Here is a 72,089-nt window from a genome sequence, read left to right as displayed (position 1 = left end):
TTTTTACTATGCGCACCCATCCAGAGTGACGGGAGGAGCACATTCCAGAAAACGTGCTCAGCTCGTCGAGAAAATGCGTTTTAAGCAATAAAATTAAAAATGCGCCCAAAACCTAAACCAAACGTTGCAGATGGTCATTTCTTCATGCGCAGTGGTCAACGCGGCACTCTCTAGCTGCCAAGAGCACTTTTTACTATGCGCACCCAACCAGAGTGACGGGAGGAGCACATTTCAGAAAACGTGCTCAGCTCGTCGAGAAAATGCGAATTAAGCAATAAAATTAAAAATGCACCTAAAACCCAAACCAAACGTTGCAGGTGGTTATTTCTTCATGCGCAGTGGTCAACGCGGCACTCTCTAGCTGCCAAGAGCACTTTTTACTATGCGCACCCAACCAGAGTGACGGGAGGAGCACATTTCAGAAAACGTGCTCAGCTCGTCGAGAAAATGCGATTTAAGCAACAAAATTAAAAATGCACCTAAAACCTAAACCAAACGTTGCAGGTGGTTATTTCTTCATGTGCAGTGGTCAACGCGGCACTCTCTAGCTGCCAAGAGCACTTTTTACTATGCGCACCCAACCAGAGTGACGGGAGGAGCACATTTCAGAAAACGTGCTCAGCTCGTCGAGAAAATGCGATTTAAGCAATAAAATCAAAAATGCACCCAAAACCTAAACCAAACGTTGCAGATGGTCATTTCTTCATGTGCAGTGGTCAACGCGGCACTCTCTAGCTGCCAAGAGCACTTTTTACTATGCACACCCAACCAGAGTGACGGGAGGAGCGCATTTTAGAAAACGTGCTCAGCTCGACGAGAAAATACGATTTAAGCAATAAAATTAAAAATGCACCCAAAACCTAAACCAAACGTTGCAGGTGGTTATTTCTTCATGCGCAGTGGTCAACGCGGCACTCTCTAGCTGCCAAGAGCACTTTTTACTATGCGCACCCAACCAGAGTGACGGGAGGAGCACATTTCAGAAAACGTGCTCAGCTCGTCGAGAAAATGCGATTTAAGCAATAAAATTAAAAATGCACCCAAAACCTAAACATAACATTGCAGATGGTCATTTCTTCATGTGCAGTGGTGAACGCGGCACTCTCTAGCTGCCAAGAGCACTTTTTACTATGCGCACCCAACCAGAGTGACAGGAGGAGCACATTTCAGAAAACGTGCTCAGCTCGTCGAGAAAATGCGATTTAAGCAATAAAATTAAAAATGCACCTAAAACCTAAACCAAACGCTGCAGATGGTCATTTCTTCATGCGCAGTGGTCAACGCGGCACTCTCTAGCTGCCAAGAGCACTTTTTACTATACACACCCAACCAGAGTGACGGGAGGAGCACATTCCAGAAAACGTGCTCAGCTCGTCGGGAAAATGCGATTTAAGCAATAAAATTAAAAATGCACCCAAAACCTAAACCAAACGTTGCAGATGGTCATTTCTTCATGTGCAGTGGTCAACGCGGCACTCTCTAGCTGCCAAGAGCACTTTTTACTATGCACACCCAACCAGAGTGACGGGAGGAGCGCATTTCAGAAAACGTGCTCAGCTCGTCGAGAAAATGCGATTTAAGCAATAAAATTAAAAATGCACCCAAAACCTAAACCAAACGTTGCAGGTGGTTATTTCTTCATGCGCAGTGGTCAACGCGGCACTCTCTAGCTGCCAAGAGCACTTTTTACTATGCGCACCCAACCAGAGTGACGGGAGGAGCACATTTCAGAAAACGTGCTCAGCTCGTCGAGAAAATGCGATTTAAGCAATAAAATTAAAAATGCACCCAAAACCTAAACATAACATTGCAGATGGTCATTTCTTCATGTGCAGTGGTGAACGTGGCACTCTCTAGCTGCCAAGAGCACTTTTTACTATGCGCACCCAACCAGAGTGACAGGAGGAGCACATTTCAGAAAACGTGCTCAGCTCGTTGAGAAAATGCGATTTAAGCAATAAAATTAAAAATGCACCCAAAACCTAAACCAAACGTTGCAGGTGGTTATTTCTTCATGCGCAGTGGTCAACGCGGCACTCTCTAGCTGCCAAGAGCACTTTTTACGATGCACACCCAACCAGAGTGAAGGGAGGAGCGCATTTTAGAAAACGTGCTCAGCTCGACAAGAAAATACGATTTAAGCAATAAAATAAAAAATGCACCCAAAACCTAAACCAAACGTTGCAGGTGGTTATTTCTTCATGCGCAGTGGTCAACGCGGCACTCTCTAGCTGCCAAGAGCACTTTTTACTATGCGCACCCAACCAGAGTGACGGGAGGAGCACATTTCAGAAAACGTGCTCAGCTCGTCGAGAAAATGCGATTTAAGCAATACAATTAAAAATGCACCCAAAACCTAAACCGATCGTTGCAGGTGGTTATTTCTTCATGCGCAGTGGTCAACGCGGCACTCTCTAGCTGCCAAGAGAACTTTTTACTATGCGCACCCAACCAGAGTGACGGGAGGAGCACATTTCAGAAAACGTGCTCAGCTCGTCCAGAAAATGCGATTTAAGCAATAAAATTAAAAATGCACCCAAAACCTAAACCAAACGTTGCAGATGGTCATTTCTTCATGCGCAGTGGTCAACGCAGCACTCTCTAGCTGCCAAGAGCACTTTTTACTATGCACACCCAACCAGAGTGACGGGAGGAGCACATTTCAGAAAACGTGCTCAGCTCGTCGAGATAATGCGATTTAAGCAATAAAATTAAAAATGCACCTAAAAACCTAAACCAAACGTTGCAGGTGGTTATTTCTTCATGCGCATTGGTCAACGCGGCACTCTCTAGCTGCCAAGAGCACTTTTTACTATGTGCACCCAACCAGAGTGACGGGAGGAGCACATTTCAGAAAACGTGCTCAGCTCGTCGAGAAAATGCGATTTAAGCAATAAAATTAAAAATGCACCCAAAACATTAAACCAAACGTTGCAGGTGGTTATTTCTTCATGCGCAGTGGTCAACGCGGCACTCTCTAGCTGCCAAGAGCATTTTTTACTATGCGCACCCAACCAGAGTGACGGGAGGAGCACATTTCAGAAAACGTGCTCAGCTCGTCGAGAAAATGCGATTTAAGCAATAAAATTAAAAATGCACCTAAAACCTAAACCAAACGTTGCAGGTGGTTATTTCTTCATGCGCAGTGGTCAACGCGGCACTCTCTAGCTGCCAAGAGTACTTTTTACTATGCGCATCCAACCAGAGTGACGGGAGGAGCACATTTCAGAAAACGTGCTCAGCTCGTCGAGAAAATGCGATTTAAGCAATAAAATTAAAAATGTACCTAAAACCTAAACCAAACGTTGCAGGTGGTTATTTCTTCGTGCGCAGCAGTCAACGCGGCACTCTCTAGCTGCCAAGAGCACTTTTTACTATGCGCACCCAACCAGAGTGGCGGGAGGAGCACATTTCAGAAAACGTGCTCAGCTCGTCGAGTAAATGCAATTTAAGCAATAAAATTAAAAATGCACCCAAAACCTAAACCAAACGTTGCAGGTGGTTATTTCTTCATGCGCAGTGGTCAACGCGGCACTCTCTAGCTGCCAAGAGCAGTTTTTACTATGCGCACCCAACCAGAGTGACGGGAGGAGCACATTTCAGAAAACGTGCTCAGCTCGTCCAGAAAATGCGATTTAAGCAATAAAATTAAAAATGCACCTAAAACCTACACCAAACGTTGCAGATGGTCAATTCTTCATGCGCAGTGGTCAACGCGGCACTCTCTAGCTGCCAAGAGCACTTTTTACAATGCGCACCCAACCAGAGTGACGGGAGGAGCACATTTCAGAAAACGTGCTCAGCTCGTCCAGACAATGCGATTTAAGCAATAAATTTAAAAATGCACCCAAAACCTAAACCAAACGTTGCAGGTGGTTATTTCTTCATGCGCAGTGGTCAACGCGGCACTCTCTAGCTGCCAAGAGCACTTTTTACTATGCGCACCCAACCAGAGTGACGGGAGGAGCGCATTTCAGAAAACGTGCTCAGCTCGACGAGAAAATGCGATTTAAGCAATACAATTAAAAATGCACCCAAAACCTAAACCAAACGTTGCAGGTGGTTATTTCTTCATGCGCAGTGGTCAACGCGGCACTCTCTAGCTGCCAAGAGCACTTTTTACTATGCGCACCCAACCAGAGTGACGGGAGGGCACATTTCAGAAAACGTGCTCAGCTCGTCGAGAAAATGCGATTTAAGCAATAAAATTAAAAATGCACCTAAAAACCTAAACCAAACGTTGCAGGTGGTTATTTCTTCATGCGCATTGGTCAACGCGGCACTCTCTAGCTGCCAAGAGCACTTTTTACTATGTGCACCCAACCAGAGTGACGTGAGGAGCACATTTCAGAAAACGTGCTCAACTCGTCGAGAAAATGCGATTTAAGCAATAAAATTAAAAATACACCGAAAACCGAAACCAAACGTTGCAGATGGTCATTTCTTCATGCGCAGTGGTCAACGCGGCACTCTCTAGCTGCCAAGAGCACTTTTTACTATGCACAATCAACCAGAGTGACGGGAGGAGCGCATTTTAGAAAACGTGCTCAGCTCGACGAGAAAATGCGATTTAAGCAATAAAATTAAAAATGCACCCAAAACCTAAACCAAACGTTGCAGGTGGTTATTTCTTCATGCGCAGTGGTCAACGCGGCACTCTCTAGCTGCCAAGAGCACTTTTTACTATGCGCACCCAACCAGAGTGACGGGAGGAGCAGATTTCAGAAAACGTGCTCAGCTTGTCGAGAAAATGCGATTTAAGCAATAAAATTTAAAATGCACCTAAAACCTAAACCAAACGTTGCAGGTTGTTGTTTCTTCATGCGCAGTGGTCAACGCGGCACTCTCTAGCTGCCAAGAGCACTTTTTACTATGAGCACCCAACCAGAGTGACGGGAGGAGCACATTTCAGAAAACGTGCTCAGCTCGTCGAGAAAATGCGATTTAAGCAATACAATTAAAATTGCATCTAAAACCTAAACCAAACGTTGCAGGTAGTTATTTCTTCATGCGCAGTGGTCAACGCGGCATTCTCTAGCTGCCAAGAGCACTTTTTACTATGCGCACCCAACCAGAGTGACGGGAGGAGCACATTCCAGAAAACGTGCTCAGCTCGTCGAGAAAATGCGATTTAAGCAATAAAATTAAAAATGCACCCAAAACCTAAACCAAACGTTGCAGATGGTTATTTCTTCATGCGCAGTGGTCAACAAGGCACTCTCTAGCTGCCAAGAGCACTTTTTACTATGCGCACCCAACCAGAGTGACGGGAGGAGCACATTTCAGAAAATGTGCTCAGCTCGTCGAGAAAATGCCATTTAAGCCGTACAATTAAAAATGCACCTAAAACCTAAACCAAACGTTGCAGGTGGTTATTTCTTCATGCGCAGTGGTCAACGTGGCACTCTCTAGCTGCCAAGAGCACTTTTTACTATGCGCACCCAACCAGAGTGACGGGAGGAGCACATTTCAGAAAACGTGCTCAGCTCGTCGAGAAAATGCGATTTAAGCAATAAAATTAAAAATGCACCTAAAACCTAAACCAAACGTTGCAGGTGGTTATTTCTTCATGCGCAGTGTTCAACGCGGCACTCTGTAGCTGCCAAGAGCACTTTTTACTATGCGCACCCACCCAGAGTGACGGGAGGAGCACATTTCAGAAAACGTGCTCACCTCGTCGAGAAAATGCGATTTAAGCAATAAAATTAAAAATGCACCTAAAACCTAAACCAAACGTTGCAGGTGGTTATTTCTTCATGCGCAGTGGTCAACGCGGCACTCTCTAGCTGCCAAGAGCACTTTTTACTATGCGCACCCAACCAGAGTGACGGGAGGAGCACATTTCAGAAAACGTGCTCAGCTCGTCGAGAAAATGCGATTTAAGCAATAAAATAAAAAATGCACCTAAAACCTAAACCAAACGTTGCAGGTGGTTATTTCTTCATGCGCAGTGGTCAACGCGGCACTCTCTAGCTGCCAAGAGCACTTTTTACTATGCGCACCCAACCAGAGTGACGGGAGGAGCACATTTCAGAAAACGTGCTCAGCTCGTCGAGAAAATGCGATTTAAGCAATAAAATTAAAAATGCACCCAAAACCTAAACCAAACGTTGCAGATGGTCATTTCTTCATGCGCAGTGGTCAACGCGGCACTCTCTAGCTGCCAAGAGCACTTTTTACTATGCACACCCAACCAGAGTGACGGGAGGAGCACATTTCAGAAAACGTGCTCAGCTCGTCGCGAAAATGCAATTTAAGCAATAAAATTAAAAATGCAATTAAAACCTAAACCAAACGTTGCAGGTGGTTATTTCTTCGTGCGCAGCAGTCAACGTGGCACTCTCTAGCTGCCAAGAGCACTTTTTACTATGCGCACCCAACCAGAGTGACGGGAGGAGCACATTTCAGAAAACGTGCTCAGCTCGTCGAGTAAATGTGATTTAAGCAATAAAATTAAAAATGCACCCAAAACCTAAACCAAACGTTGCAGGTGGTTATTTCTTCATGCGCAGTGGTCAACGCGGCACTCTCTAGCTGCCAAGAGCACTTTTTACTATGTGCACCCAACCAGAGTGACGGGAGGAGCACATTTCAGAAAACGTGCTCAGCTCGTCCAGAAAATGCGATTTAAGCAATAAAATTAAAAATGCACCTAAAACCTAAACCAAACGTTGCAGATGGTCATTTCTTCATGCGCAGCGGTCAACGCGGCACTCTCTAGCTGCCAAGAGCACTTTTTACTATGCACACCCAACCAGAGTGACGGGAGGAGCACATTTCAGAAAACGTGCTCAGCTCGTCGAGAAAATGCGATTTAAGCAATAAAATTAAAAATGCACCTAAAACCTAAACCAAACGTTGCAGGTGGTTATTTCTTCATGCGCAGTGGTCAACGCGGCACTCTCTAGCTGCCAAAAGCACTTTTTACTATGCGCACCAAACCAGAGTGACGGGAGGAGCACATTTCAGAAAACGTGCTCAGCTCGTCGAGAAAATGCGATTTAAGCAATAAAATTAAAACTGCACCCAAAACCTAAACCAAACGTTGCAGATGGTCATTTCTTCATGCGCATTGGTCAACGCGGCATTCTCTAGCTGCCAAGAGCACTTTTTACTATGCGCACCCAACCAGAGTGACGGGAGGACCACATTTCAGAAAACGTGCTCAGCTCGTCGAGAAAATGCGATTTAAGCAATAAAATTAAAAATGCACCCAAAACCTAAACCAAACGTTGCAGGTGGTTATTTCTTCATGCGCAGCAGTCAACGCGGCACTCTCTAGCTGCCAAGAGCACTTTTTACTATGCGCACCCAACCAGAGTGACGGGAGGAGCACATTTCAGAAAACGTGCTCAGCTCGTCGAGAAAATGCGATTCAAGCAATAAAATTTGAAATGCACCTAAAACCTAAACCAAACGTTGCAGGTGGTTATTTCTTCATGCGCATTGGTCAACGCGGCAATCTCTAGCTGCCAAGAGCACTTTTTCCTTTGCGCACCCAACCAGAGTGACGGGAGGAGCACATTTCAGAAAACGTGCTCAGCTCGTCGAGAAAATGCGATTTAAGCAATAAAATTAAAAATGCACCCAAAACCTAAACCAAACGTTGCAGGTGGTTATTTCTTCATGCGCATTGGTCAACGCGGCACTCTCTAGCTGCCAAGAGCACTTTTTACTTTGCGCACCCAACCAGAGTGACGGGAGGAGCACATTTCAGAAAACGTGCTCAGCTCGTCGAGAAAATGCGATTTAAGCAATAAAATTAAAAATGCACCCAAAACCTAAACCAAACGTTGCAGGTGGTTATTTCTTCATGCGCAGTGGTCAACGCGGAACTCTCTAGCTGCCAAGAGCACTTTTTACTATGCGCACCCAACCAGAGTGACGGGAGGAGGACATTTCAGAAAACGTGCTCAGCTCGTCCAGAAAAGGCTATTTAAGCAATAAAATAAAAAATGCACATAAAACCTAAACCAAACGTTGCAGATGGTCATTTCTTCATGCGCAGTGGTCAATGCGGCACTCTCTAGCTGCCAAGAGCACTTTTTACTATGCGCACCAAACCAGAGTGACGGGAGGACCACATTTCAGAAAACGTGCTCAGCTCGTCGAGAAAATACGATTTAAGCAATAAAATTAAAACTGCACCCAAAACCTAAACCAAACGTTGCAGATGGACATTTCTTCATGCGCAGTGGTCAACGCGGCACTCTCTAGCTGCCAAGAGCACTTTTTACTATGCACACCCAACCAGAGTGACGGGAGGAGCACATTTCAGAAAACGTGCTCAGCTCGTCGAGAAAATGCGATTTAAGCAATAAAATTAAAAATGCACCCAAAACCTAAACCAAACGTTGCAGGTGTTTATTTCTTCATGCGCAGCAGTCAACGCGGCACTCTCTAGCTGCCAAGAGCACTTTTTACTATGCGCACCCAACCAGAGTTACGGGAGGAGCACATTTCAGAAAACGTGCTCAGCTCGTCGAGAAAATGCGATTTAAGCAATAAAATTAAAAATGCACCCAAAACCTAAACCAAACGTTGCAGATGGTCATTTCTTCATGCGCAGTGGTCAACGCGGCACTCTCTAGCTGCCAAGAGCACTTTTTACTATGCGCACCCAACCAGAGTGACGGGAGGACCACGTTTCAGAAAACGTGCTCAGCTCGTCGAGAAAATGCGATTTAAGCAATAAAATTAAAAATGCACCCAAAACCTAAACCAAACGTTGCAGGTGGTTATTTCTTCATGCGCATTGGTCAACGCGGCACTCTCTAGCTGCCAAGAGCACTTTTTACTTTGCGCACCCAACCAGAGTGACGGGAGGAGCACATTTCAGAAAACGTGCTCAGCTCGTCGAGAAAATGCGATTTAAGCAATAAAATTAAAAATGCACCTAAAACCTAAACCAAACGTTGCAGGTGGTTATTTCTTCATGCGCAGTGGTCAACGCGGCACTCTCTAGCTGCCAAAAGCACTTTTTACTATGCGCACCAAACCAGAGTGACGGGAGGAGCACATTTCAGAAAACGTGCTCAGCTCGTCGAGAAAATGCGATTTAAGCAATAAAATTAAAACTGCACCCAAAACCTAAACCAAACGTTGCAGATGGTCATTTCTTCATGCGCAGTGGTCAACGCGGCACTCTCTAGCTGCCAAGAGCACTTTTTACTATGCGCACCCAACCAGAGTGACGGGAGGACCACATTTCAGAAAACGTGCTCAGCTCGTCGAGAAAATGCGATTTAAGCAATAAAATTAAAAATGCACCCAAAACCTAAACCAAACGTTGCAGGTGGTTATTTCTTCATGCGCAGCAGTCAACGCGGCACTCTCTAGCTGCCAAGAGCACTTTTTACTATGCGCACCCAACCAGAGTGACTGGAGGAGCACATTTCAGAAAACGTGCTCAGCTCGTCGAGAAAATGCGATTTAAGCAATAAAATTAAAAATGCACCTAAAACCTAAACCAAACGTTGCAGGTGGTTATTTCTTCATGCGCACCAGTCAACGCGGCACTCTCTAGCTGCCAAGAGCACTTTTTACTATGCGCACCCAACCAGAGTGACGGGAGGAGCACATTTCAGAAAACGTGCTCAGCTCGTCGAGAAAATGCGATTTAAGCAATAAAATTAAAAATGCACCTAAAACCCAAACCAAACGTTGCAGGTGGTTATTTCTTCATGCGCAGTGGTCAACGCGGCACTCTCTAGCTGCCAAGAGCACTTTTTACTATGCGCACCCAACCAGAGTGACGGGAGGAGCACATTTCAGAAAATGTGCTCAGCTCGTCGAGAAAATGCCATTTAAGCCGTACAATTAAAAATGCACCTAAAACCTAAACCAAACGTTGCAGGTGGTTGTTTCTTCATGCGCAGTGGTCAACGTGGCACTCTCTAGCTGCCAAGAGCACTTTTTACTATGCGCACCCAACCAGAGTGACGGGAGGAGCACATTTCAGAAAACGTGCTCAGCTCGTCGAGAAAATGCGATTCAAGCAATAAAATTTAAAATGCACCTAAAACCTAAACCAAACGTTGCAGGTGGTTATTTCTTCATGCGCATTGGTCAACGCGGCACTCTCTAGCTGCCAAGAGCACTTTTTCCTTTGCGCACCCAACCAGAGTGACGGGAGGAGCACATTTCAGAAAACGTGCTCAGCTCGTCGAGAAAATGCGATTTAAGCAATAAAATTAAAAATGCACCCAAAACCTAAACCAAACGTTGCAGGTGGTTATTTCTTCATGCGCATTGGTCAACGCGGCACTCTCTAGCTGCCAAGAGCACTTTTTACTTTGCGCACCCAACCAGAGTGACGGGAGGAGCACATTTCAGAAAACGTGCTCAGCTCGTCGAGAAAATGCGATTTAAGCAATAAAATTAAAAATGCACCCAAAACCTAAACCAAACGTTGCAGGTGGTTATTTCTTCATGCGCAGTGGTCAACGCGGAACTCTCTAGCTGCCAAGAGCACTTTTTACTATGCGCACCCAACCAGAGTGACGGGAGGAGGACATTTCAGAAAACGTGCTCAGCTCGTCCAGAAAAGGCTATTTAAGCAATAAAATAAAAAATGCACATAAAACCTAAACCAAACGTTGCAGATGGTCATTTCTTCATGCGCAGTGGTCAACGCGGCACTCTCTAGCTGCCAAGAGCACTTTTTACTATGCGCACCCAACCAGAGTGACGGGAGGACCACATTTCAGAAAACGTGCTCAGCTCGTCGAGAAAATGCGATTTAAGCAATAAAATTAAAAATGCACCCAAAACCTAAACCAAACGTTGCAGGTGGTTATTTCTTCATGCGCAGCAGTCAACGCGGCACTCTCTAGCTGCCAAGAAAACTTTTTACTATGCGCACCCAACCAGAGTGACGGGAGGAGCACATTTTAGAAAACGTGCTCAGCTCGTCGAGAAAATGCGATTTAAGCAATGAAATTAAAAATGCACCCAAAACCTAAACCAAACGTTGCAGGTGGTTATTTCTTCATGCGCAGTGGTCAACGCGGCACTCTCTAGCTGCCAAGAGCACTTTTTACTATGCGCACCCAACCAGAGTGACAGGAGGAGCACTTTTCAGAAAACGTGCTCAGCTCGTCGAGAAAATGCGAATTAAGCAATAAAATTACAAATGCACCCAAAACCTAAACCAAACGTTGCAGATGGTCATTTCTTCATGCGCAGTGGTCAACGCGGCACTCTCTAGCTGCCAAGAGCACTTTTTACTATGCGCACCCAACCAGAGTGACGGGAGGAGCACATTTCAGAAAACGTGCTCAGTTCGTCGAGAAAATGCGATTTAAGCAATACAATTAAAAATGCACCTAAAACCCAAACCAAACGTTGCAGGTGGTTATTTCTTCATGCGCAGTGGTCAACGCGGCACTCTCTAGCTGCCAAGAGCACTTTTTACTATGCGCACCCAACCAGAGTGACGGGAGGAGCACATTTCAGAAAATGTGCTCAGCTCGTCGAGAAAATGCCATTTAAGCCGTACAATTAAAAATGCACCTAAAACCTAAACCAAACGTTGCAGGTGGTTGTTTCTTCATGCGCAGTGGTCAACGTGGCACTCTCTAGCTCCCAAGAGCACTTTTTACTATGCGCACCCAACCAGAGTGACGGGAGGACCACATTTCAGAAAACGTGCTCAGCTCGTCGAGAAAATGCGATTTAAGCAATAAAATTAAAAATGCACCCAAGACCTAAACCAAACGTTGCAGGTGGTTATTTCTTCATGCGCAGCAGTCAACGCGGCACTCTCTAGCTGCCAAGAGCACTTTTTACTATGCGCACCCAACCAGAGTGACGGGAGGAGCACATTTCAGAAAACGTGCTCAGCTCGTCGAGAAAATGCGATTTAAGCAATGAAATTAAAAATGCACCCAAAACCTAAACCAAACGTTGCAGGTGGTTATTTCTTCATGCGCAGTGGTCAACGCGGCACTCTCTAGCTGCCAAGAGCACTTTTTACTATGCGCACCCAACCAGAGTGACGGGAGGAGCACTTTTCAGAAAACGTGCTCAGCTCGTCGAGAAAATGCGAATTAAGCAATAAAATTAAAAATGCACCCAAAACCTAAACCAAACGTTGCAGATGGTCATTTCTTCATGCGCAGTGGTCAACGCGGCACTCTCTAGCTGCCAAGAGCACTTTTTACTATGCGCACCCAACCAGAGTGACGGGAGGAGCACATTTCAGAAAACGTGCTCAGCTCGTCGAGAAAATGCGATTTAAGCAATAAAATTAAAAATGCACCTAAAACCCAAACCAAACGTTGCAGGTGGTTATTTCTTCATGCGCAGTGGTCAACGCGGCACTCTCTAGCTGCCAAGAGCACTTTTTACTATGCGCACCCAACCAGAGTGACGGGAGGAGCACATTTCAGAAAATGTGCTCAGCTCGTCGAGAAAATGCCATTTAAGCCGTACAATTAAAAATGCACCTAAAACCTAAACCAAACGTTGCAGGTGGTTGTTTCTTCATGCGCAGTGGTCAACGTGGCACTCTCTAGCTGCCAAGAGCACTTTTTACTATGCGCACCCAACCAGAGTGACGGGAGGAGCACATTTCAGAAAACGTGCTCAGCTCGTCGAGAAAATGCGATTTAAGCAATAAAATTAAAAATGCACCCAAAACCTAAACCAAACGTTGCAGATGGTCATTTCTTCATGTGCAGTGGTCAACGCGGCACTCTCTAGCTGCCAAGAGCACTTTTTACTATGCGCACCCAACCAGAGTGACGGGAGGAGCACATTTCAGAAAACGTGCTCAGCTCGTTGAGAAAATGCGATTTAAGCAATAAAATTAAAAATGCACCCTAAACCTAAACCAAACGTTGCAGGTGGTTATTTCTTCATATGCAGCAGTCAACGCGGCACTCTCTAGCTGCCAAGAGCACTTTTTACTTTGCGAACCCAACCAGAGTGACGGGAGGAGCACATTTCAGAAAACGTGCTCAGCTCGTCGAGAAAATGCGATTTAAGCAATAAAATTAAAAATGCACCTAAAAACCTAAACCAAACGTTGCAGGTGGTTATTTCTTCATGCGCATTGGTCAACGCGGCACTCTCTAGCTGCCAAGAGCACTTTTTACTATGTGCACCCAACCAGAGTGACGTGAGGAGCACATTTCAGAAAACGTGCTCAACTCGTCGAGAAAATGCGATTTAAGCAATAAAATTAAAAATGCACCCAAAACCGAAACCAAACGTTGCAGATGGTCATTTCTTCATGCGCAGTGGTCAACGCGGCACTCTCTAGCTGCCAAGAGCACTTTTTACTATGCACACCCGACCAGAGTGACGGGAGGAGCGCATTTCAGAAAACGTGCTCAGCTCGACGAGACAATGCGATTTAAGCAATAAAATTAAAAATGCACCCAAACCCTAAACCAAACGTTGCAGGTGGTTATTTCTTCATGCGCAGTGGTCAACGCGGCACTCTCTAGCTGCCAAGAGCACTTTTTACTATGCGCACCCAACCAGAGTGACGGGAGGAGCACATTTCAGAAAACGTGCTCAGCTCGTCCAGAAAATGCGATTTAAGCAATAAAATTAAAAATGCACCTAAAACCTAAACCAAACGTTGCAGATGGTCATTTCTTCATGCGCAGTGGTCAACGCGGCACTCTCTAGCTGCCAAGAGCACTTTTTACTATGCACACCCAACCAGAGTGACGGGAGGAGCGCATTTCAGAAAACGTGCTCAGCTCGACGAGAAAATGCGATTTAAGCAATAAAATTAAAAATGCACCTAAAACCTAAACCAAACGCTGCAGATGGTCATTTCTTCATGCGCAGTGGTCAACGCGGCACTCTCTAGCTGCCAAGAGCACTTTTTACTATGCGCACCCAACCAGAGTGACGGGAGGAGCACTTTTCAGAAAACGTGCTCAGCTCGTCGAGAAAATGCGAATTAAGCAATAAAATTAAAAATGCACCCAAAACCTAAACCAAACGTTGCAGATGGTCATTTCTTCATGCGCAGTGGTCAACGCGGCACTCTCTAGCTGCCAAGAGCACTTTTTACTATGCGCACGCAACCAGAGTGACGGGAGGAGCACATTTCAGAAAACGTGCTCAGCTCGTCGAGAAAATGCGATTTAAGCAATAAAATTAAAAATGCACCCAGAACCCAAACCAAACGTTGCAGATGGTCATTTCTTCATGCGCAGTGGTCAACGCGGCACTCTCTAGCTGCCAAGAGCACTTTTTCCTATGCGCACCCAACCAGAGTGACGGGAGGAGCACATTTCAGAAAACGTGCTCAGCTCGTCCAGAAAATGCGATTTAAGCAATGAAATTAAAAATGCACCTAAAACCTAAACCAAACGTTGCAGATGGTCGTTTCTTCATGCGCAGTGGTCAACGCGGCACTCTCTAGCTGCCAAGAGCACTTTTTACTATGCACACCCAACCAGAGTGACGGGAGGAGCACATTTCAGAAAACCTGCTCAGCTCGTCCAGACAATGCGATTTAAGCAATAAAATTAAAAATGCACCCAAAACCTAAACCAAACGTTGCAGTTGGTTATTTCTTCATGCGCAGTGGTCAACGCCGCACTCTCTAGCTGCCAAGAGCACTTTTTACTATGCGCACCCAACCAGAGTGACGGGAGGAGCGCATTTCAGAAAACGTGCTCAGCTCGTCGAGAAAATGCGATTTAAGCAATAAAATTAAAAATGCACCTAAAACCTAAACCAAAAGTTGCAGGTGGTTATTTCTTCATGCACAGTGGTCAACGCGGCACTCTCTAGCTGCCAAGAGCACTTTTTACTATGCACACCCAACCAGAGTGACGGGAGGAGCACATTTCAGAAAACGTGCTCAGCTCGTCCAGACAATGCGATTTAAGCAATAAAATTAAAAATGCACCCAAAACCTAAACCAAACGTTGCAGGTGGTTATTTCTTCATGCGCAGTGGTCAACGCGGCACTCTCTAGCTGCCAAGAGCACTTTTTACTATGCGCACCCAACCAGAGTGACGGGAGGAGCACATTTCAGAAAACGTGCTCAGCTCGTCGAGAAAATGCGATTTAAGCAATAAAATTAAAAATGCACCCAAAACCTAAACCAAACGTTGCAGGTGGTTATTTCTTTATGCGCAGTGGTCAACGCGGCACTCTCTAGCTGCCAAGAGCACTTTTTACAATGCGCACCCAACCAGAGTGACGGGAGGAGCATTTTTCAGAAAACGTGCTCAGCTCGTCCAGAAAATGCGATTTAAGCAATAAAATTAAAAATGCACCTAAAACCTAAACCAAACGTTGCAGATGGCCATTTCTTCATGCGCAGTGGTCAACGCGGCACTCTCTAGCTGGCAAGAGCACTTTTTACTATGCACACCCAACCAGAGTGACGGGGGGAGCACATTTCAGAAAACGTGCTCAACTCGTCCAGACAATGCGATTTAAGCAATAAAATTAAAAATGCACCCAAAACCTAAACCAAACGTTCCAGGTGGTTATTTCTTCATGCGCAGTGGTCAACGCGGCACTCTCTAGCTGCCAAGAGCACTTTTTACTATGCGCACCCAACCAGAGTGACGGGAGGAGCGCATTTCAGAAAACGTGCTCAGCTCGTCGAGAAAATGCGATTTAAGCAATAAAATTAAAAATGCACCTAAAACCTAAACCAAATGTTGAAGGTGGTTGTTTCTTCATGCGCAGCAGTCAACGCGGCACTCTCTAGCTGCCAAGAGCACTTTTTACTATGCGCACCCAACCAGAGTGACGGGAGGAGCACATTTCAGAAAACGTGCTGAGCTCGTCGAGAAAATGCGATTCAAGCAATAAAATTTAAAATGCACCTAAAACCTAAACCAAACGTTGCAGGTGGTTATTTCTTCATGCGCATTGGTCAACGCGGCACTATCTAGCTGCCAAGAGCACTTTTTACTTTGCGCACCCAACCAGAGTGACGGGAGGAGCACATTTCAGAAAACGTGCTCAGCTCGTCGAGAAAATGCGATTTAAGCAATAAAATTAAAAATGCACCCAAAACCTAAACCAAACGTTGCAGATGGTCATTTCTTCATGCGCAGTGGTCAACGCGGCACTCTCTAGCTGCCAAGAGCACTTTTTACTATGTGCACCCAACCAGAGTGACGGGAGGAGCACATTTCAGAAAACGTGCTCAGCTCGTCGAGAAAATGCGATTTAAGCAATACAATTAAAAATGCACCTAAAACCTAAACCAAACGTTGCAGGTGGTTATTTCTTCATGCGCAGTGGTCAACGCGGCACTCTTTAGCTGCCAAGAGCACTTTTTACTATGCGCACCCAACCAGAGTGACGGGAGGAGCAAATTCCAGAAAACGTGCTTAGCTCGTCGAGAAAATGCGATTTAAGCAATAAAATTAAAAATGCACCCAAAACCTAAACCAAACGTTGCAGATTATCATTTCTTCATGCGCAGTGGTCAACGCGGCACTCTCTAGCTGCCAAGAGCACTTTTTACTATGCGCACCCAACCAGAGTGACGGGAGGAGCACATTTCAGAAAACGTGCTCAGCTCGTTGAGAAAATGCGATTTAAGCAATAAAATTAAAAATGCACCCAAAACCTAAACCAAACGTTGCAGGTGGTTATTTCTTCATGCGCAGTGGTCAACGCGGCACTCTATAGCTGCCAAGAGCACTTTTTACTATACACACCCAACCAGAGTGACGGGAGGAGCACATTCCAGAAAACGTGCTCAGCTCGTCGAGAAAATGCGATTTAAGCAATAAAATTAAAAATGCACCCAAAACCTAAACCAAACGTTGCAGGTGGTTATTTCTTCATGCGCAGTGGTCAACGCGGCACTCTCTAGCTGCCAAGAGCACTTTTTACTATGCGCACCCAACCAGAGTGACGGGAGGAGCACATTTCAGAAAACGTGCTCAGCTCGTCGAGAAAATGCGATTTAAGCAATAAAATTAAAAATGCACCTAAAACCTAAAACAAACGCTGCAGATGGTCATTTCTTCATGCGCAGTGGTCAACGCGGCACTCTCTAGCTGCCAAGAGCACTTTTTACTATGCGCACCCAACCAGAGTGACGGGAGGAGCACTTTTCAGAAAACATGCTCAGCTCGTCGAGAAAATGCGAATTAAGCAATAAAATTAAAAATGCACCCAAAACCTAAACCAAACGTTGCAGATGGTCATTTCTTCATGCGCAGTGGTCAACGCGGCACTCTCTAGCTGCCAAGAGCACTTTTTACTATGCGCACGCAACCAGAGTGACGGGAGGAGCACATTTCAGAAAACGTGCTCAGCTCGTCGAGAAAATGCGATTTAAGCAATAAAATTAAAAATGCACCCAGAACCCAAACCAAACGTTGCAGATGGTCATTTCTTCATGCGCAGTGGTCAACGCGGCACTCTCTAGCTGCCAAGAGCACTTTTTCCTATGCGCACCCAACCAGAGTGACGGGAGGAGCACATTTCATAAAACGTGCTCAGCTCGTCGAGAAAATGCGATTTAAGCAATACAATTAAAAATGCACCCAAAACCTAAACCAAACGTTGCAGGTGGTTATTTCTTCGTGCGCAGCAGTCAACGCGGCACTCTCTAGCTGCCAAGAACACTTTTTACTATGCGCACCCAACCAGAGTGACGGGAGGAGCACATTTCAGAAAACGTGCTCAGTCGTCGAGAAAATGCGATTTAAGCAATAAAATTAAAAATGCACACAAAACCTAAACCAAACGTTGCAGGTGGTTATTTCTTCATGCGCAGCAGTCAAAGCGGCACTCTCTAGCTGCCAAGAGCACTTTTTACTATGTGCACCCAACCAGAGTGACGGGAGGAGCACATTTCAGAAAACGTGCTCAGCTCGTCGAGAAAATGCGATTTAAGCAATAAAATTTAAAATGCACCTAAAACCTAAACCAAACGTTGCAGGTGGTTATTTCTTCATGCGCATTGGTCAACGCGGCACTCTCTAGCTGCCAAGAGCACTTTTTACTTTGCGCACCCAACCAGAGTGACGGGAGGAGCACATTTCAGAAAACGTGCTCAGCTCGTCCAGAAAATGCTATTTAAGCATTAAAATAAAAAAAATGCACCTAAAACCTAAACCAAACGTTGCAGATGGTCATTTCTTCATGCGCAGTGGTCAACGCGGCACTCTCTAGCTGCCAAGAGCACTTTTTACTATGCGCACCCAACCAGAGTGACGGGAGGAGCACATTTCAGAAAACGTGCTCAGCTCGTCCAGAAAATGCGATTTAAGCAATAAAATTAAAAATGCACCTAAAACCTAAACCAAACGTTGCAGGTGGTTATTTCTTTATTCGCAGAGGTCAACGCGGCACTCTCTAGCTGCCAAGAGCACTTTTTACTATGCGCACCCAACCAGAGTGACGGGAGGAGCACATTTCAGAAAACGTGCTCAGCTCGTCCAGAAAATGCGATTTAAGCAATAAAATTAAAAATGCACCTAAAACCTAAACCAAACGTTGCAGATGGCAATTTCTTCATGCGCAGTGGTCAACGCGGCACTCTGTAGCTGCCAAGAGCACTTCTTACTATGCACACCCAACCAGAGTGACGGGGGGAGCACATTTCAGAAAACGTGCTCAGCTCGTCCAGACAATGCGATTTAAGCAATAAAATTAAAAATGCACCCAAAACCTAAACCAAACGTTCCAGGTGGTTATTTCTTCATGCGCAGTGGTCAACGCGGCACTCTCTAGCTGCCAAGAGCACTTTTTACTATGCGCACCCATCCAGAGTGACGGGAGGAGCGCATTTCAGAAAACGTGCTCAGCTCGTCGAGAAAATGCGATTTAAGCAATAAAATTAAAAATGCACCTAAAACCTAAACCAAATGTTGCAGGTGGTTGTTTCTTCATGCGCAGCAGTCAACGCGGCACTCTCTAGCTGCCAAGAGCACTTTTTACTATGCGCACCCAACCAGAGTGACGGGAGGAGCACATTTCAGAAAACGTGCTCAGCTCGTCGAGAAAATGCGATTTAAGCAATAAAATTAAAAATGCACCTAAAACCTAAACCAAACGTTGCAGGTGGTTATTTCTTCATGCGCAGTGGTCAACGCGGCACTCTCCAACTGCCAAGAGCACTTTTTACTATGCACACCCAACCAGAGTGACGGGAGGAGCACATTTCAGAAAACGTGCTCAGCGCGTCGAGAAAATGCGAGTTAAGCAATAAAATTAAAAATGCACCCAAAACCTAAACCAAACGTTGCAGATGGTCATTTCTTCATGCGTAGTGGTCAACGCGGCACTCTCTAGCTGCCAAGAGCACTTTTTAATATGCACACCCAACAAGAGTGACGGGAGGAGCGCATTTCAGAAAACGTGCTCAGCTCGACGAGAACATGCGATTTAAGCAATAAAATTATAAATGCACCCAAAACCTAAACCAAACGTTGCAGGTGGTTATTTCTTCATGCGCAGTGGTCAACGCGGCACTCTCTAGCTTCCAAGAGCACTTTTTACTATGCGCACCCAACCAGAGTGACGGGAGGAGCACATTTCAGAAAACGTGCTCAGCTCGTCGAGAAAATGCGATTTAAGCAATAAAATTAAAAATGCACCCAAAACCTAAACCAAACGTTGCAGGTGGTTATTTCTTCATGCGCAGTGATAAACGCGGCACTCTCTAGCTGCCAAGAGCACTTTTTACTATGCACACCCAACCAGAGTGACGGGAGGAGCACATTCCAGAAAACGTGCTCAGCTCGCCGAGAAAATGCGATTTAAGCAATAAAATTAAAAATGCACCCAAAACCTAAACCAAACGTTGCAGGTGGTTATTTCTTCATGCGCAGTGGTCAACGCGGCACTCTCTAGCTGCCAAGAGCACTTTTTACTATGCGCACCCAACCAGAGTGACGGGAGGAGCGCATTTCAGAAAACGTGCTCAGCTCGTCGAGAAAATGCGATTTAAGCAATAAAATTAAAAATGCACGTAAAACCTAAACCAAACGTTGCAGATGGTCATTTCTTCATGCGCAGTGGTCAACGCGGCACTCTCTAGCTGCCAAGAGCACTTTTTACTATGCGCACCCAACCAGAGTGACGGGAGGAGCACATTTCAGAAAACGTGCTCAGCTCGTCAAGAAAATGCAATTTAAGCAATAAAATTAAAAATGCACCCAAAACCTAAACCAAACGTTGCAGATGGGCATTTCTTCATGCGCAGTGATCAACGCGGCACTCTCTAGCTGCCAAGAGCACTTTTTACTATGCACACCCAACAAGAGTGACGGGAGGAGCATATTTCAGAAAACGTGCTCAGCTCGACGAGAAAATGCGATTTAAGCAATAAAATTAAAAATGCACCCAAAACCTAAACCAAACGTTGCAGGTGGTTATTTCTTCATGCGCAGTGGTCAACGCGGCACTCTCTAGCTGCCAAGAGTACTTTTTACTAAGCGCACCCAACCAGAGTGACGGGAGTAGCACATTTCAGAAAACGTGCTCAGCTCGTCGAGAAAATGAGATTTAAGCAATAAAATTAAAAATGCACGCAAAACCTAAACCAAACGTTGCAGGTGGTTATTTCTTCATGCGCAGTGGTCAACGCTGCATTCTCTAGCTGCCAAGAGCACTTTTTACTATGCGCACCCAACCAGAGTGACGGGAGGAGCACATTTCAGAAAACGTGCTCAGCTCGTCCAGAAAATGCTATTTAAGCAATAAAATTAAAAATGCACCTAAAACCTAAATCAAACGTTGCAGATGGTCATTTCTTCATGCGCAGTGGTCAACGCGGCACTCTCTAGCTGCCAAGAGCACTTTTTACTATGCGCACCCAACCAGAGTGACGGGAGGAGCACATTTCAGAAAACGTGCTCAGCTCGTCGAGAAAATGCGATTTAAGCAATAAAATTAAAAATGCACCTAAAACCTAAACCAAACGTTGCAGGTGGTTATTTCTTCGTGCGCAGCAGTCAACGCGGCACTCTCTAGCTGCCAAGAGCACGTTTTACTATGCGCACCCAACCAGAGTGACGGGAGGAGCACATTTCAGAAAACGTGCTCAGCTCGTCGAGAAAATGCGATTTAAGCAATAAAATTAAAAATGCACCCAAAACCTAAACCAAACGTTGCAGATGGTCATTTCTTCATGCGCAGTGGTCAACGCGGCACTCTCTAGCTGCCAAGAGCACTTTTTACTATGCACACCCAACCAGAGTGACGGGAGGAGCACATTTCAGAAAACGTGCTCAGCTCGTCGAGAAAATGCGATTTAAGCAATAAAATTAAAAATGCACCCAAAACCTAAACCAAACGTTGCAGATGGTCATTTCTTCATGCGCAGTGGTCAACGCGGCACTCTCTAGCTGCCAAGAGCACTTTTTACTATGCACACCCAACCAGAGTGACGGGAGGAGCACATTTCAGAAAACGTGCTCAGCTCGTCGAGAAAATGCGATTTAAGCAATAAAATTAAAAATGCACCCTAAACCTAAACCAAACGTTGCAGGTGGTTATTTCTTCATGCGCAGTGGTCAACGCGGCACTCTCTAGCTGCCAAGAGCATTTTTTACTATGCGCACCCAACCAGAGTGACGGGAGGAGCACATTTCAGAAAACGTGCTCAGCTCGTCGAGAAAATGCGATTTAAGCAATAAAATTAAAAAATTCATCTAAAACCTAAACCAAACGTTGCAGGTGGTTATTTCTTCATGCGCAGTGGTCAACGCGGCACTCTTTAGCTGCCAAGAGCACTTTTTACTATGCGCACCCAACCAGAGTGACGGGAGGAGCACATTTCAGAAAACGTGCTCAGCTCGTCGAGAAAATGCGATTTAAGCAATACAATTAAAAAATGCACCCAAAACCTAAATCAAACGTTGCAGGTGGTTATTTCTTCATGCGCAGTGGTCAACGCGGCACTCTCTAGCTGCCAAGAGCACTTTTTAATATGCACACCCAACCAGAGTGACGGGAGGAGCGCATTTTAGAAAACGTGCTCAGCTCGTCCAGAAAATGCTATTTAAGCAATAAAATAAAAAATGCACCTAAAACCTAAACCAAACGTTGCAGGTGGTTATTTCTTTATGCGCAGTGGTCAACGCGGCACTCTCTAGCTGCCAAGAGCACTTTTTACTATGCGCACCCAACCAGAGTGACGGGAGGAGCACATTTCAGAAAACGTGCTCAGCTCGTCGAGAAAATGCGATTCAAGCAATAAAATTAAAAATGCACCTAAAAACCTAAACCAAACGTTGCAGGTGGTTATTTCTTCATGCGCATTGGTCAACGCGGCACTCTCTAGCTGCCAAGAGCACTTTTTACTATGCGCACCCAACCAGAGTGACGGGAGGAGCACATTTCAGAAAACGTGCTCAGCTCGTCGAGTAAATGCAATTTAAGCAATAAAATTAAAAATGCACCCAAAACCTAAACCAAACGTTGCAGGTGGTTATTTCTTCATGCGCAGTGGTCAACGCGGCACTCTCTAGCTGCCAAGAGCACTTTTTACTATGGGCACCCAACCAGAGTGACGGGAGGAGCGCATTTCAGAAAACGTGCTCAGCTCGTCGAGAAAATGCGATTTAAGCAATAAAATTAAAAATGCACCTAAAACCTAAACCAAAAGTTGCAGGTGGTTATTTCTTCATGCGCAGCAGTCAACACGGCACTCTCTAGCTGCCAAGAGCACTTTTTACTATGCGCACCCAACCAGAGTGACGGGAGGAGCACATTTCAGAAAACGTGCTCAGCTCGTCGAGAAAATGCGATTTAAGCAATAAAATTAAAAAATGCACCCAAAACCTAAACCAAAGGTTGCAGATGGTCATTTCTTCATGCGCAGTGGTCAACGCGGCACTCTCTAGCTGCCAAGAGCACTTTTTACTATGCACACCCAACCAGAGTGACGGGAGGAGCGCATTTCAGAAAACGTGCTCAGCTCGTCGAGAAAATGCGATTTAAGCAATAAAATTAAAAATGCACCCAAAACCTAAACCAAACGTTGCAGGTGGTTATTTCTTCATGCGCAGTGGTCAACGCGGCACTCTCTAGCTGCCAAGAGCACTTTTTACTATGCGCACCCAACCAGAGTGACGGGAGGAGCACATTCCAGAAAACGTGCTCAGCTCGTCGAGAAAATGCGATTTAAGCAATAAAATTAAAAATGCACCCAAAACCTAAACCAAACGTTGCAGATGGTCATTTCTTCATGCGCAGTGGTCAACGCGGCACTCTCTAGCTGCCAAGAGCACTTTTTACTATGCGCACCCAACCAGAGTGACGGGAGGAGCACATTTCAGAAAACGTGCTCAGCTCGTCCAGAAAATGCGAATTAAGCAATACAATTAAAAATGCACCTAAAACCTAAACCAAACGTTGCAGATGGTCATTTCTTCATGCGCAGTGGTCAACGCGGCACTCTCTAGCTGCCAAGAGTACTTTTTACTATGCACACCCAACCAGAGTGACGGGAGGAGCGCATTTCAGAAAACGTGCTCAGCTCGACCAGAAAATGCGAATTAAGCAATACAATTAAAAATGCACCTAAAACCTAAACCACACGTTGCAGGTGGTTATTTCTTGATGCGCAGTGATCAACGCGGCACTCTCTAGCTGCCAAGAGAGAGAAGAATAAGGCGGCAAGCTTTGATGTCTATTCATATGCAAATGAGTTAGGAAGTCATAAAATTTTATGACCTATTGATGTTAAGATTTATGGCTTTTTTTTTATTGGGGGTCATAAATCACCCTTGGGGGCATCAAGATGGCGCCAGTCATGACGGCGCCATCTTTGACTGTCGCCATTTTGGTTTGCTGGCGCCATTTTTAAGATGTGGATATGTATGGGCATGTATTTTTATGAATCAAGACAGGTGCAGCACCTGAGCTAGCTTTGCTAACAGCCCTCTGAGCTACCTTTGCTTCCGGCCCGTACGTGTGAGCTTGAAGAGAGCCTTTCTGTTAAGAAGAGGAAGGGGAGGAGGGGTTTAGAGAGGCGTCATTAGAGGTGGCAAAGTCATTAGAGGTGGCAAAGTTGGCTTCAAGAGAGTTGCATATAATTTGAGAAACAATAGCTCAGCCAAAGTTATCTGAAAGCGGGAGACGCATGTAATTTGGTAAACATTGCTTTAGAGGATCAAGGGGGTTTTGGAGGATCAAGGGGGGTTTTGTTGAGAAAATCACACGGCTACAAGTCGCAAGGTGTTGGTGCATAATTTGACAAACAATACTGGGTCCGACGATATGAGAAAGACCTCTTTGATGCGTCATCAGCAAGCGGCCAAAGTTATCCGATTTCGTGCGACACGTGAGCTCATAGGCGTGGTCTTATCCCCGCCGAATTTAAAGTTTGGTGTGGACGAGCATCATTTTGGAGAAGACAAGACAAGACAACCCATCGCTCGGACCAACGGGGTCGAAGCGCGTCAAAAAGCTGTTTTCGAGAATGGTTAAAGGTAAGTCATTTTACTACATTTCTCACAATAATAATAACAGATAATAATAATGATAAATAATAATAATAGGTTATTTTATAAAACAAGATGTATTGTTTACAGACAACATCGTTTTTGCCGATGTCCACGCATCTTTTGACGACGATTTTAGCGACGTTTACCTAACACAATCAGACTACGGTGAGTCAATCGCGCATCTAAGATAGTTCATATAGAGGGTATTAGTTGCTGATTTTATTTTTTGTATGCGTCAGATCTCCTGGCCGCTGCCACTAGAAAAAACAATCGGCCGACACAAACTGCCTCCGACCGCCATAATGGAGCAGTCGAAACGTCCGACCGCCATATTGGAGCAGTCGAAACGTCAGCGCCAGCGCGACCGGCGGCATCAGAGTCACGTGCTACTGTTGAAACCAATCCAATCTCAACCCGCACCGTTCAGCCGGAATCAGCGACGGACTCAGAACTAGTTGAAGCTCTGTCTACTTACGAGGGCTTGAAGCATCATCAAGAGTCGACAAACAAAGTTAGAAGCATTTCCTTCTATGTTATCATTCGACTTGCTATTTTTGATAATATAAAGGGTTAACCGTTTTTTTGTTTTTTTTATAGCCACTTCCAGGTGAGCGTCGTGACACGAGAGACAGGAAGAGGCGGGGGAGGAGGAGAGGGCACCCCTTCTACAACACGCACCACTCAACCAGCAGGGGGTCTCTAAAGTGTCGTGGTAACTGTGTCTACAAAAGACGGTTACAAGAGTGTTTTAAGATTATACGTGCTCTTACAGATTTAGCCGAATCAAAATAGGTTTGTGTTGTTTCTGTTGTGTTTTGTAAAAGAAAATATAATGGATCATCCAAACCTTACGTCAACGGAGTCAGATTTCTTAGCAAACATTTCTGAAATAGATTTACCGTCATTTAGCGGGCCAAGCCAAAGAAGTGACACACCAGAGCTAGATTTATCAAACGTTAACAATACGTCTACGAGTCAAATAACAGATTTGCTCAACAATGTGACCGCGGCTTTGTCAGAGGGGGAGAGACCAGACAGTCCTGCTATTCTCACTCATTTACAGGCTGTCATAGATGAATTGAACAATCAAAGTATGAATGAAGGTCGACAGAGTCCGACACAAATCCCGTCACAATTGCTAAACATGATAGCGGAATTAAACAACCAAGCTAATGGCAACAACGGGCGTATCAGTCCTGACATTCCTGTGCAGTTGCTAAACATGATCCAAAATCTAAATACACAGCCTCTGGTTGACCCGTTGACCGCTAACACTGTCGATTCATCATCGTTTGCTGTTGACGATGTTCAGCCGATATTTCAGCCTAACAACTGCTCTGTTATAATTGATCACGAAATAGACGTTATTGACAACAACACACCAGCATTTCAACACACGCCCCAGCAATCTAACAACGGTTCTGTATTAGCTGACCAACACGGCGGTTCTATTGTAATCAATAGGCCACATTTCAATAATGTAGAGGTAAGGCGACGGTTAAATATACCATCGCAACAGAACATTAATGATTTTGCAACCTTCTACCTCCAGATTGAAGATAAAATAGATGATGTCGTGCAAGAGGTAGCTAGCAGGGCACAAACAGGTGATGTAATTCAGATAGAGCTCGCGGCTGGTAACGATAGAGCTCACATCTACCAGCAAACTAGTGATATAAACTCTATCAGAGATAATGTATCAAACTTGCTTGAACGTTTAGCCCAATCAAACACAGAGCTTCTGGCTGATGAGGGCTTAGAGCTCATTGTACAAATAGTCACACCATTGCGTGGTGGTGGTGGAATGCGTCGAAGGCTGTTGAACACTACCAACAGAGAGATTTTGAGGTTGAAAAAACGACACCTACACATACCACGTAATACAGACAATAAATTGTGTTTCGCTCTCTCACTAACCTATCTGCTAAATGACACACTCACGACAAAACAGGCCACAAGACAAGCGCGACTCTTACATGAGAGTGTAGGATTGGATTGTCAAACACCTGTGAGTCTGGGCGATGTCCATAAATTTGAGAAAGTCCTCAAACGGAAAATAACTGTAATGTATCGAAAAGAGGACTGCCGCCCCATGACCTTTTTCGACACGCGTTACCCCAAAACAGATAACGACACTTTATTTGTCTTAAATCTTGAGGGCCATTTTTACGGCGTGAAAGCGATTGAGGCCTTTGTCGGCCACGCATTTTTTTGCAGGCATTGTTACAAAGGGCATGAGAATTGGCAACAGCACCATTGTGAAGGACACTGTGGCGTTTGTCTTGATCCAGGCTGTAAACAGCGACGGTTTAAACATGTCATCTGCCCCGACTGTAACAAATCTTGTCGTAATGAGGAATGCTTTACCAAACATAAAGAGTCTCGATCAATGAATCGTGTCAGCAACTGCACTTCATACAAAAAATGCTTGGAGTGCGGTCTTCAATATTATGTGAAAGCTGATGGTACCGGTGCTAAACATCGTTGCCCCGTTAAAAAATGCGCAGTGTGTGATGAGATCATAAATCAAGATGACGCATTGTTGAACCCTCACATGTGCTACATTCAGCCCATCAAACCACAACCACCGTGCAAAAATGTAGTCTACTACGATTTCGAAACTTATGTAGATTCAGACGGTTTACACAAACCTTTTCTCATCTGTTGCGAATCAAATAATGGACTGGCGAAGCATTGGTATGGCACAGATTGTGTTGATGAATTTCTCGGATTTTTCCGAAGGCCACGGTTTAAACAAACTACGTTTGTTGCACATAATGCGAGAGGTTTTGATTCATACATACTGATAAGGAGAATGCTTGAATTAGGTCTCAAACTCGACATTCTGATGCAAGGGAGTAAAGTTCTATCATTTGTCGATTTAGACACAAAATCACGATTTATAGACTCTCTCTCATTCTTGACGATGCCTCTAAGCGCAATGCCTAAGGCCCTGGGGTTTGAAGACAAATCAAAGGGTTACTTCCCACACAAATTCAGCTCTTTAGAGCATCTAAACTACGTAGGGTCTCACCCTGACCCCACGTACTACGGCACCGAGCGAATGTCACCCTCCCAACGATCAAAGTTTGACGAGTGGTATGCCAAAGAAGCTAGCAATGTGTTTGATTTTGCTAAACAGGCAATAGCCTACTGCAAGAATGATGTTGATCTGTTAATGCAAGGGTGTGAAAAATTCAGGAGTGAGTTTTTTGAGGCCACCGGAACAGATCCATTCAATGCGGTAACAATTGCGTCGGCGTGCATGAAAGTTTTTCGAGCTAATTTTCTGACTCCTCAAACACTAGCCATTACACCATCAGACAACTATATGCGTCAGTACAAAGCTTTCTCGCACGATTCTATTCAGTACATGCAATGGATCATGCACAGCCAAAATATCCAAATTAGACATGCGTTGAACGGTGGTGAAGTTAGGATAGACAACTACTTTGTAGATGGTTATTGTGAAATCGGGGGCGTAAAAATAGTGTTTGAGTATTTTGGTTGTTATCACCACGGCTGCGCAGAATGCTTCGACCTCTCTAAAATATGCCCGACAACCAAACGCCCTTTTCAGGAGAGGTTTGATAAAACACAAAAGAAAATTCAGGATCTACAGCTTAGACAGGATGTGTACCTTGTAATTATGTGGGAGCATGAATGGTTGCAAATGAAAAAGATGGACATAGAGGTGAAGGAATTCCTTAAAAAAAACAAATTTCCTACACCGCTCAAACCGAGGCAGGCTCTTTTTGGGGGCCGAACAAACGCATTCGTTTTAAAATACATGGCAGAGCCAGACGAGCGTGTGTTGTATGTTGATGTGACATCATTATATCCTTTCATCAACAGTACAGCCACATACCCAATCGATCATCCAACGATTATCCACGATGATTTTAAAGACCCTAGGTCGTATTTTGGTTTCATCAGCGCCACAGTCAACCCACCCCGTGGTTTATATTTTCCCGTTCTACCGTTCAAAACAGCTAAAGGTAAACTCGTCTTCACACTGTGCCGCACATGTGCCGAGTGTAACAACCAGCAGACGGCTTGTACACATAGTGATGAGCAAAGATCGTTAACAGGTGTTTGGACAACCCCTGAATTTGTTAAGGCACTCGATCTCGGGTACACGGTTGCGGAAATTACAGAAGTGTGGCATTACACAAGAACGAGCGACACAATTTTCCGTGATTACATGCGAACATTTCTAAAAGGTAAACAAGAATCTTCAGGTTACCCGCCTCACGTGGTCAACCAGGCTGACAGAGAAAGATACATAGAAGGGTATGCCATTCATCAGGGTATCCAACTCGATCCTTCCAAAATTGCTGTAAACCCTGGCAAAAGGCAAGTGTCAAAACTCTGTCTTAACAATCTGTGGGGAAAACTCGCGCAACGTGACAACATGACAAACACAAAAATTGTGACAAAATCAGAGGATTTTTTTGAACTTTTGTTTTCAGGTCTGTACAATGTGAAATTCTTCCATTTTATCAATGAGAAGCTCTCAATTGTGCAGTATTGTATCAACATAAACAACGAGATCCCCGCCTCAAAAACATCAAACGTGGCTGCAGCGTGTTTCACAACAGCCTATGCACGCCTAAAAATGTACAGCTATTTAGAAATTTTACAGAAGCGTGTCCTTTACACAGATACAGACAGCCTCGTGTACACTGTGAAGCCAGGTGAAAGTGTTCTCGCGCTAGGTGATTATCTGGGTGATTTGACAGATGAGCTTTCGAACGACAGCATTTTAGAATTTGTCTCAGCCGGCCCCAAAACATACGCTTATAAAACACGAGGGTCGTCTCAGACGGTCATGAAGGTAAAGGGTATCACACAAAATCACGAAAGCGGTCAGAGCATCAATCTCGACAGCATGCTCAGTTTGGTTCAAGGCTACCTCGATACAGCAGGTGCGACCTCAGATGTGCTTTACGCGCCCCAGCATAATATCGTTCGCGATAAGAGAGGGTTTCATCTCAGAAACGTGTCATTTTCCAAGCGGCTTCGTGTGGTGTATGATAAAAGAAGGCTGCTAGAGCGAGGCACCACTGAACCGTTTGGCTACTGATATTTCTATCTATCTATCCATACGTGTGTCTGTGTGTGGAAATGGCTTTTAATCAGATTGAATTCGACCCCAGATTAGAACTCCCTTTTTCATCGCTAGTAGCAGGGCCTTCGGGTTGTGGCAAGACTTTCTTTGTAAAAAATGTATTGCAAAATCCTGAACATGTTCTGAGAAAAAAACCTGATAATATTGTCTGGGTTTATACTTCATACCAGCCAATGTACGATGAGCTCAAAAACCTGAATAAAGACATTGTTTTTATCAAGGGGCTGCCTGAATCTTTTGACGACGAGAAGCTGTTCCCGCCACAGCAGCACCATCTGTTGATTCTGGATGACGTCATCTTCCAAGCTTCGGATAACCCTGAAGTGGTTCGAATATTCACCCAATATAGACATCATAAAAATTTAAGCGTTATAATGCTAACGCAGAATGTATTCCATCAGGGGAAATTTAGCCGGACTATTAGTTTGAACAGTAATTATTTGATTTTGTTCAAAAACCCCCGCGATAAACTGCAGGTGAGTGTCCTGGCGAATCAAATTTCTCCCAGCAACCGGAAGTTTTTCCTGGAATGCTTTGAAGATGCTACAAGAGAGCCGCATGGGTATTTACTGGTAGATTTGACACCTTCATGCCCAGAACAATATAGACTACGTACAGGTGTACTACATAACCAGTGGCCTGTCGTTTATATACCCAAACAATAAAGCGATGACGAAGCTTTTAAAAACAAACGCACCGTTACTCAAATCTCTGTTTACATCCAAGCCGGCCAAACGTAAGCATTTGCTACTCAGAGGCCCCAGTAGTTTGGTGAAAGCATTATGTGAGATTGCTCTAAATCTTCTTAAAGGACATGTACCCTTAAAATCAAAACTTTACAAGAGACTTAAAAAGCAAAAGAAAAATATCCGCTTTTTGGCTGATAAGAAAAATACTTTGAAGAAGAAAAGAGCTGTGTTAGTTCAGAAAGGTGGTTTTATTTTACCGTTACTGGCCGCTTTCGCACCTGTTCTCGGGAGTGTCATTAGTGGCTTTATGAACAAAGCATAAAATGAGTTTGAAAACGGCTCAGAAAATGTTCCTGATTTCGCCTTATCAGCTCGAGAGGCTGAATCGACCAGCGCCGACCATCCGTGATACAGCAGAGCATTCTTTGGATGAAGAGATGAAACAGGTTTTGGATAATAAAAATTTAAATCAATATGAAAAGATCAAAATTTATCAGACCTTAATGCAGCGTTACTTGGGGTTGGTCAAACAAAAAGACTCCGAGCAAATTCCTATTACGATTCGCCACGAAGACAATGAGAGGGGTGAAATAAAGGCCGCTGATGAGAGCGCAACTGATGATATTCTGGACGCCATAGGTCCACGTTTCCGACGCAATGCCAGCTATGTGCTGAAAAGACTATCGGCAGAAGATGTAAGCTGGACGCCGTTAAGTGAATTTGTTTTTAGAGGAAAAACTATCAAAGGCTCCCATATGAGCGATCTGTTGAGACATTTGTGTACGAGTGGGAAAAAAATCAACGAGAAGCCGGTAGGATGGAGTGAATTTCTCCGAACGCTAGCACGGTTAAACTTGCCGGAAACAAGCATCTCCAACCCCTTGGCTCGCGCAGATTTTAAACGTTTAAAATACGCTACAGGTGAAGATGGGGATGTTTCTTATGTAGAAGATGTAAACATGATGAATAAAAAAAAAAAAAAGAGGACATCACCGGTAGTAAAATGGGTTAGTTATTAGATGACACTATTGTTGTTAGTGGAAAAAACAACGCATGACTCTGTAACTCTCTTTAACAATGTTTATTGAATAAAAGAGAGTTTATAAAACATTAACATGGTTTCAGACAATGACATTTTTTAAATTTATGCAACGAACATGATGTTTGCCCGCCGCACATCCGGTCTGGTCTTCGACATTTTTTGACAAACTCTCTAACCATCGCGTCGTTATGGAGAGGGTCGGAATTGTAATGAGTCAGCACTTCACGATAAGTGTGCCCCCATCCATGTTGGGTTAAATAATACACACAGTGTTGACCGCAGGTGTCTGTGAGCTCGTGCTGCAACTGCCCGTTCTGATAGTCGATCCGTTTAGAATGCTTCTTCAAAAATCTGTATATACTGGCCGGGTAGTACGACCCATTCGGTGGTAGCCCAAAAGGATCAAAGAATGTGGCCGAGCCGTCCGATTCTAAAGTCAAAGCGAGCCAGTGCTCTCCGGGTAAATGTCTTGGATGCGTATTGACTATGTAATGTTTCGGAGGCGTGTCTCTGACGTCACCTAGCTCATCCGATGCGAAAACGCCTCCAAATAAGGTTCTCTGCATCCGGGTCATAATCATGTCCAATTCACGGCCGTTCATAGCGTTAATAATAGTCCATCAATACTTCCCTCTTAGCATTAATCTCTATAAGCGAATCATAAACCGCGTATACAATGAGGGTTGCTGTATGCGGTAATGGGGTTCTGAAGCGCAAATCGAGTCTCAGCACCCCGTTATTGATCGGCGTTAACGCGCCTGAGTCATCCACCTGACTTAAATTGAAAACAAAAAGTGAATAGCCCTGAGTAAAATCCTGTTGGTTTATACAGAGAGGTAAATCTTTTAGAAAACACCCCGTTGCTGTGTATAAATTATGAAATTCACGTGTACATAGTCCAGCTTCGAAATTGGGCTGAAAAGGTTTGGCAGGTATTTGTCGACCTTCGTGGCTGAGAGCTAAATACTCTATGTTATAATGCAAAAAATTAAACGGGTTTAAATCTCTCCGTCCCATAAAACTGTTGTGGTTTACGAGAGCTAATACAATTTGCTTGGGGATGTGTCCGAGGAAGAGATTATCCTGCTGACAGATTCTCGAGTTTTGCGGGATACTGAAGGTTTTCATGTTTACGCGACTGACGGGATAGAGAGCATTACCTTTTTGTAATGCGGCGGCGTGACCTATAGCTACAGCCGGTGAGATTGATACTTTTTTCACAAACAGGGATGCTCCTAGTATTTTGAGACACGAATCACTGTCTGGAGCGCTCATGAGACAGAAATCATCAGAAGCTCTAGTTAACTTTAGACGCAGATCCACATTATTCAGTAGATGGCGTTCGGAAAAGAAAATATCTCCATGAAGCGGTCCCATAAGATGAAATTCACGTGAGCCTGCAATCTGTTGTGCGCGCCGCACAAAACCAGCGTTAGCCACGCCCTCTTCGAAAGAAATGGAGTCCATGCGCCCCCTAGAGTCTTTTGCGAACATTCCTGCTGTGAATTGCGACTCCAAAGAATCGTTTGAAAAGTTTAACAGCAGCTCGATGATGGATCTGTAGGCGTGCGTGGCGCTAGATTGTGAGATTAACCGTCCACCCAACGAAATATCTAATTGACTAAAAATTGTGTTTATAGGAAAATTCACGATGCCGACTTGTTCTTGCGGTGGAATATTTGTCCCATCCCTACGCGTCACCTTTGCACGGAGATGTAGTAAAGTGTCGGATAAATCTAAATATTTTGAGCCGTCCCCGGGTATATAAAATTCTATTGGGCCTTGGTCCACGATTGCTGTTAACGGTTGGAATTCGACATATGAGCTATCTTCTATGGAGAGTTGCGTCAGGGGCGCACTAAACAGATCCAAACTTGATAGCGCCGCCTCTTGACTTTTAAAATGTAGAAGGGCCATTTTTTAAGAGAAAATATCTGTCTTGCTTCTTCTCCGCTTTTTTCTGACAACTGGTCTGAGACGGGTGGAGGAGCGTCTTTTCCTTTTAACGCTTCTTTTTCTCCGCCCCCCAGGATGGATCGTCCCACGTGACAATACAGCAAGCCCGGAACCTTCTTGCTCGGGGCCCTGTTTCTGGTGGATTCTTTGAATGACGCGCCCCGCTACATCCGTTGCTATGTTTTTAGCGGCTGCTTGAAGATGCGGCTTCGCCAAGTTAAACCCGTTTTTAAACATAGGCATCACAAAACGAAATAATTTTGCAAAAATAGACCCAATCCCTCGTCCGTACTGCACAGGGCTGCCCGAAAAACCGGCTTGAAAAGAGCCCCCCACTTGTGTTTCATAATAATCAACAAAACGATACAAGTCGGGATGCATTGACGATGACGTCATTTTTTTTTTTTTTTTTTTTTTTTTTTTAATTTATTATTATTTAGATCTAAAATGCAGAGTGAGAATAACCTTCCCGTATTCGAAATCTATCGGGTTGTTCTGGTCTGTTCGTAGGTAAACCGAAATGGTTTCAATATGGCTCCTGCACACATCTAAATAGTAAACCGGATTAAAAGTTTTGTTTACAACTTCACCGTATCCGCCTTCCAGAGGCAGAGTTCGTAACATGGGGGCGTACGCGTCACCAACTGTCTGATGATGTATAATGTCGGTGTAGATGAACATGAAATATGATCCGGCGCGTATATCGGCAGGATGTTGTGCGTTGACGCCTTCCGGTTTGAGTGACAACCAATTCTCTGGCGCCATTCCGATAATGTACGCCAGGGGGCTCTTGAACATAACTCTCAATCCTTCTTCGCCCGAAAACATGAACCTCTGTTTGTGCTGATCAAATCGGACGTCAATCTTTTTGTTACTCGCTTTAGTTAATAGAGTTTGAATGTCCAAAGCTAACGAGTCATAATTTTGATAAACACCTCCCCTTGTTTTGAGCAAATGTCGAATTTCTGATGAGTCGTCTTGGAACGTATCACCTCTAGGGGGCGGATTTTTAGGTTGTTTTAGGTAAAAGTTCCGTTTTTTCTCAGGAATGGTGGGTATTGTGTTGATGTAGGAAATCTCGCATAAACCGACCTCCCACGAACCTTTTAAATCGATATGTTGAGCTAGTTCGGTTTTGAATTCTGTGAGCGTGTTTGAGCTAAAAAGATGAACACTGGCATTTGACGCTAATGTGATGTAGAATTCTCTCTGATGGTCACCCATCTTGTAATTTGCACAGAATGGCCGTTTTAGAGACCGTCAGATGGTTTTAATACTCTTTGTGGGTACCCAACTGTCGAATTTGGCTGGCCAGCCCACCCAGTGGACGAGGGACTCGCGTTTACCTGCCACAGTACGTGATTTAAGAATTTTCTGTATGCGAAAAATTTTATTTTTTTTAATTTTTACTTTTTGTAATTCCTCTTTGTAGAAGCTGCCTTGCACGGGCATACCATCCAAGTCCGATATTTTATAGACGGGAGGAACGCGGTGGAGACGCTGTCTTATTCTGAAAATTTCATCCGTGTAACTTTGTAAATAACCTTTTTCAAAATTCCCTTTTATTTTGGAAATTCGCACAGTGTCACCCGGTGCGAACCGGAACTTGCATCCCCGTTGAAAAGGATTTTTTGAGTAGAGGTTAGTGAAAACGATATTCTTATTCTCTTCGTTTACAGCGTTAGGTGTCATTTTTATACTGCTGTGAAAACTGTTGTTATAACTGACAATAAAATCCTGAATTACATCGACGTATCGTTGTGTGTTCTTAGCAGTGAAATACCTCCACATCCGCGTTTTTAACGTTTTGTTGAACCTTTCAATCGTTTGGGCTTTGATGTCCGAGGCGGTGGAAAAATGTGTAATATTGTGCTTTCTCATTAATTTCTGGAAATGTTTGTTAAAAAACTCCACCCCTTTATCTGTTTGAAGGCGTAATGGTGAGCCGCTAACTGTCAGGATATCTTCAAATGCTTTGGTGACCTGTGTACCAGTTTTCGCTTTCAAAACACGTACATATGCACGTTTCGAGAATATATCGATTGCGGTTAGTAAATATTTATATCCATCGTTGTAGCGTGCTAGTGATTGCATATCGCACAAATCTGCTTGGAATTGTCTCATAGGACCTCGAACAAAAACTTTATTTCTAGGAAAAGTTATTCTGGCTGGTTTGTGTAAAGTGTACGCATCCTGATCGGATAAAAAAGCTTTTACTTTTCTTATGTTAGTGTTTTTACAGCTATTAATCGCCTCCCTGTGCAGCCGTTTCTCGCCGCCAAAACTCGCTGGATTTTTAGCGCAATAGTAGAGTCTCTGAAGACACCTGTCGCCACCCATTGTTAGGTAAATTCTGATGGATATCAGATTGTGACGCTGTTAATAAAGCAAACAGGTCTGATATCTCGCGATTTTGAATAAACACAGAGAAACAGTCACTTTTACGGTCACAATAGTTTATTACAGAAAAAATCAAGCTACTTCTTAAAAAAAAACATTACTAATAAACACAAACAAGTGTAAAACATGGTAAAAAAAGTTTTTCTATAAATCCTAAGGTTTGACATAACGCATGAGTTTACTTTTTTTTTTCCCCCTCTCCCCCCAAAAACTATCAGGATTCTTAGCTGAAGACATCTCTCACCATTGAATAAACATAGAGAAACGGTCACAATAGTTTATTACAGAAAAAATCAAACTACTTCTTAAAAAACATTACTAATAAACACAAACAAGTGTAAAACATGGTAAAAAAAAGTTTTTCTATAAATCCTAAGGTTTGACATAACGCATGAATGAAGATAACATAGATGGTGTTACTTTGGACCCTATTAGAGTTTTAAACTTCTTTAGCTGCCCCCCTGTTAAATCTAAAAGTACTGTTAGGAAAGTCATCAATTGATTCCACATTTTTTTTACAAAACCTCCCATTGTGTTTTTCCAAACGTTCTAAATAATAGAGTGACTTCGTTGCGATTCAGAAGAGTACCACCAGCTTCTTGTTTTATCGCACGGAGCCGTGTGAAGATCTTGCCTTCATGAGCTAGGTCATGTAGAATGGCAGAAACAGAATTGCGGATGTTTATAAGCGTTGCAGAGCTTTTAAAATAGAAAAACATTGTCGACAACGTGTGTAGCAAGTCAGCATTGCACAATTCACCCGTCACTGCTTCATAATTCGCATAGAAATAAAAGTTTCGATCCTCAACATATAGACACGTATGATGCATTTGGCTAAGATCATCAAGAGCACATCCGTCACAGTTAGATTTAGCATGTTTCATTAAGGCATCATACAAAAGATGAACCAGCATCAGCTTCAGGCGTGTGTAGTCTTCAATCACCAACCATTTAAGAGGCTCTATTGTCATATTATACCCTGCGTCTTGTTGTGTGTTGATTCTCAAAGGTGCCGAGGTCATCGGAGTGTCAACGATCGTGTCGTCAGCCTCCGTGTCCATCTGTGTGTTGATTCTCGCAGGTGTCGAGGTCATCGGAGGAACGACCCCAAACTCAAGGACCATCGGAGTGCCAACGATCGTGTCGTCAGCCTCCGTGTCCATTTGTGTGTTGATTCTCGCAGGCGCCGGGGCCCTCGGAGGAACGGCCCCAAACTCAAGGGCCATCGTGTCGTCAACCTCCTCAAAATCAGCGGGCAGGTGCGATTCTGCCTCTCTGAGTAAGACTCTAATGTCGGTAGCAGACAAGCTTGGCAAATCCATACCATTTTCAGGATAGCGTGCGCAGGCGCCATCAAACAATTCAATGGCTCGTGACGTGGACCATGGTTCATGCTGCTCCTCCTGCTGCCGCTGCTGCTGCTGCTCCCCCGAGGTTTCAGGGGTTTCAAACACGTCGAAAGTTGATGACAAAGCTCCATAGAGAGAATCGGTTTGCAGATCGTCGAGTCGAATCGGGGAGGCGCATTCGTTCGGATCGGATGGCGGCAGCGGAAGAATCTCAAATCTTTCAGCCCATGTCTCAGGCCCCACTGGCGTCGGTCTTGGCGACGCTAGGAAAGCTGTGTTCCCATCGTCAGCATCTGACTCTGCATCCGAGTTGTCAGGGGTTGACCAGAACGTGATCCCCATAGGTGTAGAACGTGGTAAAAGTCTTCTGGCAAGCATTTTTTGGGCCATCTTCTTGCTCTTGTGCGTGTGCGTGTGTGAAAGAGCCGATTGCAAGCCCGCTCTTATACAATTTAGATAGTTATGCTAATGACTATAACTCCACCTTCCTGTGACAGCAGGTGAGAAAAAGAGGGGGGTAGGAGGAGGAACAGAGTCTTGTGTGTTGAAGAGGGCCAGGGTTTAAACTTAATTTTTTAGTAAGGGTTAATCTAAAGCCAGTTTACGTTTCACTCCGACGACGTTTGTCCAGACACGGCTTGATAGAAAAAGCCTCGTAATACTCTCCCCATATGCTTGCATCGTTCCATACCATTCTGTCAACGGTATATTCAAAATTGTCTGGAAAAGCCCACATTCACTGCTGAATGCTTCAAGTTTTAAAAACAAAAAATCCATTACCTCCCCATCTTCTGACCCATCAACAGTTTGAGGAGAAACTTTCAGCCGGAAAAAACATCTCCCGCCGGCTGTGATTTTTGAAATCCAAGTTGCATTCAGCTCACCTTCTGACCCGTACTCATTGTGAAATTCAGTCAAAACCTCTGGCAGGAGTTGATTTAAAACACCCCAATCATTTGAGTTCAGAGTACCAAATGCGTGGGCCTGCACATAGTTGCTGTTGCTTGATCCAGAGCTCTCTTGGTTTCTCATAAAGAAAGACAACTCACCAGTCTCGTAAAAAAATTTAAATCCCCATTGAGTCTCTGGTGTTAGATGCCAGCTCCGCTCAAGTTTTTCTGTAGGCCTTTGTTGCATACGTCTCAGATACATCTGTTTCTTCCTAGGGGCATCTAGCAAACCATCAGGGCCTCTGCGGCAAAGATGAATACTGACCGGCGTTTCTGCTATCATGATTTGAGCTTCAGGTTTGCAGTTTAACATCACAGCTTTAGCTCTTTTTCTATGAACTATCAGCCCGATACTCTCGCGTAAATATACGAACAACAAGTCCAGCCCCTCTCTCAAACCACACCTCTGTGTATCACGTGTTTGTTTTTTTCATTTTTTAAATCAGGATATGTTTTAAACTTATACAGCCTTCATAAAAAAACAGAGGCCTTCGTCTGTCTCCCTCCAAAGTTAAACGGTTCCACCTGGACCCAGTAATGCCGGCTCCACTATTGTTTGTCAAATTACATTAGAGATAACTTGTGACTTGTAGCCGTGTGATTTTCTCAACAAAACCCCCCTTGATCCTCCAAAACCCCCTTGATCCTCTAAAGCAATGTTTACCAAATTACATGCGTCTCCCGCTTTCAGATAACTTTGGCTGAGCTATTGTTTCTCAAATTATATGCAACTCTCTTGAAGCCAACTTTGCCACCTCTAATGACTTTGCCACCTCTAATGACGCCTCTCTAAACCCCTCCTCCCCTTCCTCTTCTTAACAGAAAGGCTCTCTTCAAGCTCACACGTACGGGCCGGAAGCAAAGGTAGCTCAGAGGGCTGTTAGCAAAGCTAGCTCAGGTGCTGCACCTGTCTTGATTCATAAAAATACATGCCCATACATATCCACATCTTAAAAATGGCGCCAGCAAACCAAAATGGCGACAGTCAAAGATGGCGCCGTCATGACTGGCTCCATCTTGATGCCCCCAAGGGTGATTTATGACCCCCAATAAAAAAAAAGCCATAAATCTTAACATCAATAGGTCATAAAATTTTATGACTTCCTAACTCATTTGCATATGAATAGACATCAAAGCTTGCCGCCTTATTCTTCTCTCTGCCAAGAGCACTTTTTACTATGCACACCCAACCAGAGTGACGGGAGGAGCGCATTTCAGAAAACGTGCTCAGCTCGACGAGAAAATGCGATTTAAGCAATAAAATTAAAAATGCACCCAAAACCTAAACCAAACGTTGCAGGTGGTTATTTCTTCATGCGCAGTGGTCAACGCGGCACTCTCTAGCTGCCAAGAGCAGTTTTTACGATGCACACCCAACCAGAGAGACGGGAGGAGCGCATTTCAGAAAACGTGCTCAGCTCGACGAGAAAATGCGATTGAAGCAATAAAATTAAAAATGCACCCAAAACCTAAACCAAACGTTGCAGATGGTCATTTCTTCATGCGCAGTGGTCAACGCGGCACTCTCTAGCTGCCAAGAGCACTTTTTACTATGCACACCCAACCAGAGTGACGGGAGGAGCGCATTTTAGAAAACGTGATCAGCTCGACGAGAAAATGCGATTTAAGCAATAAAATTAAAAATGCACCCAAAACCTAAACCAAACGTTGCAGGTGGTTATTTCTTCATGCGCAGTGGTCAACGCGGCACTCTCTAGCTGCCAAGAGCACTTTTTACTATGCGCACCCAACCAGAGTGACGGGAGGAGCACATTTCAGAAAACGTGCTCAGCTCGTCGAGAAAATGCGATTTAAGCAATAAAATAAAAAATGCACCCAAAACCTAAACCAAACGTTGCAGGTGGTTATTTCTTCATGCGCAGTGGTCAACGCGGCACTCTCTAGCTGCCAAGAGCACTTTTTACTATGCGCACCGAACCAGAGTGACGGGAGGAGCACATTTCAGAAAACGTGCTCAGCTCGTCCAGAAAATGCGATTTAAGCAATAAAATTAAAAATGCACCTAAAACCTAAACCAAACGTTGCAGATGGTCATTTCTTCATGCGCAGTGGTCAACGCGGCACTTTCTAGCTGCCAAGAGCACTTTTTACTATGCACACCCAACCAGAGTGACGGGAGGAGAGCATTTTAGAAAACGTGCTCAGCTCGACGAGAAAATGCGATTTAAGCAATAAAATTAAAAATGCACCCAAAACCTAAACCAAACGTTGCAGGTGGTTATTTCTTCATGCGCAGTGGTCAACGCGGCACTCTCTAGCTGCCAAGAGCACTTTTTACTATGCGCACCCAACCAGAGTGACGGGAGGAGCACATTTCAGAAAACGTGCTCAGCTCGTCGAGAAAATGCGATTTAAGCAATAAAATTAAAAATGCACCTAAAACCTAAACCAAACGTTGCAGGTGGTTATTTCTTCATATGCAGCAGTCAACGCGGCACTCTCTAGCTGCCAAGAGCACTTTTTACTATGCGCACCCAACCAGAGTGACGGGAGGAGCACATTTCAGAAAACGTGCTCAGCTCGTCGAGAAAATGCGATTTAAGCAATAAAATTAAAAATGCACCTAAAAACCTAAACCAAACGTTGCAGGTGGTTATTTCTTCATGTGCATTGGTCAACGCGGCACTCTCTAGCTGCCAAGAGCACTTTTTACTATGCGCACCCAACCAGAGTGACGGGAGGAGCACATTTCAGAAAACGTGCTCAGCTCGTTGAGAAAATGCGATTTAAGCAATAAAATTAAAAATGCACCCTAAACCTAAACCAAACGTTGCAGGTGGTTATTTCTTCATATGCAGCAGTCAACGCGGCACTCTCTAGCTGCCAAGAGCACTTTTTACTATGCGCACCCAACCAGAGTGACGGGAGGAGCACATTTCAGAAAACGTGCTCAGCTCGTCGAGAAAATGCGATTTAAGCAATAAAATTAAAAATGCACCTAAAAACCTAAACCAAACGTTGCAGGTGGTTATTTCTTCATGCGCATTGGTCAACGCGGCACTCTCTAGCTGCCAAGAGCACTTTTTACTATGTGCACCCAACCAGAGTGACGTGAGGAGCACATTTCAGAAAACGTGCTCAACTCGTCGAGAAAATGCGATTTAAGCAATAAAATTAAAAATGCACCCAAAACCGAAACCAAACGTTGCAGATGGTCATTTCTTCATGCGCAGTGGTCAACGCGGCACTCTCTATGTCAGGCAGGGGACAAGGCGAAGGACTCGGATGCAGAGTCGTATCTATCTGGGATTTATTCCAGCAAGCACTCAGAGCAAAAGTACAAAACAAAGCGCCTCTTGCGAGGGAAAACACGGGGCAAAAGGTACAAACAAAAGGCGTCGCACTGTGGCGAGTCAAAAGGCTAAAAGTACAAATCAAAACGCCTCTTTCGAGGGAAAACGTGTAGCAAAAAGTACCAACAAAAGGAGTCGCACTGGAACGAGACAAAAAGGCGCTGGAGACCCAGGCACAACCAAAAGCGTCGCTCGGCGGCGAGACAAAAAGGAGAGTTCTTTCAGAGAGTTCGGACATCAAGGAATCGCTGGTGGTCGGGACGAGGCTAGACACACTGGCACAAGACAAGGGGAAGACACGGACTAAATACACACAAACGGGCGGGGACACAGGTGATGACAATTAGTATCGATTACGCGGGTGCACACAATCGGGATCAGGGAAGACAACCAACACCGAGAAGGAAACACGAACTGAAACGGAAGGAATGACAAAATAAAACCGGAAGTAAAGTTACGACAATTGACGAGACAAAAACTGAAAAAATAAACGCGACCGCATGACAGAACCCCCCCCCTAGGGCCGGATCCCAGACGGCCCAGGAGCCCCAGGGTGAGCCGCATAGAAGTCCTCAAAAAGTCCCGGGTCCAAAATATAACTAGGCGGCACCCATTGCCGCTCCTCCGGTCCATAACCCTCCCAGTCCACCAGGTACTGCCAGCCCCGGCCTCTTCTGCGCACATCCAATAGTTCTTTGACGGTGTAGGCCGTCCCACCGTCCACAGTCCGCGGAGGCGGAGGGGGCGCCGGATCCGGCACCAACGGGCTGTCCACCACCGGCTTGACCTTCCCAACGTGAAAGGTGGGGTGGACTGCAAGGGACCTGGGCAAGCGTAGACGCACCGCGGCCGGGTGCACGACCTTGGCGATGGGGAACGGACCCACGAAGCGAGGCGCCAGTTTCCTGGAGTCCCCCCGGTGGGGAAGATCCTTGGTGGATAGCCAGACACGTTGACCTCTCTGGTACACGGGCGCCGGACGTCTCCTCCGGTCAGCCATCCGCTTTACCCGGTCCCCCTGTCGGACCAGCGTGGCCCGAGCCGCCGACCAGACGCGATGACAGCGGCGCACCAAGGCGTGGGCCGAAGACACCGTCACCTCCGGCTCGCTGTCAGGGAAGACAGGGGGCTGGTAGCCAAACACACACTTGAAGGGGGACATACCTGTAGCCGTGGTGGGCAGGGAGTTGTGGGCATACTCCACCCAGGAGAGGTTCTTGCTCCACGAGGAGGGGTTCTGGGAGACCAGGCAGCGGAGACTTGTCTCCAACTGTTGATTAATACGTTCTGTCTGTCCGTTTGCCTCCGGGTGATAGCCTGACGTGAGACTCACGGTTGCCCCTATGAGCTTACAAAACTCCCGCCAAAACCTGGATACGAATTGGGGCCCTCTATCGGAAACTATGTCTTTCGGGAACCCATGAACCCGGAATATGTGGTCCATCATCACGGTGGCCGTTCGTTTAGCGGACGGGAGCTTGGGCAAGGCGATAAAATGAGCCATCTTTGAAAATCTATCCACCACTGTGAGTATGGTGGTCCGCCCATGCGAGGTCGGAAGCCCGGTGACGAAGTCCATAGATATCTCCGCCCACGGGCGCGAAGGAATGGGTAGGGGATGCAGCAACCCCATGCGGGCGCCGTGGGCGTTCTTATTCCGGGCGCAGACGGGACAGGCGGCAACGTATTCCTTGACGTCTGCCCTCATGGAGGGCCACCAGAATCGCTGCTGGATTACGAACAGCGTTCGGCGCATGCCCGGATGGCAGGAGAGTCTGGAGGTGTGAGCCCAATGGATGACTTGGGATCGTAATTGAGCAGGGACAAATAGTCGGTTCTCAGGGCAACCACTAGGGGGTGGTTCGTTACCATTGGCCTGCTGTACCCGGCCTTCGATAGGCCAGGTCACGGCTCTAACCAGGCAATGAGAAGGCAGGATAGTCTCAGGCTTCTTAATTTCTGGGTCCGAGTTGAAAACACGGGAGAGGGCGTCAGGCTTGGTGTTCTTGGTTCCCGGTCTGTAGGACAAAGTGAAGTTAAAACGATTGAAAAAAAGTGACCAGCGGGCTTGGCGTGAATTCAGTCTCTTAGCTGACTTAATGTATTCTAAATTTTTATGGTCTGTCCAGACCAAAAAAGGCTGCTGTGCTCCCTCTAACCAATGTCTCCATTCTTCTAATGCCAGCTTGACTGCCAACAGTTCGCGATCCCCCACGTCATAATTCTGTTCGGCGGGCGTCAGCCGTCGAGACAGGAACGCGCACGGATGGAGCTTGTTGTCGCTCTTGGCCCTCTGCGAAAGGATGGCACCTACTCCTTGATTGGAGGCGTCCACCTCCACCACAAACTGCCGCGACGGATCAGGGAGCGTGAGGATGGGAGCGGTGCTGAAACGGTTCTTTAGCTCCTGGAAGGCCGCCTCCACCTCTGCTGACCAGCGGAAGGGGACTTTAGGAGACGTGAGCGCGTGCAAGGGAGCCGCTGTGGCACTGAAGCCCTTAATGAATCGCCGATAAAAATTGGCAAAGCCCAGGAATTGTTGCACCTTCTTGCGTGAGTCAGGGGTAGGCCATTCCGTTACCGCGCTTACTTTCGCCGGGTCCATCTCTACTTTGCCCGGGGCTACGATGAAGCCGAGAAAAGAAACGGTGCTCTTGTGAAATTCACTTTTCTCGGCCTTTACGTATAGTTGGTGTTCCAGGAGTCGTTTCAACACCGTCTCGACGTGAACCCTATGGGTCTTCAGATCTGGGGAGTAAATCAAAATATCGTCCAAATATACGTACACAAACCGGTCCAAACAGTCTCTCAAAACATCGTTTATCATGGCCTGAAACACAGCGGGAGCATTGGTGAGGCCAAATGGCATGACGCGGTATTCAAAATGTCCTCGATGCGTGTTGAACCCTGTCTTCCATTCGTCCCCTTCCCGGATGCGCACCAGATGGTAGGCGTTGCGCAGATCTAACTTGGTGAACACCCGGGCTTGCTGTAATTGGTCGAACACGGTCGACATCAGTGGGAGCGGATACCGATTCTTGATGGTGATCTGATTGAGGGGACTATAATCAATGCAGGGACGTAGGGTGCCGTCCTTCTTGCCCACGAAAAAGAACCCCGCCCCCGCAGGCGACGACGACGGTCGAATCAGCCCTGCTTGCAAGGAGGAGTCTATATATTCATTCAAGGCTTGCTTCTCAGGTCCCGAGAGAGAATACAGCCTCCCCTTGGGTATCGTTGATCCCGGCAGCAGGTCAATGGCGCAATCATACGGACGGTGGGGAGGCAGAGAGGTAGCCTTGGCCTTGCTGAATACCTCGGCCCATTGGTGGTAACACGCAGGGACCCCGGTTAAGTCTGGGGTTGGCGCGTCTGGAGCGGAAGGCACAGGGCGCGGGTTAGACTTGATACAGGAATCATGACAGTCGGACCCCCATCCCGTTATTTCCCCTGATCCCCAGTCTATAGCGGGGTTGTGGCGTTGAAGCCATGGATACCCGAGAACGAGAGGGTTCATTGGTGAGGTCACGACATGTAGACGTATGTTCTCCTGGTGGAGGCCAATTGACAACGAGACTGGTTCGGTTATGTGAGTTATCTCAAAGAGTGCCTGTCCATTGAGTGCCTTAGCTTTCACGGGAGTGTTCAGTAGCTCAGTCTTTACCCCGCACCGGCGAGCAAATGCCCAGTCTATCAAGCTTTCGTCTGCTCCTGAGTCTATTAATACTTCGAGTTCTATCTCTCTTCCCGACTGGGTGATCCTGCCCTTGGGAAGCACTCGCCCCGGGGACAGAGCCGCCGAGAAGGCGCTTACCTTCAGGGTCCTCCTCACTGGACAGGAGAGAAGGAGGTGTCCGAGCTCGCCGCAGTAGTAGCATCTTCCCTCTCGGCGCCGCCGTAACTTCTCCTCCTCTGTTAACTTGGCTCTGCCCAACTGCATCGGTTCTGGCTCCTGGCGCTGCCGCTCCCCGTACGGCCTGGAGTGGTGAGCGTCAGGGCCGGCTACTGGAACGAAGGCGGGAGCGTTGCTGCGTCGGTGCTTTCTCCACTCTTGCAGCCGGTTGTCAGTGCGGATAGCCAGAGCGATGAGGGCGTCGAGGTCGGTGGGAAGATCTAAGGGGATTAGCTGATCTTGGATGGGTCCTGACAGGCCCCGGAGGAAGATGTCATATAGTGCCGCCGCATTCCACCCGCTCGTCGCGGCCAGCGTGCGGAACCGGATGGCGTAGTCTCCGACGGTGTCTTGTCCCTGGTCTATCTGACAGAGTTGGCGAGCCTTGTCTCGGTCAGCGGAAATGGGATCGAACACCGTTCGCAGGGCCTGGATGAAAGCGGGGAGAGAGTGACAGGAGATGGAATCCCTGGCCCATTCCGCGGTGGCCCATGTGCGGGCCCTTCCCGTCAGGTAGGATACCATGTAGGCCACCTTGGAGCGCTCGGTGGGGAATTCTGCTGGGGAACTCTCAAAGTTCATCTCGCATTCTGTAATAAAAGCCCGGCTAAGGCCGGGTTCTCCGGAGTAGCGCTCTGGAGGAGCCAGTCTGGCACTGCCAGTCATGGGACCTCTTGCAAGGGAAGGAACGGGGGAAGCGACGGGTGTACTGGAGGTCGCTGCTGGTCCCGCGTTCAAGAGCGAGAGCACTTCCTGCATTTGCTGACCCAGCTTTGCTACTTGGGTGGCGACCGCTCCTCTGAAATTTTCTTGATTCCTAGCGAGTCCTCGGATCTCTTCTCCCAAGTCGCCCACCTCCCTCTGGTGCTGGGCGAGCAGTGAGGCATGGGAGCGCACTGTGGCGCACAGGTGCTCCGACTCTGCCGAGTCCATGTCTGGCCAGTGTGTACTGTCAGGCAGGGGACAAGGCGAAGGACTCGGATGCAGAGTCGTATCTATCTGGGATTTATTCCAGCAAGCACTCAGAGCAAAAGTACAAAACAAAGCGCCTCTTGCGAGGGAAAACACGGGGCAAAAGGTACAAACAAAAGGCGTCGCACTGTGGCGAGTCAAAAGGCTAAAAGTACAAATCAAAACGCCTCTTTCGAGGGAAAACGTGTAGCAAAAAGTACCAACAAAAGGAGTCGCACTGGAACGAGACAAAAAGGCGCTGGAGACCCAGGCACAACCAAAAGCGTCGCTCGGCGGCGAGACAAAAAGGAGAGTTCTTTCAGAGAGTTCGGACATCAAGGAATCGCTGGTGGTCGGGACGAGGCTAGACACACTGGCACAAGACAAGGGGAAGACACGGACTAAATACACACAAACGGGCGGGGACACAGGTGATGACAATTAGTATCGATTACGCGGGTGCACACAATCGGGATCAGGGAAGACAAGACAACCAACACCGAGAAGGAAACACGAACTGAAACGGAAGGAATGACAAAATAAAACCGGAAGTAAAGTTACGACAATTGACGAGACAAAAACTGAAAAAATAAACGCGACCGCATGACACTCTAGCTGCCAAGAGCACTTTTTACTATGCACACCCGACCAGAGTGACGGGAGGAGCACATTTCAGAAAACGTGCTCAGCTCGACGAGAAAATGCGATTTAAGCAATAAAATTAAAAATGCACCCAAAACCTAAACCAAACGTTGCAGATGGTCATTTCTTCATGCGCAGTGGTCAACGCGGCACTCTCTAGCTGCCAAGAGCACTTTTTACTATGCGCACCCAACCAGAGTGACGGGAGGAGCACATTTCAGAAAACGTGCTCAGCTCGTTGAGAAAATGCGATTTAAGCAATAAAATTAAAAATGCACCCAAAACCTAAACCAAACGTTGCAGGTGGTTATTTCTTCATGCGCAGTGGTCAACGCGGCACTCTATAGCTGCCAAGAGCACTTTTTACTATACACACCCAACCAGAGTGACGGGAGGAGCACATTCCAGAAAACGTGCTCAGCTCGTCGAGAAAATGCGATTTAAGCAATAAAATTAAAAATGCACCCAAAACCTAAACCAAACGTTGCAGGTGGTTATTTCGTCATGCGCAGTGGTCAACGCGGCACTCTCTAGCTGCCAAGAGCACTTTTTACTATGCGCACCCAACCAGAGTGACGGGAGGAGCACATTTGAGAAAACGTGCTCAGCTCGTCGAGAAAATGCGATTTAAGCAATAAAATTAAAAATGCACCTAAAACCTAAACCAAACGCTGCAGATGGTCATTTCTTCATGCGCAGTGGTCAACGCGGCACTCTCTAGCTGCCAAGAGCACTTTTTACTATGCGCACCCAACCAGAGTGACGGGAGGAGCACTTTTCAGAAAACGTGCTCAGCTCGTCGAGAAAATGCAAATTAAGCAATAAAATTAAAAATGCACCCAAAACCTAAACCAAACGTTGCAGATGGTCATTTCTTCATGCGCAGTGGTCAACGCGGCACTCTCTAGCTGCCAAGAGCACTTTTTACTATGCGCACGCAACCAGAGTGACGGGAGGAGCACATTTCAGAAAACGTGCTCAGCTCGTCGAGAAAATGCGATTTAAGCAATAAAATTAAAAATGCACCCAGAACCCAAACCAAACGTTGCAGATGGTCATTTCTTCATGCGCAGTGGTCAACGCGGCACTCTCTAGCTGCCAAGAGCACTTTTTCCTATGCGCACCCAACCAGAGTGACGGGAGGAGCACATTTCAGAAAACGTGCTCAGCTCGTCCAGAAAATGCGATTTAAGCAATAAAATTAAAAATGCACCTAAAACCTAAACCAAACGTTGCAGATGGTCGTTTCTTCATGCGCAGTGGTCAACGCGGCACTCTCTAGCTGCCAAGAGCACTTTTTACTATGCACACCCAACCAGAGTGACGGGAGGAGCACATTTCAGAAAACGTGCTCAGCTCGTCCAGACAATGCGATTTAAGCAATAAAATTAAAAATGCACCCAAAACCTAAACCAAACGTTGCAGTTGGTTATTTCTTCATGCGCAGTGGTCAACGCCGCACTCTCTAGCTGCCAAGAGCACTTTTTACTATGCGCACCCAACCAGAGTGACGGGAGGAGCGCATTTCAGAAAACGTGCTCAGCTCGTCGAGAAAATGCGATTTAAGCAATAAAATTAAAAATGCACCCAAAACCTAAACCAAATGTTGCAGGTGGTTGTTTCTTCATGCGCAGCAGTCAACGCGGCACTCTCTAGCTGCCAAGAGCACTTTTTACTATGCGCACCCAACCAGAGTGACGGGAGGAGCACATTTCAGAAAACGTGCTCAGCTCGTCGAGAAAATGCGATTTAAGCAATAAAATAAAAAATGCACCTAAAACCTAAACCAAACGTTGCAGGTGGTTATTTCTTCATGCGCAGTGGTCAACGCGGCACTCTCCAACTGCCAAGAGCACTTTTTACTATGCACACCCAACCAGAGTGACGGGAGGAGCACATTTCAGAAAACGTGCTCAGCGCGTCGAGAAAATGCGAGTTAAGCAATAAAATTAAAAATGCACCCAAAACCTAAACCAAACGTTGCAGATGGTCATTTCTTCATGCGCAGTGGTCAACGCGGCACTCTCTAGCTGCCAAGAGCACTTTTTAATATGCACACCCAACAAGAGTGACGGGAGGAGCGCATTTCAGAAAACGTGCTCAGCTCGACGAGAACATGCGATTTAAGCAATAAAATTAAAAATGCACCCAAAACCTAAACCAAACGTTGCAGGTGGTTATTTCTTCATGCGCAGTGGTCAACGCGGCACTCTCTAGCTTCCAAGAGCACTTTTTACTATGCGCACCCAACCAGAGTGACGGGAGGAGCACATTTCAGAAAACGTGCTCAGCTCGTCGAGAAAATGCGATTTAAGCAATAAAATTAAAAATGCACCCAAAACCTAAACCAAACGTTGCAAGTGGTTATTTCTTCATGCGCAGTGGTAAACGCGGCACTCTCTAGCTGCCAAGAGCACTTTTTACTATGCACACCCAACCAGAGTGACGGGAGGAGCACATTCCAGAAAACGTGCTCAGCTCGTCGAGAAAATGCGATTTAAGCAATAAAATTAAAAATGCACCCAAAACCGAAACCAAACGTTGCAGATGGTCATTTCTTCATGCGCAGTGGTCAACGCGGCACTCTCTAGCTGCCAAGAGCACTTTTTACTATGCACACCCAACCAGAGTGACGGGAGGAGCACATTTCAGAAAACGTGCTCAGCTCGTCGAGAAAATGCGATTTAAGCAATAAAATTAAAAATGCACCCAAAACCTAAACCAAACGTTGCAGGTGGTTATTTCTTCATGCGCAGTGGTCAACGCGGCACTCTCTAGCTGCCAAGAGCATTTTTTACTATGCGCACCCAACCAGAGTGACGGGAGGAGCACATTTCAGAAAACGTGCTCAACTCGTCGAGAAAATGCGATTTAAGCAATAAAATTAAAAATGCACCCAAAACCGAAATCAAACGTTGCAGATGGTCATTTCTTCATGCGCAGTGGTCATCGCGGCACTCTCTAGCTGCCAAGAGCACTTTTTACTATGCACACCCAACCAGAGTGACGGGAGGAGCACATTTCAGAAAACGTGCTCAGCTCGTCGAGAAAATGCGATTTAAGCAATAAAATTAAAAATGCACCAAAAAACATTAAACCAAACGTTGCAGGTGGTTATTTCTTCATGCGCAGTCTTCAACGCGGCACTCTCTAGCTGCCAAGAGCATTTTTTACTATGCGCACCCAACCAGAGTGACGGGAGGCGCACATTTCAGAAAACGTGCTCAGCTCGTCGAGAAAATGCGATTTAAGCAATAAAATTAAAAATGCACCTAAAACCTAAACTAAACGTTGCAGGTGGTTATTTCTTCGTGCGCAGCAGTGAACGCGGCACTCTCTAGCTGCCAAGAGCACTTTTTACTATGCGCACCCAACCAGAGTGACGGGAGGAGCACATTTCAGAAAACGTGCTCAGCTCGTCGAGAAAATGCGATTTAAGCAATAAAATTAAAAATGCACCCAAAACCTAAACCAAACGTTGCAGATGGTCATTTCTTCATGTGCAGTGGTCAACGCGGCACTCTCTAGCTGCCAAGAGCACTTTTTACTATGCACACCCAACCAGAGTGACGGGAGGAGCGCATTTCAGAAAACGTGCTCAGCTCGTCGAGAAAATGCGATTTAAGCAATAAAATTAAAAATGCACCCAAAACCTAAACCAAACGTTGCAGGTGGTTATTTCTTCATGCGCAGTGGTCAACGCGGCACTCTCTAGCTGCCAAGAGCACTTTTTACTATGCGCACCCAACCAGAGTGACGGGAGGAGCACATTTCAGAAAACGTGCTCAGCTCGTCGAGAAAATGCGATTTAAGCAATAAAATTAAAAATGCACCCAAAACCTAAACCAAACGTTGCAGGTGGTTATTTCTTCATGCGCAGTGGTCAACGCGGCACTCTCTAGCTGCCAAGAGCACTTTTTACTATGCGCACCCAACCAGAGTGACGGGAGGAGCACATTTCAGAAAACGTGCTCAGCTCGTCGAGAAAATGCGATTTAAGCAATAAAATTAAAAATGCACCCAAAACCTAAACCAAACGTTGCAGATGGTCATTTCTTCATGCGCAGTGGTCAACGCGGCACTCTCTAGCTGCCAAGAGCACTTTTTACTATGCGCACCCAACCAGAGTGACGGGAGGAGCACATTTCAGAAAACGTGCTCAGCTCGTCGAGTAAATGCAATTTAAGCAATAAAATTAAAAATGCACCCAAAACCTAAACCAAACGTTGCAGGTGGTTATTTCTTCATGCGCAGTGGTCAACGCGGCACTCTCTAGCTGCCAAGAGCACTTTTTACTATGCGCACCCAACCAGAGTGACGGGAGGAGCACATTTCAGAAAACGTGCTCAGCTCGTCCAGAAAATGCGATTTAAGCAATAAAATTAAAAATGCACGTAAAACCTAAACCAAACGTTCCAGATGGTCATTTCTTCATGCGCAGTGGTCAACGCGGCACTCTCTAGCTGCCAAGAGCACTTTTTACTATGCACACCCAACCAGAGTGACGGGAGGAGCACATTTCAGAAAACGTGCTCAGCTCGTCCAGACAATGCGATTTAAGCAATAAAATTAAAAATGCACCCAAAACCTAAACCAAACGTTGCAGGTGGTTATTTCTTCATGCGCAGTGGTCAACGCGGCACTCTCTAGCTGCCAAGAGCACTTTTTACTATACACACCCAACCAGAGTGACGGGAGGAGCGCATTTCAGAAAACGTGCTCAGCTCGTCGAGAAAATGCGATTTAAGCAATAAAATTAAAAATGCACCTAAAACCTAAACTAAAAGTTGCAGGTGGTTATTTCTTCATGCGCAGCAGTCAACACGGCACTCTCTAGCTGCCAAGAGCACTTTTTACTATGCGCACCCAACCAGAGTGACGGGAGGAGCACATTTCAGAAAACGTGCTCAGCTCGTCGAGAAAATGCGATTTAAGCAATAAAATCAAAAATGCACCCAAAACCTAAACCAAACGTTGCAGATGGTCATTTCTTCATGTGCAGTGGTCAACGCGGCGCTCTCTAGCTGCCAAGAGCACTTTTTACTATGCACACCCAACCATAGTGACGGGAGGAGCGCATTTCAGAAAACGTGCTCAGCTCGTCGAAAAAATGCGATTAAAGCAATAAAATTAAAAATGCACCCAAAACCTAAACCAAACGTTGCAGGTGGTTATTTCTTCATGCGCAGTGGTCAACGCGGCACTCTCTAGCTGCCAAGAGCACTTTTTACTATGCGCACCCAACCAGAGTGACGGGAGGAGCACATTTCAGAAAACGTGCTCAGGTCGAGAAAATGCGATTTAAGCAATAAAATTAAAAATGCACCTAAAACCTAAACCAAACGCTGCAGATGGTCATTTCTTCATGCGCAGTGGTCAACGCGGCACTCTCTAGCTGCCAAGAGCACGTTTTACTATACACACCCAACCAGAGTGACGGGAGGAGCACATTCCAGAAAACGTGCTCAGCTCGTCGGGAAAATGCGATTTAAGCAATAAAATAAAAAATGCACCCAAAACCTAAACCAAACGTTGCAGGTGGTTATTTCTTCATGCGCAGTGGTCAACGCGGCACTCTCTAGCTGCCAAGAGCACTTTTTACTATGCGCACCCAACCAGAGTGACGGGAGGAGCACATTTCAGAAAACGTGCTCAGCTCGTCGAGAAAATGCGATTTAAGCAATAAAATTAAAAATGCACCCAAAACCTAAACCAAACGTTCCAGATGGTCATTTCTTCATGCGCAGTGGTCAACGCGGCACTCTCTAGCTGCCAAGAGCACTTTTTACTATGCGCACCCAACCAGAGTGACGGGAGGAGCACATTTCAGAAAACGTGCTCAGCTCGTTGAGAAAATGCGATTTAAGCAATAAAATTAAAAATGCACCCGAAAACCTAAACCAAACGTTGCAGGTGGTTATTTCTTCATGCGCAGTGGTCAACGCGGCACTCTCTAGCTGCCAAGAGCACTTTTTACTATACACACCCAACCAGAGTGACGGGAGGAGCACATTCCAGAAAACGTGCTCAGCTCGTCGAGAAAATGCGATTTAAGCAATAAAATTAAAAATTCACCCAAAACCTAAACCAAACGTTGCAGGTGGATATTTCTTCATGCGCAGTGGTCAACGCGGCACTCTCTAGCTGCCAAGAGCACTTTTTACTATGCGCACCCAACCAGAGTGACGGGAGGAGCACATTTCAGAAAACGTGCTCAACTCGTCGAGAAAATGCGATTTAAGCAATAAAATTAAAAATGCACCCAAAACCGAAATCAAACGTTGCAGATGGTCATTTCTTCATGCGCAGTGGTCATCGCGGCACTCTCTAGCTGCCAAGAGCACTTTTTACTATGCACACCCAACCAGAGTGACGGGAGGAGCACATTTCAGAAAACGTGCTCAGCTCGTCGAGAAAATGCGATTTAAGCAATAAAATTAAAAATGCACCAAAAACATTAAACCAAACGTTGCAGGTGGTTATTTCTTCATGCGCAGTCTTCAACGCGGCACTCTCTAGCTGCCAAGAGCATTTTTTACTATGCGCACCCAACCAGAGTGACGGGAGGCGCACATTTCAGAAAACGTGCTCAGCTCGTCGAGAAAATGCGATTTAAGCAATAAAATTAAAAATGCACCTAAAACCTAAACTAAACGTTGCAGGTGGTTATTTCTTCGTGCGCAGCAGTGAACGCGGCACTCTCTAGCTGCCAAGAGCACTTTTTACTATGCGCACCCAACCAGAGTGACGGGAGGAGCACATTTCAGAAAACGTGCTCAGCTCGTCGAGAAAATGCGATTTAAGCAATAAAATTAAAAATGCACCCAAAACCTAAACCAAACGTTGCAGATGGTCATTTCTTCATGTGCAGTGGTCAACGCGGCACTCTCTAGCTGCCAAGAGCACTTTTTACTATGCACACCCAACCAGAGTGACGGGAGGAGCGCATTTCAGAAAACGTGCTCAGCTCGTCGAGAAAATGCGATTTAAGCAATAAAATTAAAAATGCACCCAAAACCTAAACCAAACGTTGCAGATGGTCATTTCTTCATGCGCAGTGGTCAACGCGGCACTCTCTAGCTGCCAAGAGCACTTTTTACTATGCGCACCCAGCCAGAGTGACGGGAGGAGCACATTTCAGAATACGTGCTCAGCTCGTTGAGAAAATGCGATTTAAGCAATAAAATTAAAAATGCACCCAAAACCTAAACCAAACGTTGCAGGTGGTTATTTATTCATGCGCAGTGGTCAACGCGGCACTCTCTAGCTGCCAAGAGCACTTTTTACTATGCACACCCAACCAGAGTGACGGGAGGAGCGCATTTCAGAAAACGTGCTCAGCTCGACGAGAAAATGCGATTTAAGCAATAAAATTAAAAATGCACCCAAAACCTAAACCAATCGTTGCAGGTGGTTATTTCTTCATGCGCAGTGGTCAACGCGGCACTCTCTAGCTGCCAAGAGCACTTTTTACTATGCGCACCCAACCAGAGTGACGGGAGGAGCGCATTTCAGAAAACGTGCTCAGCTCGTCGAGAAAAAGCGATTTAAGCAATAAAATTAAAAATGCACCTAAAACCTAAACCAAAAGTTGCAGGTGGTTATTTCTTCATGCGCAGCAGTCAACACGGCACTCTCTAGCTGCCAAGAGCACTTTTTACTATGCGCACCCAACCAGAGTGACGGGAGGAGCACATTTCAGAAAACGTGCTCAGCTCGTCGAGAAAATGCTATTTAAGCAATAAAATTAAAAATGCACCTAAAAACCTAAACCAAACGTTGCAGGTGGTTATTTCTTCATGCGCATTGGTCAACGCGGCACTCTCTAGCTGCCAAGAGCACTTTTTACTATGTGCACCCAACCAGAGTGACGTGAGGAGCACATTTCAGAAAACGTGCTCAGCTCGTCGAGAAAATGCGATTTAAGCAATAAAATTAAAAATGCACCTAAAAACCTAAACCAAACGTTGCAGGTGGTTATTTCTTCATGCGCAGTGGTCAACGCGGCACTCTCTAGCTGCCAAGAGCACTTTTTACTATGTGCACCCAACCAGAGTGACGTGAGGAGCACATTTCAGAAAACGTGCTCAACTCGTCGAGAAAATGCGATTTAAGCAATAAAATTAAAAATGCACCCAAAACCGAAACCAAACGTTGCAGATGGTCATTTCTTCATGCGCAGTGGTCAACGCGGCACTCTCTAGCTGCCAAGAGCACTTTTTACTATGCACACCCAACCAGAGTGACGGGAGGAGCACATTTCAGAAAACGTGCTCAGCTCGTCGAGAAAATGCGATTTAAGCAATAAAATTAAAAATGCACCCAAAACCTAAACCAAACGTTGCAGATGGTAATTTCTTCATGCGCAGCAGTCAACGCGGCACTCTCTAGCTGCCAAGAGCACTTTTTACTATGCACACCCAACAAGAGTGACGGGAGGAGCGCATTTCAGAAAACGTGCTCAGCTCGATGAGAACATGCGATTTAAGCAATAAAATTAAAAATGCACCTACAACCTAAACCAAACGTTGCAGGTGGTTATTTCTTCATGCGCAGCAGTCAACGCGGCACTCTCTAGCGGCCAAGAGCACTTTTTACTATGCGCACCCAACCAAAGTGACGGGAGGAGCACATTTCAGAAAACGTGCTCAGCTCGTCGAGAAAATGCGATTTAAGCAATAAAATTAAAAATGCACCTAAAACCTAAACCAAACGTTGCAGGTGGTTATTTCTTCATATGCAGCAGTCAACGCGGCACTCACTAGCTGCCAAGAGCACTTTTTACTATGCGCACCCAACCAGAGTGACGGGAGGAGCACATTTCAGAAAACGTGCTCAGCTCGTCGAGAAAATGCGATTTAAGCAATAAAATTAAAAATGCACCTAAAAACCTAAACCAAACGTTGCAGGTGGTTATTTCTTCATGCGCATTGGTCAACGCGGCACTCTCTAGCTGCCAAGAGCACTTTTTACTATGTGCACCCAACCAGAGTGACGTGAGGAGGACATTTCAAAAAACGTGCTCAACTCGTCGAGAAAATGCGATTTAAGCAATAAAATTAAAAATGCACCTAAAACCTAAACCAAACGTTGCAGGTGGTTATTTCTTCGTGCGCAGCAGTCAACGCGGCACTCTCTAGCTGCCAAGAGCACTTTTTACTATGCGCACCCAACCAGAGTGACGGGAGGAGCACATTTCAGAAAACGTGCTCAGCTCGTCGAGTAAATGCAATTTAAGCAATAAAATTAAAAATGCACCCAAAACCTAAACCAAACGTTGCAGGTGGTTATTTCTTCATGCGCAGTGGTCAACGCGGCACTCTCTAGCTGCCAAGAGCACTTTTTACTATGCACACCCAACCAGAGTGACGGGAGGAGCACATTTCAGAAAACGTGCTCAGCTCGTCCAGACAATGCGATTTAAGCAATAAAATTAAAAATGCACCCAAAACCTAAACCAAACGTTGCAGTTGGTTATTTCTTCATGCGCAGTGGTCAACGCCGCACTCTCTAGCTGCCAAGAGCACTTTTTACTATGCGCACCCAATCAGAGTGACGGGAGGAGCGCATTTCAGAAAACGTGCTCAGCTCGTCGAGAAAATGCGATTTAAGCAATAAAATTAAAAATGCACCTAAAACCTAAACCAAAAGCTGCAGGTGGTTATTTCTTCATGCGCAGCAGTCAACGCGGCACTCTCTAGCTGCCAAGAGCACTTTTTACTATGCGCACCCAACCAGAGTGACGGGAGGAGCGCATTTCAGAAAACGTGCTCAGCTCGTCGAGAAAATGCGATTTAAGTAGTAAAATTAAAAATGCACCCAAAACCTAAACCAAACGTTGCAGATGGTCATTTCTTCATGCGCAGTGGTCAACGCGGCACTCTCTAGCTGCCAAGAGCACTTTTTACAATGCACACCCAACCAGAGTGACGTGAGGAGCGCATTTCAGAAAACGTGCTCAGCTCGTCGAGAAAATGCGATTTAAGCAATAAAATTAAAAATGCACCCAAAACCTGAACCAAACGTTGTAGGTGGTTATTTCTTCATGCGCAGTGGTCAACGCGGCACTCTCTAGCTGCCAAGAGCACTTTTTACTATGCGCACCCAACCAGAGTGACGGGAGGAGCACATTTCAGAAAACGTGCTAAGCTCGTCGAGAAAATGCGATTCAAGCAATAAAATTAAAAATGCACCTAAAACCTAAACCAAACGCTGCAGATGGTCATTTCTTCATGCGCAGTGGTCAACGCGGCACTCTCTAGCTGCCAAGAGCACTTTTTACTATACACACCCAACCAGAGTGACGGGAGGAGCACATTCCAGAAAACGTGCTCAGCTCGTCGAGAAAATGCGATTTAAGCAATAAAATTAAAAATGCACCCAAAACCTAAACCAAACGTTGCAGATGGTCATTTCTTCATGTGCAGTGGTCAACGCGGCACTCTCTAGCTGCCAAGAGCACTTTTTACTATGCACACCCAACCAGAGTGACGGGAGGAGCGCATTTCAGAAAACGTGCTCAGCTCGTCGAGAAAATGCGATTTAAGCAATAAAATTAAAAATGCACCCAAAACCTAAACCAAACGTTGCAGGTGGTTATTTCTTCATGCGCAGTGGTCAACGCGGCACTCTCTAGCTGCCAAGAGCACTTTTTACTATGCGCACCCAACCAGAGTGACGGGAGGAGCACATTTCAGAAAACGTGCTCAGCTCGTCGAGAAAATGCGATTTAAGCAATAAAATTAAAAATGCACCCAAAACCTAAACCAAACGTTGCAGGTGGTTATTTCTTCATGCGCAGTGGTCAACGCGGCACTCTCTAGCTGCCAAGAGCACTTTTTACTATGCGCACCCAACCAGAGTGACGGGAGGAGCACATTTCAGAAAACGTGCTCAGCTCGCCGAGAAAATGCGATTTAAGCAATACAATTAAAAATGCACCTAAAACCTAAACCAAACGTTGCAGGTGGTTATTTCTTCATGTGCAGTGGTCAACGCGGCACTCTCTACCTGCCAAGAGCACTTTTTACTATGCGCACCCACCCAGAGTGACTGGAGGAGCACATTTCAGAAAACGTGCTCAGCTCGTCGAGAAAATGCGATTTAAGCAATAAAATTAAAAATGCACCTAAAATCTATACCAAACGTTGCAGGTGGTTATTTCTTCATATGCAGTGGTCAACGCGGCACTCTCTAGCTGCCAAGAGCACTTTTTACTATGCGCACTTAACCAGAGTGACGGGAGGAGCACATTCCAGAAAACGTGCTCAGCTCGTCGAGAAAATGCGATTTAAGCAATAAAATTAAAAATGCACCCAAAACCTAAACCAAACGTTGCAGATGGTCATTTCTTCATGCGCAGTAGTCAACGCGGCACTCTCTAGCTGCCAAGAGCACTTTTTACTATGCGCACCCAACCAGAGTGACGGGAGGAGCACATTTCAGAAAACGTGCTCAGCTCGTCGAGAAAATGCGATTTAAGCAATAAAATTAAAAATGCACCCAAAACCTAAACCAAACGTTGCAGATGGTCATTTCTTCATGCGCAGTGGTCAACGCGGCACTCTCTAGCTGCCAAGAGCACTTTTTACTATGCGCACCCAACCAGAGTGACGGGAGGAGCACATTTCAGAAAACGTGCTCAGCTCGTCGAGTAAATGCAATTTAAGCAATAAAATTAAAAATGCACCCAAAACCTAAACCAAACGTTGCAGGTGGTTATTTCTTCATGCGCAGTGGTCAACGCGGCACTCTCTAGCTGCCAAGAGCACTTTTTACTATGCGCACCCAACCAGAGTGACGGGAGGAGCACATTTCAGAAAACGTGCTCAGCTCGTCCAGAAAATGCGATTTAAGCAATAAAATTAAAAATGCACGTAAAACCTAAACCAAACGTTCCAGATGGTCATTTCTTCATGCGCAGTGGTCAACGCGGCACTCTCTAGCTGCCAAGAGCACTTTTTACTATGCACACCCAACCAGAGTGACGGGAGGAGCACATTTCAGAAAACGTGCTCAGCTCGTCCAGACAATGCGATTTAAGCAATAAAATTAAAAATGCACCCAAAACCTAAACCAAACGTTGCAGGTGGTTATTTCTTCATGCGCAGTGGTCAACGCGGCACTCTCTAGCTGCCAAGAGCACTTTTTACTATACACACCCAACCAGAGTGACGGGAGGAGCGCATTTCAGAAAACGTGCTCAGCTCGTCGAGAAAATGCGATTTAAGCAATAAAATTAAAAATGCACCTAAAACCTAAACTAAAAGTTGCAGGTGGTTATTTCTTCATGCGCAGCAGTCAACACGGCACTCTCTAGCTGCCAAGAGCACTTTTTACTATGCGCACCCAACCAGAGTGACGGGAGGAGCACATTTCAGAAAACGTGCTCAGCTCGTCGAGAAAATGCGATTTAAGCAATAAAATCAAAAATGCACCCAAAACCTAAACCAAACGTTGCAGATGGTCATTTCTTCATGTGCAGTGGTCAACGCGGCGCTCTCTAGCTGCCAAGAGCACTTTTTACTATGCACACCCAACCATAGTGACGGGAGGAGCGCATTTCAGAAAACGTGCTCAGCTCGTCGAAAAAATGCGATTAAAGCAATAAAATTAAAAATGCACCCAAAACCTAAACCAAACGTTGCAGGTGGTTATTTCTTCATGCGCAGTGGTCAACGCGGCACTCTCTAGCTGCCAAGAGCACTTTTTACTATGCGCACCCAACCAGAGTGACGGGAGGAGCACATTTCAGAAAACGTGCTCAGGTCGAGAAAATGCGATTTAAGCAATAAAATTAAAAATGCACCTAAAACCTAAACCAAACGCTGCAGATGGTCATTTCTTCATGCGCAGTGGTCAACGCGGCACTCTCTAGCTGCCAAGAGCACGTTTTACTATACACACCCAACCAGAGTGACGGGAGGAGCACATTCCAGAAAACGTGCTCAGCTCGTCGGGAAAATGCGATTTAAGCAATAAAATAAAAAATGCACCCAAAACCTAAACCAAACGTTGCAGGTGGTTATTTCTTCATGCGCAGTGGTCAACGCGGCACTCTCTAGCTGCCAAGAGCACTTTTTACTATGCGCACCCAACCAGAGTGACGGGAGGAGCACATTTCAGAAAACGTGCTCAGCTCGTCGAGAAAATGCGATTTAAGCAATAAAATTAAAAATGCACCCAAAACCTAAACCAAACGTTCCAGATGGTCATTTCTTCATGCGCAGTGGTCAACGCGGCACTCTCTAGCTGCCAAGAGCACTTTTTACTATGCGCACCCAACCAGAGTGACGGGAGGAGCACATTTCAGAAAACGTGCTCAGCTCGTTGAGAAAATGCGATTTAAGCAATAAAATTAAAAATGCACCCGAAAACCTAAACCAAACGTTGCAGGTGGTTATTTCTTCATGCGCAGTGGTCAACGCGGCACTCTCTAGCTGCCAAGAGCACTTTTTACTATACACACCCAACCAGAGTGACGGGAGGAGCACATTCCAGAAAACGTGCTCAGCTCGTCGAGAAAATGCGATTTAAGCAATAAAATTAAAAATTCACCCAAAACCTAAACCAAACGTTGCAGGTGGATATTTCTTCATGCGCAGTGGTCAACGCGGCACTCTCTAGCTGCCAAGAGCACTTTTTACTATGCGCACCCAACCAGAGTGACGGGAGGAGCACATTTCAGAAAACGTGCTCAACTCGTCGAGAAAATGCGATTTAAGCAATAAAATTAAAAATGCACCCAAAACCGAAATCAAACGTTGCAGATGGTCATTTCTTCATGCGCAGTGGTCATCGCGGCACTCTCTAGCTGCCAAGAGCACTTTTTACTATGCACACCCAACCAGAGTGACGGGAGGAGCACATTTCAGAAAACGTGCTCAGCTCGTCGAGAAAATGCGATTTAAGCAATAAAATTAAAAATGCACCAAAAACATTAAACCAAACGTTGCAGGTGGTTATTTCTTCATGCGCAGTCTTCAACGCGGCACTCTCTAGCTGCCAAGAGCATTTTTTACTATGCGCACCCAACCAGAGTGACGGGAGGCGCACATTTCAGAAAACGTGCTCAGCTCGTCGAGAAAATGCGATTTAAGCAATAAAATTAAAAATGCACCTAAAACCTAAACTAAACGTTGCAGGTGGTTATTTCTTCGTGCGCAGCAGTGAACGCGGCACTCTCTAGCTGCCAAGAGCACTTTTTACTATGCGCACCCAACCAGAGTGACGGGAGGAGCACATTTCAGAAAACGTGCTCAGCTCGTCGAGAAAATGCGATTTAAGCAATAAAATTAAAAATGCACCCAAAACCTAAACCAAACGTTGCAGATGGTCATTTCTTCATGTGCAGTGGTCAACGCGGCACTCTCTAGCTGCCAAGAGCACTTTTTACTATGCACACCCAACCAGAGTGACGGGAGGAGCGCATTTCAGAAAACGTGCTCAGCTCGTCGAGAAAATGCGATTTAAGCAATAAAATTAAAAATGCACCCAAAACCTAAACCAAACGTTGCAGATGGTCATTTCTTCATGCGCAGTGGTCAACGCGGCACTCTCTAGCTGCCAAGAGCACTTTTTACTATGCGCACCCAACCAGAGTGACGGGAGGAGCACATTTCAGAAAACGTGCTCAGCTCGTTGAGAAAATGCGATTTAAGCAATAAAATTAAAAATGCACCCAAAACCTAAACCAAACGTTGCAGGTGGTTATTTCTTCATGCGCAGTGGTCAACGCGGCACTCTATAGCTGCCAAGAGCACTTTTTACTATACACACCCAACCAGAGTGACGGGAGGAGCACATTCCAGAAAACGTGCTCAGCTCGTCGAGAAAATGCGATTTAAGCAATAAAATTAAAAATGCACCCAAAACCTAAACCAAACGTTGCAGGTGGTTATTTCGTCATGCGCAGTGGTCAACGCGGCAATCTCTAGCTGCCAAGAGCACTTTTTACTATGCGCACCCAACCAGAGTGACGGGAGGAGCACATTTCAGAAAACGTGCTCAGCTCGTCGAGAAAATGCGATTTAAGCAATAAAATTAAAAATGCACCTAAAACCTAAACCAAACGCTGCAGATGGTCATTTCTTCATGCGCAGTGGTCAACGCGGCACTCTCTAGCTGCCAAGAGCACTTTTTACTATGCGCACCCAACCAGAGTGACGGGAGGAGCACTTTTCAGAAAACGTGCTCAGCTCGTCGAGAAAATGCAAATTAAGCAATAAAATTAAAAATGCACCCAAAACCTAAACCAAACGTTGCAGATGGTCATTTCTTCATGCGCAGTGGTCAACGCGGCACTCTCTAGCTGCCAAGAGCACTTTTTACTATGCGCACGCAACCAGAGTGACGGGAGGAGCACATTTCAGAAAACGTGCTCAGCTCGTCGAGAAAATGCGATTTAAGCAATAAAATTAAAAATGCACCCAGAACCCAAACCAAACGTTGCAGATGGTCATTTCTTCATGCGCAGTGGTCAACGCGGCACTCTCTAGCTGCCAAGAGCACTTTTTCCTATGCGCACCCAACCAGAGTGACGGGAGGAGCACATTTCAGAAAACGTGCTCAGCTCGTCCAGAAAATGCGATTTAAGCAATAAAATTAAAAATGCACCTAAAACCTAAACCAAACGTTGCAGATGGTCGTTTCTTCATGCGCAGTGGTCAACGCGGCACTCTCTAGCTGCCAAGAGCACTTTTTACTATGCACACCCAACCAGAGTGACGGGAGGAGCACATTTCAGAAAACGTGCTCAGCTCGTCCAGACAATGCGATTTAAGCAATAAAATTAAAAATGCACCCAAAACCTAAACCAAACGTTGCAGTTGGTTATTTCTTCATGCGCAGTGGTCAACGCCGCACTCTCTAGCTGCCAAGAGCACTTTTTACTATGCGCACCCAACCAGAGTGACGGGAGGAGCGCATTTCAGAAAACGTGCTCAGCTCGTCGAGAAAATGCGATTTAAGCAATAAAATTAAAAATGCACCCAAAACCTAAACCAAATGTTGCAGGTGGTTGTTTCTTCATGCGCAGCAGTCAACGCGGCACTCTCTAGCTGCCAAGAGCACTTTTTACTATGCGCACCCAACCAGAGTGACGGGAGGAGCACATTTCAGAAAACGTGCTCAGCTCGTTCAGAAAATGCGATTTAAGCAATAAAATAAAAAATGCACCTAAAACCTAAACCAAACGTTGCAGGTGGTTATTTCTTCATGCGCAGTGGTCAACGCGGCACTCTCCAACTGCCAAGAGCACTTTTTACTATGCACACCCAACCAGAGTGACGGGAGGAGCACATTTCAGAAAACGTGCTCAGCGCGTCGAGAAAATGCGAGTTAAGCAATAAAATTAAAAATGCACCCAAAACCTAAACCAAACGTTGCAGATGGTCATTTCTTCATGCGCAGTGGTCAACGCGGCACTCTCTAGCTGCCAAGAGCACTTTTTAATATGCACACCCAACAAGAGTGACGGGAGGAGCGCATTTCAGAAAACGTGCTCAGCTCGACGAGAACATGCGATTTAAGCAATAAAATTAAAAATGCACCCAAAACCTAAACCAAACGTTGCAGGTGGTTATTTCTTCATGCGCAGTGGTCAACGCGGCACTCTCTAGCTTCCAAGAGCACTTTTTACTATGCGCACCCAACCAGAGTGACGGGAGGAGCACATTTCAGAAAACGTGCTCAGCTCGTCGAGAAAATGCGATTTAAGCAATAAAATTAAAAATGCACCCAAAACCTAAACCAAACGTTGCAAGTGGTTATTTCTTCATGCGCAGTGGTAAACGCGGCACTCTCTAGCTGCCAAGAGCACTTTTTACTATGCACACCCAACCAGAGTGACGGGAGGAGCACATTCCAGAAAACGTGCTCAGCTCGTCGAGAAAATGCGATTTAAGCAATAAAATTAAAAATGCACCCAAAACCGAAACCAAACGTTGCAGATGGTCATTTCTTCATGCGCAGTGGTCAACGCGGCACTCTCTAGCTGCCAAGAGCACTTTTTACTATGCACACCCAACCAGAGTGACGGGAGGAGCACATTTCAGAAAACGTGCTCAGCTCGTCGAGAAAATGCGATTTAAGCAATAAAATTAAAAATGCACCCAAAACCTAAACCAAACGTTGCAGGTGGTTATTTCTTCATGCGCAGTGGTCAACGCGGCACTCTCTAGCTGCCAAGAGCATTTTTTACTATGCGCACCCAACCAGAGTGACGGGAGGAGCACATTTCAGAAAACGTGCTCAACTCGTCGAGAAAATGCGATTTAAGCAATAAAATTAAAAATGCACCCAAAACCGAAATCAAACGTTGCAGATGGTCATTTCTTCATGCGCAGTGGTCATCGCGGCACTCTCTAGCTGCCAAGAGCACTTTTTACTATGCACACCCAACCAGAGTGACGGGAGGAGCACATTTCAGAAAACGTGCTCAGCTCGTCGAGAAAATGCGATTTAAGCAATAAAATTAAAAATGCACCAAAAACATTAAACCAAACGTTGCAGGTGGTTATTTCTTCATGCGCAGTCTTCAACGCGGCACTCTCTAGCTGCCAAGAGCATTTTTTACTATGCGCACCCAACCAGAGTGACGGGAGGCGCACATTTCAGAAAACGTGCTCAGCTCGTCGAGAAAATGCGATTTAAGCAATAAAATTAAAAATGCACCTAAAACCTAAACTAAACGTTGCAGGTGGTTATTTCTTCGTGCGCAGCAGTGAACGCGGCACTCTCTAGCTGCCAAGAGCACTTTTTACTATGCGCACCCAACCAGAGTGACGGGAGGAGCACATTTCAGAAAACGTGCTCAGCTCGTCGAGAAAATGCGATTTAAGCAATAAAATTAAAAATGCACCCAAAACCTAAACCAAACGTTGCAGATGGTCATTTCTTCATGTGCAGTGGTCAACGCGGCACTCTCTAGCTGCCAAGAGCACTTTTTACTATGCACACCCAACCAGAGTGACGGGAGGAGCGCATTTCAGAAAACGTGCTCAGCTCGTCGAGAAAATGCGATTTAAGCAATAAAATTAAAAATGCACCCAAAACCTAAACCAAACGTTGCAGATGGTCATTTCTTCATGCGCAGTGGTCAACGCGGCACTCTCTAGCTGCCAAGAGCACTTTTTACTATGCGCACCCAGCCAGAGTGACGGGAGGAGCACATTTCAGAATACGTGCTCAGCTCGTTGAGAAAATGCGATTTAAGCAATAAAATTAAAAATGCACCCAAAACCTAAACCAAACGTTGCAGGTGGTTATTTATTCATGCGCAGTGGTCAACGCGGCACTCTCTAGCTGCCAAGAGCACTTTTTACTATGCACACCCAACCAGAGTGACGGGAGGAGCGCATTTCAGAAAACGTGCTCAGCTCGACGAGAAAATGCGATTTAAGCAATAAAATTAAAAATGCACCCAAAACCTAAACCAATCGTTGCAGGTGGTTATTTCTTCATGCGCAGTGGTCAACGCGGCACTCTCTAGCTGCCAAGAGCACTTTTTACTATGCGCACCCAACCAGAGTGACGGGAGGAGCGCATTTCAGAAAACGTGCTCAGCTCGTCGAGAAAAAGCGATTTAAGCAATAAAATTAAAAATGCACCTAAAACCTAAACCAAAAGTTGCAGGTGGTTATTTCTTCATGCGCAGCAGTCAACACGGCACTCTCTAGCTGCCAAGAGCACTTTTTACTATGCGCACCCAACCAGAGTGACGGGAGGAGCACATTTCAGAAAACGTGCTCAGCTCGTCGAGAAAATGCTATTTAAGCAATAAAATTAAAAATGCACCTAAAAACCTAAACCAAACGTTGCAGGTGGTTATTTCTTCATGCGCATTGGTCAACGCGGCACTCTCTAGCTGCCAAGAGCACTTTTTACTATGTGCACCCAACCAGAGTGACGTGAGGAGCACATTTCAGAAAACGTGCTCAGCTCGTCGAGAAAATGCGATTTAAGCAATAAAATTAAAAATGCACCTAAAAACCTAAACCAAACGTTGCAGGTGGTTATTTCTTCATGCGCAGTGGTCAACGCGGCACTCTCTAGCTGCCAAGAGCACTTTTTACTATGTGCACCCAACCAGAGTGACGTGAGGAGCACATTTCAGAAAACGTGCTCAACTCGTCGAGAAAATGCGATTTAAGCAATAAAATTAAAAATGCACCCAAAACCGAAACCAAACGTTGCAGATGGTCATTTCTTCATGCGCAGTGGTCAACGCGGCACTCTCTAGCTGCCAAGAGCACTTTTTACTATGCACACCCAACCAGAGTGACGGGAGGAGCACATTTCAGAAAACGTGCTCAGCTCGTCGAGAAAATGCGATTTAAGCAATAAAATTAAAAATGCACCCAAAACCTAAACCAAACGTTGCAGATGGTAATTTCTTCATGCGCAGCAGTCAACGCGGCACTCTCTAGCTGCCAAGAGCACTTTTTACTATGCACACCCAACAAGAGTGACGGGAGGAGCGCATTTCAGAAAACGTGCTCAGCTCGATGAGAACATGCGATTTAAGCAATAAAATTAAAAATGCACCTACAACCTAAACCAAACGTTGCAGGTGGTTATTTCTTCATGCGCAGCAGTCAACGCGGCACTCTCTAGCGGCCAAGAGCACTTTTTACTATGCGCACCCAACCAAAGTGACGGGAGGAGCACATTTCAGAAAACGTGCTCAGCTCGTCGAGAAAATGCGATTTAAGCAATAAAATTAAAAATGCACCTAAAACCTAAACCAAACGTTGCAGGTGGTTATTTCTTCATATGCAGCAGTCAACGCGGCACTCACTAGCTGCCAAGAGCACTTTTTACTATGCGCACCCAACCAGAGTGACGGGAGGAGCACATTTCAGAAAACGTGCTCAGCTCGTCGAGAAAATGCGATTTAAGCAATAAAATTAAAAATGCACCTAAAAACCTAAACCAAACGTTGCAGGTGGTTATTTCTTCATGCGCATTGGTCAACGCGGCACTCTCTAGCTGCCAAGAGCACTTTTTACTATGTGCACCCAACCAGAGTGACGTGAGGAGGACATTTCAAAAAACGTGCTCAACTCGTCGAGAAAATGCGATTTAAGCAATAAAATTAAAAATGCACCTAAAACCTAAACCAAACGTTGCAGGTGGTTATTTCTTCGTGCGCAGCAGTCAACGCGGCACTCTCTAGCTGCCAAGAGCACTTTTTACTATGCGCACCCAACCAGAGTGACGGGAGGAGCACATTTCAGAAAACGTGCTCAGCTCGTCGAGTAAATGCAATTTAAGCAATAAAATTAAAAATGCACCCAAAACCTAAACCAAACGTTGCAGGTGGTTATTTCTTCATGCGCAGTGGTCAACGCGGCACTCTCTAGCTGCCAAGAGCACTTTTTACTATGCACACCCAACCAGAGTGACGGGAGGAGCACATTTCAGAAAACGTGCTCAGCTCGTCCAGACAATGCGATTTAAGCAATAAAATTAAAAATGCACCCAAAACCTAAACCAAACGTTGCAGTTGGTTATTTCTTCATGCGCAGTGGTCAACGCCGCACTCTCTAGCTGCCAAGAGCACTTTTTACTATGCGCACCCAATCAGAGTGACGGGAGGAGCGCATTTCAGAAAACGTGCTCAGCTCGTCGAGAAAATGCGATTTAAGCAATAAAATTAAAAATGCACCTAAAACCTAAACCAAAAGCTGCAGGTGGTTATTTCTTCATGCGCAGCAGTCAACGCGGCACTCTCTAGCTGCCAAGAGCACTTTTTACTATGCGCACCCAACCAGAGTGACGGGAGGAGCGCATTTCAGAAAACGTGCTCAGCTCGTCGAGAAAATGCGATTTAAGTAGTAAAATTAAAAATGCACCCAAAACCTAAACCAAACGTTGCAGATGGTCATTTCTTCATGCGCAGTGGTCAACGCGGCACTCTCTAGCTGCCAAGAGCACTTTTTACAATGCACACCCAACCAGAGTGACGTGAGGAGCGCATTTCAGAAAACGTGCTCAGCTCGTCGAGAAAATGCGATTTAAGCAATAAAATTAAAAATGCACCCAAAACCTGAACCAAACGTTGTAGGTGGTTATTTCTTCATGCGCAGTGGTCAACGCGGCACTCTCTAGCTGCCAAGAGCACTTTTTACTATGCGCACCCAACCAGAGTGACGGGAGGAGCACATTTCAGAAAACGTGCTAAGCTCGTCGAGAAAATGCGATTCAAGCAATAAAATTAAAAATGCACCTAAAACCTAAACCAAACGCTGCAGATGGTCATTTCTTCATGCGCAGTGGTCAACGCGGCACTCTCTAGCTGCCAAGAGCACTTTTTACTATACACACCCAACCAGAGTGACGGGAGGAGCACATTCCAGAAAACGTGCTCAGCTCGTCGAGAAAATGCGATTTAAGCAATAAAATTAAAAATGCACCCAAAACCTAAACCAAACGTTGCAGATGGTCATTTCTTCATGTGCAGTGGTCAACGCGGCACTCTCTAGCTGCCAAGAGCACTTTTTACTATGCACACCCAACCAGAGTGACGGGAGGAGCGCATTTCAGAAAACGTGCTCAGCTCGTCGAGAAAATGCGATTTAAGCAATAAAATTAAAAATGCACCCAAAACCTAAACCAAACGTTGCAGGTGGTTATTTCTTCATGCGCAGTGGTCAACGCGGCACTCTCTAGCTGCCAAGAGCACTTTTTACTATGCGCACCCAACCAGAGTGACGGGAGGAGCACATTTCAGAAAACGTGCTCAGCTCGTCGAGAAAATGCGATTTAAGCAATAAAATTAAAAATGCACCCAAAACCTAAACCAAACGTTGCAGGTGGTTATTTCTTCATGCGCAGTGGTCAACGCGGCACTCTCTAGCTGCCAAGAGCACTTTTTACTATGCGCACCCAACCAGAGTGACGGGAGGAGCACATTTCAGAAAACGTGCTCAGCTCGCCGAGAAAATGCGATTTAAGCAATACAATTAAAAATGCACCTAAAACCTAAACCAAACGTTGCAGGTGGTTATTTCTTCATGTGCAGTGGTCAACGCGGCACTCTCTACCTGCCAAGAGCACTTTTTACTATGCGCACCCACCCAGAGTGACTGGAGGAGCACATTTCAGAAAACGTGCTCAGCTCGTCGAGAAAATGCGATTTAAGCAATAAAATTAAAAATGCACCTAAAATCTATACCAAACGTTGCAGGTGGTTATTTCTTCATATGCAGTGGTCAACGCGGCACTCTCTAGCTGCCAAGAGCACTTTTTACTATGCGCACTTAACCAGAGTGACGGGAGGAGCACATTCCAGAAAACGTGCTCAGCTCGTCGAGAAAATGCGATTTAAGCAATAAAATTAAAAATGCACCCAAAACCTAAACCAAACGTTGCAGATGGTCATTTCTTCATGCGCAGTGGTCAACGCGGCACTCTCTAGCTGCCAAGAGCACTTTTTACTATGCGCACCCAACCAGAGTGACGGGAGGAGCACATTTCAGAAAACGTGCTCAGCTCGTCGAGAAAATGCGATTTAAGCAATAAAATTAAAAATGCACCCAAAACCTAAACCAAACGTTGCAGATGGTCATTTCTTCATGCGCAGTGGTCAACGCGGCACTCTCTAGCTGCCAAGAGCACTTTTTACTATGCGCACCCAACCAGAGTGACGGGAGGAGCACATTTCAGAAAACGTGCTCAGCTCGTCGAGTAAATGCAATTTAAGCAATAAAATTAAAAATGCACCCAAAACCTAAACCAAACGTTGCAGGTGGTTATTTCTTCATGCGCAGTGGTCAACGCGGCACTCTCTAGCTGCCAAGAGCACTTTTTACTATGCGCACCCAACCAGAGTGACGGGAGGAGCACATTTCAGAAAACGTGCTCAGCTCGTCCAGAAAATGCGATTTAAGCAATAAAATTAAAAATGCACGTAAAACCTAAACCAAACGTTCCAGATGGTCATTTCTTCATGCGCAGTGGTCAACGCGGCACTCTCTAGCTGCCAAGAGCACTTTTTACTATGCACACCCAACCAGAGTGACGGGAGGAGCACATTTCAGAAAACGTGCTCAGCTCGTCCAGACAATGCGATTTAAGCAATAAAATTAAAAATGCACCCAAAACCTAAACCAAACGTTGCAGGTGGTTATTTCTTCATGCGCAGTGGTCAACGCGGCACTCTCTAGCTGCCAAGAGCACTTTTTACTATACACACCCAACCAGAGTGACGGGAGGAGCGCATTTCAGAAAACGTGCTCAGCTCGTCGAGAAAATGCGATTTAAGCAATAAAATTAAAAATGCACCTAAAACCTAAACTAAAAGTTGCAGGTGGTTATTTCTTCATGCGCAGCAGTCAACACGGCACTCTCTAGCTGCCAAGAGCACTTTTTACTATGCGCACCCAACCAGAGTGACGGGAGGAGCACATTTCAGAAAACGTGCTCAGCTCGTCGAGAAAATGCGATTTAAGCAATAAAATCAAAAATGCACCCAAAACCTAAACCAAACGTTGCAGATGGTCATTTCTTCATGTGCAGTGGTCAACGCGGCGCTCTCTAGCTGCCAAGAGCACTTTTTACTATGCACACCCAACCATAGTGACGGGAGGAGCGCATTTCAGAAAACGTGCTCAGCTCGTCGAAAAAATGCGATTAAAGCAATAAAATTAAAAATGCACCCAAAACCTAAACCAAACGTTGCAGGTGGTTATTTCTTCATGCGCAGTGGTCAACGCGGCACTCTCTAGCTGCCAAGAGCACTTTTTACTATGCGCACCCAACCAGAGTGACGGGAGGAGCACATTTCAGAAAACGTGCTCAGGTCGAGAAAATGCGATTTAAGCAATAAAATTAAAAATGCACCTAAAACCTAAACCAAACGCTGCAGATGGTCATTTCTTCATGCGCAGTGGTCAACGCGGCACTCTCTAGCTGCCAAGAGCACGTTTTACTATACACACCCAACCAGAGTGACGGGAGGAGCACATTCCAGAAAACGTGCTCAGCTCGTCGGGAAAATGCGATTTAAGCAATAAAATAAAAAATGCACCCAAAACCTAAACCAAACGTTGCAGGTGGTTATTTCTTCATGCGCAGTGGTCAACGCGGCACTCTCTAGCTGCCAAGAGCACTTTTTACTATGCGCACCCAACCAGAGTGACGGGAGGAGCACATTTCAGAAAACGTGCTCAGCTCGTCGAGAAAATGCGATTTAAGCAATAAAATTAAAAATGCACCCAAAACCTAAACCAAACGTTCCAGATGGTCATTTCTTCATGCGCAGTGGTCAACGCGGCACTCTCTAGCTGCCAAGAGCACTTTTTACTATGCGCACCCAACCAGAGTGACGGGAGGAGCACATTTCAGAAAACGTGCTCAGCTCGTTGAGAAAATGCGATTTAAGCAATAAAATTAAAAATGCACCCGAAAACCTAAACCAAACGTTGCAGGTGGTTATTTCTTCATGCGCAGTGGTCAACGCGGCACTCTCTAGCTGCCAAGAGCACTTTTTACTATACACACCCAACCAGAGTGACGGGAGGAGCACATTCCAGAAAACGTGCTCAGCTCGTCGAGAAAATGCGATTTAAGCAATAAAATTAAAAATTCACCCAAAACCTAAACCAAACGTTGCAGGTGGATATTTCTTCATGCGCAGTGGTCAACGCGGCACTCTCTAGCTGCCAAGAGCACTTTTTACTATGCGCACCCAACCAGAGTGACGGGAGGAGCACATTCCAGAAAACGTGCTCAGCTCGTCGAGAAAATGCGATTTAAGCAATAAAATTAAAAATGCACCCAAAACCTAAACCAAACGTTGCAAATGGTCATTTCTTCATGCGCAGTGGTCAACGCGGCACTCTCTAGCTGCCAAGAGCACTTTTTACTATGCGCACCCAACCAGAGTGACGGGAGGAGCACATTTCAGAAAACGTGCTCAGCTCGTCGAGAAAATGCGATTTAAGCAATAAAATTAAAAATGCACCTAAAACCTAAACCAAACGTTGCAGGTGGTTATTTCTTCATGCGCAGTGGTCAACGCGGCACTCTCTAGCTGCCAAGAGCACTTTTTACTATGCGCACCCAACCAGAGTGACGGGAGGAGCACATTTCAGAAAACGTGCTCAGCTCGTCGAGAAAATGCGATTTAAGCAATAAAATTAAAAATACACCCAAAACCTAAACAGAAAGTTGCAGATGGTCATTTCTTCATGCGCAGTGGTCAACGCGGCACTCTCTAGCTGCCAAGAGCACTTTTTACTATGCACACCCAACCAGAGTGACGGGAGGAGCGCATTTTAGAAAACGTGCTCAGCTCGACGAGAAAATGCGATTTAAGCAATAAAATTAAAAATGCACCCAAAACCTAAACCAAAC

At 45.6% G+C, this 72,089-nt stretch overlaps 2 long non-coding RNA genes across 2 annotated transcripts; both read left to right on the top strand.

Annotated features, from left to right (window-relative positions):
• Positions 1-23,642: 23,642 nt before the first annotated feature.
• On the top strand, positions 23,643-29,765 carry LOC125973863 (uncharacterized). Its single transcript, XR_007483307.2, has 4 exons — positions 23,643-24,399; positions 24,502-24,579; positions 24,654-24,925; positions 25,012-29,765. It is a non-coding gene; the product is annotated as an uncharacterized lncRNA (long non-coding RNA).
• Positions 29,766-34,478: 4,713 nt separating this feature from the next.
• On the top strand, positions 34,479-34,983 carry LOC125973864 (uncharacterized). Its single transcript, XR_007483308.1, has 2 exons — positions 34,479-34,586; positions 34,665-34,983. It is a non-coding gene; the product is annotated as an uncharacterized lncRNA (long non-coding RNA).
• Positions 34,984-72,089: the final 37,106 nt, after the last annotated feature.

The sequence above is a fragment of the Syngnathus scovelli genome, chromosome 8, assembly GCF_024217435.2.
Source record: "Syngnathus scovelli strain Florida chromosome 8, RoL_Ssco_1.2, whole genome shotgun sequence".
NCBI lineage: Eukaryota > Metazoa > Chordata > Actinopteri > Syngnathiformes > Syngnathidae > Syngnathus > Syngnathus scovelli.
This window is presented reverse-complemented; position numbering and strand designations above follow the sequence as displayed.